The sequence below is a fragment of the Dendrobates tinctorius genome, unplaced genomic scaffold (genome assembly GCF_039654945.1).
Source record: "Dendrobates tinctorius isolate UK_male_01 unplaced genomic scaffold, ASM3965494v1 ptg000098l, whole genome shotgun sequence".
Taxonomy (NCBI): Eukaryota; Metazoa; Chordata; class Amphibia; order Anura; family Dendrobatidae; genus Dendrobates; species Dendrobates tinctorius.
In genome coordinates, this window is record NW_027361766.1 from 23,238,639 (window position 1) to 23,310,727 (window position 72,089).

Genomic DNA, 72,089 nt, shown 5'->3' on the forward strand with positions numbered 1-72,089 from the left:
CATTGGCGTACTATGGGCGTAGTACGCTGACAATCGCAGCATGCTGCGATTGGCACGGACCGTAGAATACGGATGAGAAATATACGGCTGTTGGGAGCTGCCCCATAGAGAATCATTGGTCCGTGTGTAATGCGTGCTTTTAACGCCTCTCACTCATCTGTATTCCTCTCTAGTGTGACCCCGACCTAAAGAGAAAAATCAGACAAACTGAACATTTGAAAGTGGTCTTTTAATTTTTGCCAGAGCTATAACTGCTCTTGTGAATAAGTAAAGTAATCCTTTGTTACGAAAGCAAATATCAATCCAACAAGTAGGAATAGTATGAAATCTATTATCACCCTGGTTGTACAGTGGGATAAATCCTTAGCCAGCTTTAGACATTAAAGGTTTGTTCACACATTATAAAAAAACGAACACAAATTCCGCTACATATTTCTGTCCAGTATCTGAGTTTCTCATGCAGAAAAAAATGCATCAAAAATGCCATGTCCAAATTGCCAGGCAATCTGTAAAAGCCTAAGGCCTGTTTCACACATCAGTTTTTTCTGTCAGTTGTAATCCGCCAAAATGGCGGAAAATGGATCCGCCTGCGAACGGACATCAACGTGTGCCACCGGACCGTTTTTTTGACGGATCCGGCGATGGAAGAAATTTAAAGGAACCGCAGTCTGGGGAGGAGAGAGAATTTTTCAGCCGCCAGAACAGAGTTTAGGGTTAAATTTGCGGCTGAGGCAAGTCCTCCGGGCATGCGCAATGTAAAATGCGGATCCGGCCAAAAAAAGTTTCATTGTCCGTCCGGGCAAGTCGGCAGACACCAAAATTTTGGCGGATCCGCAAAAAAACGGATCCAACAGATAGCCATCCGTCAAGATCCGCCGGTAATGCAACTCAATGGGGAAAAAAACGGTTCCGCCAAGCGACATGGCGGATCCGTTTTTTTTGCAAAACGGCGGATTTTGACTGATGGTAACAGACGGATGTGTGAAACAGGCCTAAGCAGCATCAATTTTGATTTCATAGATTAAACTAACCACTTACAGGGGTCAAATGTAAGCTAAATGTGTCAAATTTAAGCAGAATGATTTTACTATTAGACAGTGAAGAATATATACAAAAAAGATATCCTGACTCAGGATTGGACTGGCCCACAGGAGAATCCTCCGGGGGGCCCCTGTGTAAGATTGTGTCACCACCCTGTTAGGAGAGCAGTACTTGACACAATATTCTTGAATCACTATGTACAGACACAGGCAGCATCTTACTCATTTAACAATCTATACCAGTTCATTGTTATATAAATTTGTGATTGAGGATAATATCAGATTTGCATGTAGCTGAAAAGTGGGGTCTGGAGTTGGTTACTGGTGGGCCCTGGGCACCCCAGTCAGATACTGTACTGACTGCTCTTTCCCACTGACCTATGAAAAAAGAGACCAGACTCTGGAAGAGAATGACAAGAGGGCAAATTTAATTCACCTTTCAAATTAACATTACAGCTGGTCTTAAAAGATATGTCTTGATCAATTAATGTGCAAGCAGGAAACCACCCCAGGTTCACATTTATTATTGCTATAAATATTTATATATAGATATAATCTACATAAAAAGATACAATACTTGCCAATCTAAACCAGAAGCTACAAATCTGCAAGGCTCTGAGCTCAAATCACAGAGCATCCCTTACTTGTTCAGTGTCTGTTATCAAGTTTAATATGGAAATTTAGTATTAGAGTGAACAGTAAACTTTTCCCAGAATGCGCTGCACAACATGCCGACTTCATGAGCTCAGCAACGCTGATTGCAGAGTGTCTGATTATTCCAGAAGAGATCTGGACTCAACTCTGGAAAAACAATAAATGCTGTAACACTAGTCCATAAGTAATGCAAATTATGCACAGAGTTAAACAAGTTTTTATGTAGATCATATCTAGATGTAAATTGCACAATGTCATTTAAAAGTGAATCATACACTTTAAAATAGATGTACAACAAATAATGATGAGCGATAAGTGCTCGTTACTGGAGTTTGCCTAGGGTGCAGCCGCGGGACTCTAACATGTCACTGGAGCACCCGCGATACTCTGTGCATATCCGAGCACCGTAAACATACTCCAGTAATGACCACTTGCCCTCATCACTAACAATAAAATGATGATTGGTAAATGAAATACAATTTTGACAGATACATCACAATAATCATGTTTCTTTGAAGTTTACTGGCATGGATTACGGTGTAGTCCACAAAAAAAAAAATACAGTACCCTTTTTAAAACTCTTGTATATAAACACATTAAATACCCTTCACATCTAACACATTCACAAAGCAAAATATCATACAAAATAGGTCAAACATTTTACCACATTGTGTAATATAGTCAAATAATTTACTGGTATTGTGTACAAGTTCTGTACATACATTCTTCAAGTTTACTTTGAGGTAATCTTGTGGCAGAAAGGAACGTATCTTAATAAATAACTAATAAAAGCTGTACATATATTCTTCGTGGAACAGTTTGCAGAAATGTACATTATATATATATTTTTTTTACCACCTTCATTTACAATTATTCTTAAATGTTATATTATTATTTTTACTAATGTGGATGGATGTTAGCACTTTTCAGTATACATATTATTACAATAAATAATGACAATTTTAGACTTTTTCTGGAGGCAATTTGAATCTCTGCTGTTGTGACCGCTCACAATGGCTGACATTGTAGAGAGCAGCTAATACATACATATGTATATTTGCATTTTGATACAATCACTATTTTCTCTGCTGCAGATCTCTGAATCATGAGCTCATTATAACCCCACCCACAACACTGATTGGAAGCTTTTGTGTACACCACGCATAGGCAAAAAATTGATTGGTGAGTACATGATTACACAGATCAGAATGACTAGGAGGCACGAGACAGCTAGTCCTGTAGTGATAATCTGCTGACAAAACACTGATGTTTTTGAAACAGCAACACACAACCTATTAAGTGATACATCACTGTAATCAGGTTCTCAGCCCCTGCATCAAGCTATTCTCAGATTACATAGCAGAAACCTGCAGAGAGACTCCCTTTAAGGCTAAGTTCACACTTGCGTATGGCTGGTCTGCGTATGGCTGGTCTGTGCATGGCTTCGTATGTCCTCCCTTAAGCGTCCTAAGCCCATGACACATGAAGAGACTGCCTTGGGCACTCGTGGTTGCAATTCCAAGGGATTCAAATCTCAATTCCTCAGTCATGCACCCTGTGTTGACTATGAACATAGATTTGTCCAAACCAAAGAAAAGGTTTGAGAAAGGATGGTATCCAGTCCTGTTATTTTGGCACACGATATATGGCATCCACATAAAGTATTCATCAAATCCTTTGGGCTCTAGAAAAATATCAATTACTGCAGAGAACTTCACAAACTGATGAAATGCCAACTCAAAAAAGTGGAGGAGTACTATTGCAGAAGTGAAACTCTTAACTAGAGTTGGTGTGAATCAATTCCCACGTCCCATTCCATCGGCCACTGGACAAGAGAGGTGGTCTCGCTTTTTACCTGGCAGCATTTGCGACTCTAATTTTGATTAACTGGCCTCATTGCTGTGTGACGCGTATGTGATATGGTACCAGGCTGGCTAATCGGACAAAAAAAGAGCTGTGGATATCACTAAGTAAGAGGTGGTATTCCCTCTCCCATTGTCATCGCTGATGAAACTGGATGTACAAATATATTCAAACCAATTTTACTCTTAACATTTGAGAAGTAAGCAATTCAATTATTTTATAATAAAGGATCAATTTACTGAATGCCCCCCCCCCCCCCTAAAGGTCCACTAGGCCAAAGAGATAACAGCCATACACCAAGAGTGATTTATAGTAGTCAATTACTGTCCATAGTAATGATGTGGTCCATACTGATCAGGAAAAATATTTCTACTTAAAAAGAGAATATGTCACCAGATTTTTTTTCTACACTATCTGAGATCAGCATCATTTAGTCGCAAATACCCGGATTCCAGTGATGTATTCCTTACTGGGATATTTGCTGCAGTATTGATAAAATCACTGTTTTCTCTGCTTCAGATCTCTGAATGCTGAGCTCTGTATAACTCCACCCATGCCTCTGATTGACAGTTTTATGCGGACACTGTGCATAGGCAGAAAGCTAATTAATGTTGGGGCGGAGCTATACAGAGCTCACTAATATGGAGGACTACATAGCAGCAGGTTTACTAGTCCTTTAATCATAACCTCCTGCAGACAAAGCAGTCATTTTCTTAAAACTACAGCAAGAAACCCAGTAAGTGACACATTGCTGGAATCAGGGTCTTTGTCTCTATGTTATGCTGCTCTCATATAAAGTGGCAAAACCTGGTGACCAATTCCCACTAATGTACTCAAAAAATTGGAAATCACAAATGAGTAGAGAGAAGGACATTTCCAAAAGTAACTAAACAAATCAACAAAGATCAATTAATTGGGTTTCAAAGTGGTGAAATAAATTTACATTGGAAAATACAGTGGTTTATTTTAATGAATAAATAATTTACCAGTTATCCAACATTACAATGTGCATGACCCTACAGAGCGGTAATCTTCACCATTTCACTTTTGTCAAAGACAACTTTGTTGGAGAAATATATAGCTACCAAACCAAAAGCCGCCGCCAACGCAACATAAGCCGTGACTGTTTGCGTCATCTGTACAATGAAGCCCATAACAAGGGATGGGACCACCTGAGACAACAGACAGGCACTGTCTAGTATGGCTATGTCCAAACATATCCCATTGTTTGGGTTAGCAGGTTCTCCGATCATCACTGGGTTGTCGCAAGAAGGACCAATAAACATAGATGGGGAGTGTGAGGAGAACAGTGGAACCCCATTATTATTTGGTGCCTCCTTGATGAAGCCAGGCTTTCGCTCTTTTTCAGGCTTCTCATGCTCAGCCATGTCCTTATACTTTGGGAGAAACACCTGTTAAAGAAATTAAAAATTCAAGATTATATTAAAATAATTTTTACGGCAAGAAACAGTATAATATTGGAGATAAGCATATATAAACGGGGATCTATCAGCCTAATATTCTCCCATGCCTACCTCTCCCTGCAGTGATCTGCGTGTACCGCAGCCTGTCAATCACTAAGGGACAGGATGAAGATGGGGGAGCACTTTACTCATAAACTACCGGATGTGTCCGGTCAGGGTTACTAGTAGCAAAACGGGTTAAGTATCCAGTCTATGTAACATGACTGAGCTTTCTGTGCAAGATGTGGGACAACTTACAGAACAAAAGAAAGCTTTTCTGTAGTCCACGAGCAGATGGTCATCCAAGGAAAGCAGGACAGGAGAAAAGAAGAACCATTCAGAAGGCAGAAAACAGATAAAGAGACAAGAAAATGAAGAAATACTATCAACAGGAGAATTAATTAAAACAATATTATTGGAAGTAGGGGATTCTTTCACCAGTTATTACTTATCTTATTGGCTAGAGATCGAAGTGATGAGTGAACGTACTGACATAAGGTGTTATCCGAGCATGCTCGGGTGCTAACCGAGTGTCTTCGACGTTCTCCAAAAATATGTTTGAGTCCCCGCACCTGCATGTCTCACAGCTGTTTCTGGCCTAACTTTGTATGTAAAGGTTACAGTATATGGATGCTAGGTCGGGAAATGCAACTGATGATACGTGGACGTTTGTAAGAAAACTGGGTCCATCATACTTCAGCAAAAGGTTGATTTAAGGCTTTTTAAGATGAGGATATAATCGGCCTGCGTGCTGGTAACACATAGATAGCACTGCAAGTCGCAAAATAGTGGTTCACAAGAAAGTTTGAAACACAGACTGATGGATCGAGTGTAAAAAAAAAAAAAAAAAAAAAAAAAAAATCACATCATGCACCAGGGCTGAGGAGTCGGCAAGCGAAACCGCCGACTCCTCAATTCCCCTGACTCCCGACTCCACACCCCTGGCATGCACCACAGCATTAATCTGACTTGCCCATTATAAGTCAATAGATGGGCGAAAAATGGACCATATACAGGTTGCCATCCATTTATTTATGATCCGTTGCAATTATTAACATATAAAACTGTACTCGGTCTATTATTATTATTTATTAAATTCATATGGATGTTAAAAACAAGGCCATACGGATGGCATATGATTGCTTACTGATGAAGCATTGTCTTTTTACTGGATCAAAAATGGATAACTTTGCATACATAGGCATCTGTTCCCGATCAATAAGATACTACAGTGACTTCACCAGTGTAATAACCTACCTGTCGGTTGTGATGATAAAGTGACGTAAGAGTGTACGGCAGAATTTCCAGGACAGAAAATGTGATGCCGGTCATAGCAGCTGATGCGGTGACCATTGCTAAATTATGGGAAAAGCAAGCAATTAATGCAGCGACTGGGAGGCAGGAAACTGCAAGCAAGTAAACAAGTCGTGTTCCAAATTTCTTGACCAGGTAATCCATGGAGAACGAAGTTACTATTGATGTCACAGACTGGAGGAACAGGCCCAAGCTTCCCATCCTGACTCCTAAGAAAGACGGTAAAATGAAAAATAAGCATTTTATGGAAAACACATAACAACATACCATCAATGTATAATCTCACATACACACTGTAACTGACCTTCATCATATCGAAGTCTAGCCTCAGTCCCTGGCTCTGCAATTGGCACGCCATGATAAAGCCCTTCTCCAACGAAGTCCGTGTAAAAGAGAGTGAAGGTCATGAGACCCATCCAAGAGCACAGCTGGGCTACAAACAAACGCCACAGAGTGACAGGAACTCTGTAACAAAACGTTCGGAATCGTGAAACCAAAGCACATGTACTTCGCAGTGCCAAGGCCATACGCCAGACCCTGTGTGGTAGAGTCCAAAGTTGACATGTCCTTACACAAGTCCATCTCTTGCCTGCTGGTTCTAAACATATCTCCAACTGTCCGGTATTGATTCTGACCTCTTCTGAAACAAAGAATGTGGAAAAGATGCATCCAGAAAATATAATAAGTAGGAGTGTGAAAAGGCACTGTACTTGGCCTCCAAACAGTTGTTCCAACCAGCTGCCACTCCAGTCCATTGAAGGCAATAAGTGTCCAATGCATGCTCCTAGTCCAACCATTAAGGCAAACATTGAGAAGGCTTTTCTGCAGGCTTCACCTTCTGGGAACAGATCAGAGAGCAGCGCTTCTAGAGGAGTGAAACAAACCTGTGCGCAGGAGTCCAACAGCCCAATACCCAATATTAGAAAGAACACCTCCAAGCCGGCTTGGTGGTGACCTGCCAAACTGGCTAAATGTTTGGCATAAGGAATAATAATAAGGCTCAGCATGACACCAAAACTTAAAAGCCAGATGAAGGGCCGCCGACGGCCAAATCTGCCACTCCAACGGTCGCTGGCAGAACCTATTAGGTGTACAACTAGGAGACCAAGAATGGGACCGATACCTAGAAGTAGAAGAAAAATATTGTTAATGCCGACATTAAGAAAACAAGACTTAATCTAAAAGATACTACTAGTTCAAAACTACAAACCCCTCTTATGTAAGAAAATATAATACTGAAAGATGACTTGTCACTAGATCAAAATTGGCCAATTTTTGCACTTAATTTACTCCCTGGGTTCTGCCAAAAACAGAAAATAATTACTGTTAAAGAAGCAGTATTTCGGGTAAAAAAAAAAGCTCCTTCATCAGGCATGTAGTTAGCGAACAGGACATGAAAACATTTTCAGTGTGGTCTCCCTGATTGTATACTAAATAAGGGGTGTGCAAACTGCCTAGGAAGCACTGAAACCTTAAATGGTGCACTACCGGGGAAGCCATAGCAAAAAATTGTTTCATGTTCTATTCACTAATGACATGTCAAATTTTTTTTTTACTTGAAATATTGCTTCTTCAACACAAACTGCATGATTCTGGAAAATAATAAATGCTAAAGTACCACTCCAGTGAATGGTGAGTATATTAGAAGGGGGCAAAGAATTTGCATTAGTGGCACCACTCCAGCACTAAAATGCTGATAGCAGCATAATATAGGACAAGTAAGCCTGATTCCAATGAAGTATCACTTAGGCCCTGTGCACACGGTGCAGATTCTGTGCAGTTCAGCAGCAGATTTGGCCCTGCAGAACTGAAGCAGAACTGCACGTGATGTACAGTACCATCGAAGGCTATGTAAAACAAAAAACGCTGTGCACATGCTGCAGATTTTTCCACGCAGATTTGGTGCGGAATAAGGGTATGGATTCTGCTGCGTTGTACAGTACCTTTATTTCCTATGGAAATTAAAAAACGCTGTGCACATGCTGCGGATTTTTCAGCGCGGTTTTGCTGCAGTTTACAATCCGCAGCATGTCAATTGTTTGGTGCAGAAACGCTGCAGTTTTACACCTCATCCATTATGAGGTGCAAAACCGCAGGCAAAACCACAGATAAACTGCAGGACTTTTGCCCTGCGGATTTACCTGCGGTTTTCTCTCCAAAATCCGCACACCAAAAAATCTACGTGTGCACATAGCCTAAAAGAAGCAGCATGTCGCTTCTTTTGTGCGGTTTTGCTGCAGTTTTCCACCTGCTCCATTATAGAAATCTGCAGGTGAAAACTGCAGGGGAAATCCGCACAAAAACTGCTCTAAATCTGCACTAAAACTGCAGGTAAAACGCAGGTCATTTTACCTGCAGATTTAGCAAAATATGCGCGGAAAATTCCACAGCAGAATCCGCACCGTGTGCACATAGCCTTAGTTTACTGGGTGCAGCAGTTGTTACGCAATCAGCGTTCTTAGATGCAGCATGGCAGCATGTAGCACAGCTGAGAAAGTTAACCCTGCCCATACCAGGCTCTCTATGTACATAGTCCATTGACAGTAAGCTGCTTATCAGATGAAGGGGCGGAGTCAGACAGGAGGTCCGACAGTGACATTTCCCAAGTGATAAAACCTTGATTGTAAGTAAACCACAGCACACAGCCAAAAAAACTGACACATCATTGAAATCTGTCTTTCAGCCCCTATCTCCTGCTGTCTTCAAATTACATAGAAAAACCTGCTGACAGATTCCCTTTAATAAAAATATCACTTGAGACATAAATTGTATCTATTTGAGTGCTGTTCTACAAACCAATGTGACATTTTGAGCAGTGGACCAATTTATAGTGGGCTTTACGCCATTTTTTTGAAAAATGAAAAACGGTATTTAAGCAAACATTTCGCAAATTTTACCTTTTGCCACAGCCCTGTCACTTTTCTATAAAGTGAGCAGGTCTTAGCAGGAGGAGGTCCATCAGATTTACTAAAAGTAATGCCAGAAAGTAGGGTTCAGGTTGTATCGCACAGACATGTCAAAAAAGAGCATCTGAATAAATTTGGTACATATTAAAGGGAACGTTTATTTATTGAAATCTGTGGTGTTTGTATTTTGTATGCCTATGAGTCCAGTGGGCGGTCCTACTAGTGATTGACAGATATCTCTGCATGCACGGTCATACAGGGAAGACTGTCCATCGCTGACTAGGACACACCCCTGGGATTTCAATGAAAAAATGTTTCCAATGAACCTATATATCAATCTGATTGGCTCCTCCTGCTCTATAACATACTGCTATTTCTAACATGACAGGTTCACTATATGTAAAATGGCTTTTTAAAAAAATCAAACTGAAAATGCTGATCTGGATGCATTTCCTTCCAATGTTATTCTAATACTGTGGCTGGGTATAATTCAAATGAGGTAAAACTAAAGCATCACTTAGGTCTGAAAAATAGAAAGCTTAGTGGCGTTTTCCATTCCAGATAGCCAGGACATACAGTAAGTCAGTTATTAAAGGGTAGGATTCCAGCTACACTCTCCAGTTTGCATAGTTACCTACCTAGCACCATAGTCATGAATTTTTCCTCCACTCCAGCTTCAAGAAGTAGAGGTGGTACAAATGTGACCCCTGCTGCCAGACATATTTCAAGGCCGCAAGTTACAGAGTTAACCAGTAGGAGCTGTGCACGCGGACTGTAGAGGTACTCGCTGATCCTTGCCTTCTGCATCATGAAAGGTGTCGTTTGTGCCGCACTTTGATTATTCTATGACCCAATGATATACATGGGCTACAATGAGGCGCAATCTAAGACCGCCACTCTGTTTAGGCTGACAGATGGCCATTTATACTAAAAGAGTTGGAGTAATAAGCGATGGTCCTAACTGTGCAGCTTCCACATTCTGCCATCTTAAGCGCTAGTGAAGTGAAGCACTGGAGTTGTGATCGGATAGTGACGTCCACGAGGTTGATTCCTGCATGTTGATATCATCCCCTGCAGATAGAGAAATGAAATGTTAACATCTGATATACCCAGAAGAATATGCAGCATCAGATTCCATATGGTATGTCCAGCGTGGCCATGATGCCACTCCTCACCTATCAGTCTATGCAAGAACAAACCACACAAATGTAGCCTTCATGAGCATCAATGTTGCAAAATATAGTTCAACTGTTCCTAAAATTGCAAAAATTGTATTTATTCCTGGAAACTGCGTAGTTTAAAATGACTGTTTGCATAATGTGTAACGCATGTTGCACGATTGCAGAAGAGGATGAGTATATGAGAGTCTCTTCTTCTAGAAAGACGCGCCCTTCACGCTGGAGTTGGTGGACATCTACCTGAGGAATACATCGTCACTGTACAACAACTATTTTTTTTATTTCTATAATACGTATATATAACAGGTAAAGTTTATTAAGAAATTACAGAATCAAGTACATACTACAGTACAGTAAATGAACGAGACAATCGGATATCCACTGTACAGCCAGGAGGGACCAGTATTCAAAGAAGAGCAGAGGCGGAACGATCGCGGTCACGGGTGTGGGGCCTGCCGACTCCAGCGCAAACTTCAAGTGGATGTGAGGACCTTCCCCAGCTTCTGAAAAACAGTGTGCACGCGCACCGACACTTCCTGAGCCCAGATGCACGAGCACATTGTAAGTGCTCGCACATGCACTGTGTGGTTGAGCGTGTGCACATCACTGGCTCCTCTCCTAGGACACTGCGTGCTATACTCTCGGGTATCTTAGTGAGCAGGTAGGAGCCAGGGAGGAACAAGCATCAGCCCATAATGTGTGCATGTAGGCAGTGTTAGTGGGCATGCACACCCATGGGTTGAGTTTAGACAGTGCTCGCTTTGGGAATGATATGTAAAGGAAATGATAAATTGTTTTTTAAATATTTTAGAACTATAAATCTCAAAATTTTGATGTGCATTTGTATTCAGTCCCCGAGTCAATACTTTGTAGGACCACCTTTCACTGCAATTACTGCTGCAAGTCTTTTGAGGTCTGTCTCTACCAGCTTTACATGTCTAGAGGCTGAAATGTTTGCTCATTCATCTTTCCAATCCAGGTCTAGCTCAGTGAGATAGGATGGAGGCGTCTGTGAACAGCAATTGTCAAGTCTTGACACCGATTCTCACTGGGATTTAGGTCTGGACTGTGACATTCACACACATGAATATGCTTTGATTTTATCCATTCCATTGTAGCTGTGGCAGTATGTTTAGGGTCACTGGCCTGCTGGAAGGTGAATCTACGACACCATGACAAGTCTTTGGCAACTTTTAAGGCTACTTCCCCACAATCAGGAATAGCAACGTGTTGGACGCAACATATTTTCGCTGCGTCCAAAATGCTGCGTTCTAATTGCCGCGTTACATACTGCAAAATACACAGCAGAGACGCTACAGAAATTAACATACTGCGGCTCGTAATCCCGCACCGTGGGTGAGTTTATGCAGCAGTAAATAAAAGCACAGTGGGCATAGGATTTCTATAAATCTCATCCGCTGTGCTTCTAATGTAGAACGCAGCATTTTGGATGCAGTAAAAATGCATTGCATCCAAAACGCTGCTATTCCTGATAGTGGACACGCAGCCTAACAAGTTTTCCTCCTGGATTGCCCTATATTTAGATCCATCCTTCTTCTCAACTCTGACCAGCTTCCCTGTTCCTGCTCAAGAAAATCATCCACACAGCATGTTGTGGACACCACCATGTTTGAAGGTGAGGATGGTGCTTTCAAGGTGATGTACAGTGTTCGATTTCTGCTACACATAGCATTTTACATTTAGCCCAGAAGTTCAACTTTGGTCTCATCTGATTAGAGCACCATCTTTCACATGTTAGCTTTGTCCCTTACACAGATTTTTGCAAACTGCTAAAAGGAGTGTTATTGTTTGCTTTCAAACATGTCTTTCTTCTTGTCACTCCTCCATAAAAGCCATATGTGTTGAGAACACAACTAATACTTGTCCTGGGCACAGATTTTTCCATCTAAGCTTTTGATCTCTGTAGTTCCTCGAGAGTGACTATGGGCCTCTTGGCAGCTTCTCTAATTAGTGCTCTCCTTGCTTGGGATGTCAGTTTAGCTGGACCGCCATATCTTGGCAGGTTTGCAGTTGTGTCACGGTATTAAGAAAAGAGGTATGTAAACTTTTGATCAGAGTCATTTGGATGTTTTGGGTTGTCATTATGATTTAAAAAGAGAAAACACAGTAGTTTGACAATAAATGGCTTCACCCAACCACTTACTATGAGTGGAGAAAACGTTTTGGTGTTATCATTCATATTCTCTGAAAAGAGGCCAAGAAAACAAAAATTCTGCCGGGGTATGTAAACTTTTTGAGTACAACTGTATGTTCTTTTTTTTAGATTTTGCGATTAAAATTTTGAGACTGCGGAGGATTTGAAATGCAATATTTTAGTGGTGCTTGTTTAGATTTTAAAAATATTTTAAATGCTTTTCTATGTTTTATTAGTACTGCTAGCGGACTTAAAGGGAATCTGTCAGTGGGTTTTTGCTACCCCATCTGAGAGATGTAGAAAAAAAGATCCTGAATCCAACTTACGGTAGTTTAGAATTCACTGGGTGCAGCAGTTCCGATACAGTTGTTTGTTTTAGCACTCCACCCACAGCAGTCTCTCTGTGTACACACAGGTGCTTCTCATAAAATTAGAATATCATCAAAAAGTCAATTTTTTTCAGTTCTTCAATACAAAAACTGAAACTCATTATATAGAGTCATTACAGAGTGATCTATTTCAAGTGTTTATCTCTGTTAATGTTGAAGTTTATGGCTTACAGCCAATGAAAACCCAAAAGTCATTATCTCAGTAAATTAGAATACTTTACAACAACAGCTTGAAAAATGCTTTTAAAATCTGAAATGTTGGCCTACTGACATGTATGTTCAGAAAATGCACTCAATACTTGGTCGGTGCTTCTCTGGTATCAAATACTGCATCAATGTAGTGTGGCATGGAGGCGATCAGCCTGTGGCACTGCTGAGGTGTTATGGAAGCCCAGGTTGCTTTGATAGCAGCCTTCAGCTCGTCTGCATTGTTGGGTCTGGTGTCTCTCATATTCCTCTTGACAGTATCCCATAGATTCTCTATAGGGTAAAGGTCAGGCAAGTTTGCTGGCCAATCAAGCACAGTGATACTGTTATTTTTAAACCAGGTATTGGTACTTTTGGCCGCGTGGCCAGGTGCCAAGTCCTGCTGGAGAATGAAATTTCCATCTCCAAAAAGCTTGTCGGCAGAGGGAAGCATGAAGTGCTCTAAAAATTCCTGGTAGACGGCTGCGCTGACTTTGGTCTTGATAAAACACAGTGGACCTACACCAGCAGATGACATGGCAGCTTGGATTGTGGCCTCTCCACTCTTCCTCCAGACTCTGGGACCTTGATTTCCAAATGAAATGCAAAATTTACTTTCATCTGAAAACAACACCTTGGAACACTGAGCAACAGTCCAGCTCTTTTTCTCCTTGGCCCAGGTAAGACTCTTCTGGCGCTGTCTATTGGTCATGAGTGGCTTGACACAAGGAATGCGACACTTGTAGCCCATGTCCTGGATATGTCTGTGTGAGGTGGCTCTGGAAGCATACACTCCAGCAGCAGTCCACTCCTTGTAAATTTCCTCCAAATTTTTGAATGGCCTTTTCTTAACAATCCTTTCAAGGCTGCGGTTATCCCGGTTGCTTGTGCACCTTTTTCTACCACACGTTTTCCTTCCACTCAACTTTCCATTAATATGTTTGTATACAGCTCTGAACAGCCAGCTTCTTTGATAATGACCTTTTGTGACTTACGCTCCTTGTGGAGTGTTCCAATGACTGCCTTCTGGACATCTGTCAAGTCAGCAGTCTTCCCCATGACCGTGGAGCCTACTGAAACAGACTAAGGGACCTTTTTAAACGCTTAGGAAGCCTTTGCAAGTGTTTTTTGTTAATTATTCTAATTTACTGAGATAATGACTTTTGGGTTTTCTTTGGCGGTAAGCCATAATCATCAACATAAACAGAAATAAACACTTGAAAGAGATCACTCTGTTTGTAATGACTCTATATAATATATGAGTTTCACTTTTTGCATTGAAGAACTGAAATAAATTAACTTTTCGATGTTATTCTAATTTTGTGAGAAGCACCTGTACCCTATTAACAGTGAGCTGCATAGGCTTCTTTCACACTTCAGTTTTTTACAATCAGTCACAATCCGCCAGGTTTTGAAAAAAACGGATCCGCAATTTTCTTTTGAGGATCCGTTTTTTTCCCCATTGACTTCCATTATTGGCGGATTGTGACGGATTGCCGTCCGTTGCATCAGTTTTTTTTGCGGATCCGCCAAAAGTTGCTGTCCGTCACCATCCTCAAAGATTTCAAAACGGAGCTTGCAACGTTTTTTTCTCTGGCAGATCCTCCAGACACTGTTTTAACCCAAAATTCTTTCTGGGTTCCGGACCAAAAAAAAAATCTCTCTCTCTCTCTCATCAGTAGTACAACGGATCCGCCATCTGTCCTTTTGGCGGATTATGACTGATGCAAAAAACTGAAGTGTGAAAGAGGCCATAGCAGGAGACAGTGTCAGACTTGGAAGCACATGCCATCGAGTCGCAGTAATGATAATCACCAGGTAATTAAACCTCCAGTCTAAATAAACAACAGTACAAAGCTTGACATGTGACACATCATTGAATTCAGTGTTTTAACCTCTTCCCCTGCTGTCTTCTGATGACATAGTAAAAACCTACAGAAAAATTCCCTTTAAAGATGACCTGTCACCAGGTTAAAAGGTGTTAGATTTTCCTATTATTATTATTAATAATAATAATAATAATAATAATAATAATAATAAATCACCATTAATTACAAGGTACTTATGAAAAGGGCTTACATACATTACATATAACATATGTAAAACAAATTGAACAAACTAAAGTCCGTGGAGCCTCATTTAAGAGTCTCAAACACGGGACTAGCCAGATCTTCCTCCAGGGAGACTCAAATGAGGCTCCACGGACTTTATTTGCATATTCGTATTTCCCAGGGAGCAATGCACCTAGGATTTCACTGTGATTGAGCGCCTTTGCCGGCTGCCGCAGTGTTTTCCTTGACTGGTCTCCCTGAGGTCCGTGATTGTTTCGTGAAATTGAACAAACTGACAGACTGATACAGAGAGGGCAAGAGGAGCCTTCCTTAGGGCCTTAAAATCTACATTGTATAACGGTGAAGAAGACAGACAGTAGGTCTGAATTTTATTCCTTCTTCTCCCCGGAGTATTCTGTTTTTTTCTTTTAATCTGACATATATTTCCAGGAATATCAGCTTTTTTATTAAATGCCAATTTTTATGGTCTTTACTAAGAGGTTGTGGCTCCCGAATTATCTGGGGGTGTGTCTTTGGGCAGCTCTCAATTGTAATAATTGTGAGCACCGCCCCCTTGGCCGTAAAGACCTTAAAAATTGGCTCTAAATAAAAAAAGACGAAAAACAGGATACTCATGGGAGCAGCAGAAATAAAAAGACGAAAAACTGCCCACTTTTGATCGTGTGACAGGTTCTCTCTAAATCTAAGAACTGCTATTTTTTGCTTTTTTGCATTTTGTAAATTATTTCGACTCTAAAAATGTAACACATTTTTAGATTTTAAAATTTATGAATTTTTTCCCAACAGAAAACTGGAGCAGATGGCCTAATAAATCTCATACAGAGCTGACTGCTATTACGTACGAATGAAAAAAAAAAAAAAAAAAAAAAAAAAAAATCGATATTATAAGCTGCTAAAACATGTTACAAAAGCTTATTGGATTGCTTCAACATGTATACCAAGGCAGGTAAACCTCAATGAGTATATGAGCACAAAACATCTTTTCCAGGCAGCTGAACCAGTCAACTTTATCACACCGGCGGGGTTTTGTCCCCCTTATTTAGTGGTTTTGGTTATTTCCTGAGTGCTGTATTAACATTTTGATTGACGGTGGTTTTCATGAGCATTTTTCTAGCATTTTTAAGGCTTGTTTTTACCGATATTGTTTTTTTTAACTCAATAATGAAGAAACCTTTTTTCAAGCAAGAATTCAGACAAAATGCTGAAGAAGTCTTTTTTTTTTTTTTACATATAAAAGTTTATCATCATTCTTTTGAGCATTTAGTTATTTTTTGGGGGCTTTGGAACAGACTCATCTAAAAAACTGTTGTGCATATACCTCATGGAAGATGATCCTGCAGTTTTTTTAAATGGTCAGTAAACATAAGAGAATTAGTTAAATAGCCAATCAGTTATATGATCAGTGAGGCTTCTGCATCAGGTTCCAAAGAAGATGACTAATGTAGCAATGAAAAAATTCCTGCATCATAAAGGCACATCTACTTTCTATTATACGAGATTGGGAGCAGCACTGCCAAAGACGTAAAAACTAGATAAACCGGATGGACCAGAAACTCCTGCATGGGCAATGGAAGTTCGTAATGTAGGGTAGATTGTTCTTAAGAAACAACGCTACATAGAGATATTCGCATTAAGAAAAAACACACAAATATTTGATAAGAAGCAGGGCCTCAATATCATTGGAACCATAGAGGAGATAACCCCTAAAAATTTACTTTTATTAATAATATTAAAAGCACAAAAACTCTCAAAAACCACACTCTAAAATAGATATTACATAGGTGTAACCAGATAATACAGTTATATTGAACAAGGGCATTTGGGGCCCATATAGACCACTTAGGAGGGTTGATCCTACTGATAGATTCCCTATAAAAGATAAGCCAGTTGATCCCCTTATGATCCCAAAATGATGCTCCTCCAGCAGGGACAAATTGTCTATTGATGTTCAGTATGCAAATATCCGTGAGTGTATTGGGAGGTGACTTCCAACAGTTCATTGTCATCCTGAATTCCCTGCCTTTGGTTGATTAACAGGTTGTTTGCTTTGGTGTCCAGCGAACGATCTGACAATCAAAGAAATTTAGTGCAAGGCAGGTAACACAGCATGAGTGTTACGGTACTGGTGTAGCACTGCTGGAAACCAGTGGCTGAAGGACCACAAGTAGGAACATCAAGTGGTAAAAGATGTTCTTGGAGATAGCAAAGGGTTGAAGGAAACAGTCTGGAGATGAATGAGTGAATGAGAAAAGTCTGGGTAAAACAGTTCAGGAGCTGGAGACTGGCACTAGGCTACCAGCTAGACACAATACTCAAGCAATGAGTGAGGGATCCATGTGGCTTTAAGTAGGCCCAAACAGGAAACAAGATGGATTCCACAGGTTCAGAATCTGCCATCTTAGTAAAGGGCAAGTGTAGTAAACAACAGCAGCCTCCAGTGGTAAGGAGTGGAACTGCAGCACAATTATCAAGGTGAACAGTAGCAGCCACTAGTGGTCAAACTGTGGAAGGACAACCGGAATCCTGACTATGAGATTAAGTAGCTGGAAGAGCATTGTCACAGCCCAATGCACTTATAAACTGATGTATACTAAACGTCATAATGCGAGTTCATGTAAGCAGCACTTTGGGTTCATGGAGGGAATAACTGGATCACTTTTCAATGACTACACTATCATATTAATAGTTTGGGTGGTGGTAGACACTTAACAGGTTTACTTTAAATAAAAGCTCCACTCCAGCATTTTTTTTATTGCAGCACTGGAGTGGTGCTTCTAATTTAAGGTCCCTGTACTTAGTCTTATACTTACCCATAATCCGTGCCGGTCCTATCAGTCTCCAGAAGTTTTTTGACCTACCGGATCATTCAAGGGTTTGCTGGAGCGAGCACGGTGGTCACTTTTCAATGCAAGTCTATGAGAGCCTGGCCTCATCCTAGCACCATAGACTTGCCTTGAGAGCTTGTTAGAGGTGACAGTCACTTTTGACTTACGGTCAGTCAGAAGTCGCAGTCTAAAGATGGCGGCATGGGACTGGAGCAGTGCCAGGAAGAGCTGAAGATGACGGCTGATAAGTATAAGACTAAGTACAGAGACCTTAGATTAGAAGCACCACTCCAGCACTGCAGTAATGATGCAGGAGTGGTACTTTAAATTAGATTTTTCTAATGATAAATGCCATTCTGGCAGATTTCCAATACCACCGTTAGGCAGAATAGCGCCGTCTCCTGTGCATTTATACCCAGAAACAAGAGAAAAAAAAGAACAGAGATACCATAGATCTACTTGTGACAGCTGACACCAGTTCACGCTATTGACAGGATCATTGACACATAGGCCTCTTAATCAATGTGACAATGGATCCTAAAGGAATCACATTGATGCAATGACCTATAAAAAGCTGTGAACAAATGCCAGTGCCAATTTTCCAATGACTAAGATTTACTTAATACATATGTGATAGTATAGGTTTTTAATGTTTTCGACCGTGATGCCAATCTAGTGGATGCCCATTGTGAGACAGTTACTGTCATTGCTGTAAATGGCCGGTATGTGTCACAGAGGAAGGGAGTCCTCTGCGCTGTAAGCCAGTAATGTTGCTCTGGAACTTGTGGTTCTATGAGCTTTGTTTATGTTTGTAAGGGGGGCTTACAGGGTTAGCTGGAGAGCTGGGCGGGACTCGCAAATCACACACCTTCCACCTATGAGGGTGGTTTCAGCTACATAATGTGACCATTTTTTGGGTCACATGGTCGGTGTGTAAGGTTCTGTATGGCCTGTGTTTTGGAAGGTCCTGGGAGTAGGAACAGATTCCTGAATAGCACATAGAGAGGTCATGGACCTGAAGGCCTGTGTGTTGGAAGGTCCTATGAGTGGACGGACTTCCTGAATAGCACATGGAGAGGCCATGGAGCTGGATGGTTGCTGTGTTGTAAGGTCCCACGAGGGGACTGGATTCCTGAAGAGCACAGAGTGAGACCATGTGTGTGCAGAGTCTGTGATAGCACTGCGTTGGGGAAGCTACGGACCTTCTGAGGGTCTGGACTGTCGGGAGTGCCCTTGTCCCAAGGCATCTGCTGAGATGGTGATCCCAGTAAGGCAGTTTCCCAGGGAGAGAGAACTGACGAGTCAACGCATGGAGCAGGAGCTCCTGTAAGGTAACTCCAGACAAGGGGGTTATGGGGAGACAAGTATCTGCTATTGGAACAGACGGTTAGTGCCTGTGATGTTCCATGGATGTTAATGAACTATACGGTCACCCATGGTAACTGGACAGGGTAAGGTCCACATGTTTAGCGACTCCAACTTAATGTCGTATGTTGGTGCCTATTTTGTTCCGTGGACATTAATGAACTGTTCGGTGTTCAGTCGCCCACGGTAACGGGATAAAGATGTCCGGCGTGTTTAGGGACTGCGCAGTAAAGCTGTATATTATGAAGTGCTATGGACTATGTGAGGTCTATGATGTGCAACATGGCCGACAGCAGTTTATGAGGCCTGAATAAACCAAAATAGACTGTTTTGTGGAGAAAACGTGCATGTGTGCCTTCATCCCGTTGCCAAGCGAGTATCCCCCAACATATGCAGTAAGTGCTGTCTTACACCATGCATAAAAGTGATACTAAAAATAATTTATGATTAGATAACAATCAGGGGCTGTTGCCACACATTTACGCTATCAATCAGGAAACATGCTAGATCATCTGCTGATCGCTGATATTTGTGCATTCATAGATTGTAACTGTAGATCAAATATGGGCGAATTTCCTATGCATCAAAACAACAAGATGTAAAAAAAAAAATCCAAATAATACATCCAAATTTCAAGATGTTGTTCATTTTAAAAAATGTATGTGACACATTCCATTACAGAAAAATAAATAAAAAAATACCTAAAAAGAGTATTTGGTATTTAAGAAATGTTTAAAAGGTTAGAGTACAGTAGGGCCCCTCCAGAGGAGTCTTACCTTGTTCTGGTGGCAGCTTAAACAAATCTTTTGGCCAAAACAAAAGCTGCTGGCTATATGGGTGATCTGGTGTTCAATGGGACCTGTAAATGTGTGATTGATGAGGACGCGTTGCAGAAGTGGAGTTTTTCCAAAAGTGAGTGGTAGGACTGTGGAAGGTTCAAGGGGTGGAGGCGGAGCTAGGGTGGAGCCTGGACGGAGACTCAAAAATGTTGCCAGTATGGCGCCCTGAAATTCCTGGTGGCAGTCCTGTATGCAATTGTCGCTTTATAACATCTAGATACTGATCAATCATGCATTATATTGTGTTATTATAGCCACAGTTTTGACTGTGATACATTGCACTTGCCACTTTATAATTGGATGTCATTTTCTTCATGTATAAATATATGAAAATATGTGGTTTGAATGTACTAAATATATGTAATGTCTTATTACTACAATTCTATACTGATTGTTAAAAACCACTAAAGCAGCATTTACATGGTTATAATTACCGTATGCCTATTTGAGTGTTGATCCCCGTATTTCCTAGCAGCATTGTGTTTTCAATTTAACTTTGTTCAGATTTTATATGATAAAAAAAGCATTTTGGTTAAATATACTCTGGTTGCTAGGTTTTTTTTAAGTGCCCGTAGTCATGTCCTGATGCTCTCACGCAAGGTATCAAATAAATCTCAAATGACCCAAGGTTATTTATTTACTAAAGTCCCCGTACGGCACAAGGGTAAGTATGCAACCAAAAAGAAAAAGGTGGGGGAGCTAATAGAAAAGGTGCATTGACATAATTCATGTAAAGATGGGTGCACCAGATACAAATCAGCATTGGGTAATATCACATATCGACTGGCTAATCTAATGTTGCCGTTAAGCATGTACAGAAAGCCTGGAGTACAGCATATTATTCCGGTATAGCAGGGTTGTCAAGTGAATCCCCTACAAAAACTATATCAGTAATAGTGGGGTAATAATGATAAGTGAAATAGGGAATTACATCCAGCGTACAGACAATAAAATCAGTGATGCACAGGTGCGATCAGCTCACCCACCAAGAGACATCACATGTGTTTCACCAAAGCTTCGTCAGGGGTTTTCGATGAGCTCACCCACCAAGAGACCTGAAATGTGTTTCACCACAACTTCATCAGGGGTTTTGGATTAGCTCACCCACCAATTTTCTTTGTTGTTTGTGCCTGCTCTTTGGATTTTTGCATAAACTTATTTTTAAATTTCTTGAATAAAATTAACGTTTTATTAAGACATTGTTGTACTTTGTTCCTGGCACAGTTTCTCAGATAAGGTAGCTGAAACCTGGTGACAGATATATTTTCAAAAGTAGGGAAGACACAAAAAATGCAGAATCTTCATAAGGGATTTAAAAGATCAGATGGGGGCACCACTTTAGGACGTATGAGGAAACCAAAGAAACAAACATTGCAGCAATTAGGAGGGCATGAAACAGCAGAGGTGGGGAGGTAGTTAGCAGTTGAGACATGGAAACACAATAAACTGGAAATTGTCTAATGTGAATATATACTAGATAAGACAGAAGGAGAATGGATGTGACAGACAGGAGACAACGGGCAGAAGACAATAAATAGAGAAAAAAAGACTTCATATAGAAAATCAAATGCAGCAAAGGAATAGAAAAGAGACAAAATACAATCTGAAGATTGCTTTCAGTGGTCACCGTAATTTAAAAAGAATCAGTTGGTGTTTGGGTGCTTTCTTTGAACAATGTGACATTTCACATCTTCATCAATATGTATCTTTCATTACAACTAGTGCAAATATTTGGTTATGCTTTCATTGGTGGATTTAGTCCATATAACAAGTGCACATAACTAAGTACACTGGTAATTTGGCAGAAAATCAACCATGTTTGGAATACCATTACTAGACACCCTAGAGTGAAATGCTGTTGTCTGCCCGTTGTGTAGTTTTATTAGGAATTTTCGGGTAGTGTACTTGATCAAGTGGTTATTAGAGTTACACGCAATCTTACTGTTCTCTATGTGTGCACTTGTTCTCTGTAAACAGACCTATAATCCACTATTCTCAGAGGTACAAAGGACATTTCCGTGTATATTACAACATACATACGGTAGTTCAGAGGCCGTGTAGAATCACTCCACAAACCGGCTTTGTTCCATTTTTTTCTGCATTTGCTCATTTATAAGGAAACCTACAGGGAAGGGACTTGAAATTCTCAAATACAGTAAAAATGCAGCTAGGTGCCATATCATTAGTATGGAGTTAATGAAAACACATGATGTCAACTAAAGCAATCGTTTTTTGGGTGAAATGTAGACATCATCTGGAAAGAAGATGGCCCTGTTTAATATTTTCGCTGATAGTTGAAAACTCACTAAAGATTTTTCCTGAAAGAACATGCATGTTAGACTAACGTCAAGCGAACCCACCAATATCGGCGAGATCAGCCGACAGTCTGTATATGGGGGCTTCCTGACTCTCCATCTGACAGATGGATTAGAGGACAGAGTATCCAACATTTGAATTTGGCCTGCCAGTCCTTTTGTTCTCCCTGAGATAAGCCGCCAACAGAGGAGACTGGCTGCTTTTCTGTTGTAGAGAACACTGTGGTTGAGAGTGTGATCGGACAGTCTGATAAATCCGATATCTTGACTCTCCACCTTACAGATGGTTAGGGCACAGAAGTATCCGACATGTTTGAATTTGGCCTACAAGTCCTTTTGTTCTCCCTGAGATAAGCCGCCACCAGACGAGACTGGCAGCTCTACTATAGTAGAGAACATTGGGGCCAACAGTGTGATCGGACTGTCCGATATCCAGAAGTAAAATAAATGTCTGCTATGATCAGTCCTTGCTTCTGTGCACACAATGAATAGATTATCTCAATTTCAACAAATGTGCACTTACTTCAGGGGAACAGACTCGGGGCATGTAATCTGCCAGTTAGTGGGTGTAAGTGACAAAGCACCTGACACTATAGTGGGAGGGAGTAGTATCTGATTGTGAGAGCAGCAGGTATTTCTACATTCCTCTACCATGCACACTTGTCAGCTGTGTTACCAAGTCATAGCCAGAAAGGTAGCATCTGTATTACAGAGACAGACATTTGGAATTTTCCGATTCCTAGGTCTACTGCTCCTTGTACCAGAAAAACTACACCACGTTTATCTAGAGTTTACACAATGGTTCTCAACAAGTTGCACCGACATCATATTATCTATGACTGGAGAAAGAGAACTAATGATTAAATGTGCGAACACTGCATGGTGGCTCTAAGCAGGTACAATTGATGTGCAGCTGATAAAATGTAATTACAGTAGGCAACAATACATAAAAAAAAGAAGGAATGCGGGTGTACTGCGCTGCTGGTGAAGAATTCACAGGATTCAGATGAATAGAAATAGCTTGTAGTTTATTCCCAACGCGTTTCAAGGCTGAACGCATCTCTTCCTCAGGGGAACCACAATCAACATTCAGACAGAGACAGTTTTCCAGCTTAAATAATTCAGTGTGGTTTCACAGAATCACAAGGTGAAATAAAACCGCATGCTTTTTGTCAATGCCTAGTCTATCATAATTGTAGACAAACCAGCACAGACCGCACATCCAAAACTTACACATTCAGCTACTGCTTCTAGGCAAAAACATAAAAACTGAACATGAGGTTCCAAGTTAACATTATGATCAAAATGTATGAAGCCCACTGCCACATCACGACAAACCTTTTAGTGAGTTCCCAAATATTAAAGGACAACCGTTGACGTGATACCCCACCAGCAGGGGGAACGACCCACATGCTCCACAACACCTGACCCATGTGGCAAGGCAAAGCTCCCACAACTCCAGGTCACACCACTCCATAGGCACAGCGACACAACAACGACGACTGTCACACACCAGCATCAAGCGAATAGATAACAAAAACTCACTGCCATATAGTCTGAGTGATTCTATAAAATATATATATATATATATATATATATATATATATATAGTGTAGTCAAAACTGTATACAGTTTTATGTGTTAAAGATATGAGAGCTTATAACACAGCCATAAAGGGACACCACGTTGTATTGAGAGTGAGTGGGGAGGGGGCATGTACACAGCACCACCAAGTTGACATTTTTAAGTTTGGACTTCTTTTTAATAACTTCAAAATTAAAAAAAAAGTAAAATTTGTCTGTAATTTAACTTCAACTTTTATATCCATGATATTCAACTATATATTGGCAAATCAGCAAATTATATGACTAGTCACTACTCACAACAATCACATTTCTCCACCCATTGCTTTTCTGCTTATGCCTTATCACCACTTTTACTGAAAGCAAAAGTTCACAACTACCGGATACAAAAAATTCAGAGGTGACAAGCCGTGAGAAGAGAGAAAATAAAATGGTGTGAATAAAGCTGGCCGTACACATTATGTCAATGTCAGCCAAACCCACCAATTACGGTGGGACTGACTAAGGAAATATTATGCAACAGGGGTTCCCTAATCTCTCGATGGGACATGTCAGGGAAAAGAAGGGTCAGGCAGTAGATTATTCAATGTCAGAGATGCCCGGCAGCAGCTTAGTAAACTCACCTCATTAGAAGAAAAAAAAATGGTTCTAGAAACGTCAAGAAAAGGATCTAACAGCCAACAAATGAGCATCTGACTAACCATAGCATTTATGGTCATCTCTAGGTTGAGCCCACACATAGTAAGCCATCCTGTGTAATGTTAGGATTAGTGATGAGCGAGTATACTCGTTGCTCGGGTTTCCCAGAGCATGCTCGGGTTGTCTGCAAGTATTTTGTAGCACTCGGAGATTTAGTTTCTGTTGCCCCAGCTGCATGATTTATGGCTGCTCTACAGCCTGAATTCATGAGGGGATTCCCGAACAAACAGGCATTCCTCACATGTATTCAGGCTGTCCAGCAGCCACAAATCATGCAGCTGAGGTGACAAAAACTAAATGTCCAAGCACTACAAAATACTCGGAGACCACCCAAGCATGCTCTGGGAAACTCGAGTAACAAGTATACTCGCTCATCACTAATTAGGATAATTATCCACACACACTTTTGCTAATATATTTCATAGGCAGCATATCTAGGGAAAGAAAATATTTTCTCCAGTAAGGTTAATAGCTCAGTTTCAAAATAGTATGCAAAAACCAGCATTATACTACACACAAGACAAAGTGCTCTGTCTCAAAATAGTGTACTGAAATTCATAATATGCTTAAGCCTTTACATAGCATGCTAAGACTTGATGCGTTTCTCCTCAACAGCTTCATCAGGAGTACATATTAGATAAGTTAATACTTAGCTTAAGATGTCATCATGAATGCTGTCACCAAATGGTAAAGTGCTCCAGTGCATGTAAAATCAGATACCCAAAGTGCTGTAATAGACCAGTTGGGGAAATACTCAACACAAAATGCTGAAAAGGTGTCAGACATATGGGCTTTGTGAACACATCTACAGTCATGGCCAAAAGTATTGACACCCCTGCAATTCTGTCAGATAATACTCAGTTTCTTCCTGAAAATGATTGCAAACACAAATTCTTTGGTATTATTATCTTCATTTAATTTGTCTTAAATGAAAAAACACAAAAAGAATTGTCCTAAAGCCAAATTGGATATAATTCCACACCAAACATAACAAAGAGCGTGGACAAAAGTATTGGCACTGTTCGAAAAAAATCATGTGATGCTTCTCTAATTTGTGTAATTAACAGCACCTATAACTTACCTGTGGCACCTAACAGGTGTTGGCAATAACTAAATCACACTTGCAGCCAGTTGACATGGATTAAAGTTGACTCAACCTCTGTCCTTGTGTGTACCACATTGAGAATGGAGAGAAGAAAGAAGACGAAAGAACTGTCTGAGGACTTGAGAAACCAAATTGTGAGGAAGCATGAGCAATATCAAGGCTACAAGTCCATCTCCAAAGACCAGAATGTTCCTGTGTCTACCGTGCGCAGTGTCATCAAGAAGTTTAAAGCCCATGGCACTGTGGCTAACCTCTCTAGATGTGGCCGGAAAAGAAAAATTGACAAGAGATTTCAATGCAAGATTGTGCGGATGTTGGATAAAGAACCTCCACTAACATCCAAACAAGTTCAAGCTGCCCTGCAGTCCGAGGGTACAACGGTGTCAACCCGTACTATCCGTCGGCATCTGAATGAAAAGGGACTGTATGGTAGGAGACCCAGGAAGACTCCACTTCTTACCCCGAGACATAAAAAAGCCAAGCTGGAGTTTGCCAAAACTTACCTGAAAAAGCCTAAACATTTTGGAAGAATGTTCTCTGGTCAGATGAGACAAAAGTAGAGCTTTTAGGGCAAAAGCATCAACATAGAGTTTACAGGAGAAAAAAGAGGCATTCAAAGAAAAGTACACAGTCCCTACAGTCAAACATGGCGGAGGTTCCCTGATGTTTTGGGGTTGCTTTGCTGCCTCTGGCACTGGACTGCTTGACCGTGTGCTTGGCATTATGAAGTCAGAAGACTACCAACAAATTTTGCAGCATAATATAGGGCCCAGTGTGAGAAAGCTGGGTCTACCTCAGAGGTCATGGGTTTTCCAGCAGGACAATAACCCAAACACACTTCAAAAAGCACTAGAAAATGGTTTGAGAGAAAGCACTGGAGACTTCTAAGGTGGCCAGCAAAGAGTCCAGACCTGAATCCCATAGAACACCTGTGGAGAGATCTAAAAATGGCAGTTTGGAGAAGGCACCCTTCAAATATCAGGGACCTGGAGTAGTTTCCCAAAGAAGAATGGTCTAAAATTCCAGCAGAGCATTGTAAGAAACTCATTGATGGTTACCGGAAGCAGTTGGTCGCAGTTATTTTGGCTAAAGGTTGTGCAACCAAGTATTAGGCTGAGGGTGCCAATACTTTTGTCTGGCCCATTTTTGGAGTTTTGTGTGAAATGATCAATGTTTTGCTTTTTGCTTCATTCTCTTTTGTGTTTTTTCATTTAAGACAAATTAAATGAAGATAATAATACCAAAGAATTTGTGTTTGCAATCATTTTCAGGAAGAAACTGAATATTATCTGACAGAATTGCAGGGGTGTCAATACTTTTGGCCATGACTGTATGATGATCTAAGATCGCTTCAGGGATGGCCCAAGTATTCCAGTCATGTTCCAGGATGCTAAAATGAACTCATGACAGCTGCGTGAGAGAAGCCTTTTACCTTGTGTACTCGCTTATTCCTACTCCATGTACACAGGATACACAAAATACATAATTTACTGGAGACTTACGATAAGATAAAGTAATAATACAGAATAGAAGATTATACACCTAGAATAAGTGAGTATGGTGAGAGAAGTAATCTGTGCCCAAAGAAACAATAAGAAATGACACAACATCCTGGAAGGTCTTATTGACACACAGGGTGTGTTACACAATAATGACTGAGCTTTCACCTGTTCATTCTCTTGAATTCTAGTATTATTGCTCAACAGAATGACTACTAGAAAGAAAACTCAAAGAGTTTATTTTCTTATATGAATGTGACACCAGTTCTTCTTTACATATCTGAAGGCAATCCATTTCTTATTATAAACAGGAGCATTTCCATACAGGATTGGAAAATCTGTCCATACATCACAACAGCAAACCAATATTGATTTGCAAGACTTTAGACTTTTCACACATACATCCTATTATAATACATAGTATACTAAGATTTGATGCGTTTCTCCTCTATAGCTTCATCAGGAGTACATACATAATTAGACGCCTGAGCCCGAAGTCTGCGTTTTGCTTAGACTACTGATGCTCCTGCAAGTTGAAATACCTGTGTTCTTTTGAAAAGAGAGAATTTTTATTAGGAGATAAAATGCAAAGTTGCTTGTTTTTACAAATGTAACCATTATACAACTTGGGCATAACCCTTTAAATCATATATTGATGTTAAAGAGCAGTCACTTTTTATAAAGGTTATAAAGGTGTTGGGTGATTTTGATCCTGAAATATATTCAGAAGTCATTGAGAAATTCTGCTCACTAAGGTTCCATTGCAGGAAAGCTGGAAGAAGGCAAGGGGAATAATAAAAGTTGTCACAGCTCTATACAATCTATCTATAAAGGTATTCTTCTTTGCCTATGCTTCAGTTAAGATTATTGCTTACACTTACAGTTTTGTTTTTCACTTCCTTTTACCTTTCACCTTGACTCATGACTTTTTACAGCATATGCGGTTCTTTCCTACAATCAGATAGACCTGATTTGGAATTTTAGAAATCAAGGAATACGTGATCCACTTTTGCATTACCTGATCAATCAGAACTGAAAGGTAATTTGAAATGGATAAAGTTAATGATTTTAAGTGACTCTAAGAGTTTATCATTAAAAGGAACCTGTCATCATATTCATTATGCCCAAACAACAAGCTAACAAGCTACATGAAGCAGACACTTGAATGCAGGTATGTATTCCTCTGAAACGCTGCAATGTTTCTGAAGAAAAAGAAACATACTTTAAAATGCCAGCCTCGGACTACAGTATGTGTCTTCGATGACCAGTCCAATGTGGTCTCCGGCCAGCTTTTACCTGCCATGATGCCTTTGACTGACAGGTATCTGTTTATTTATATAGATACGGAGCGAGCTGTCAGTCAACAGCAGCAAACTGGGAAGAAGTTGGCAAGAGACATGACTTTGGGTTGGTCAACCAAGACATACAGTCCCTCATTGGCTAATGCTGATGCTGCCACTCTGTGCCAGCCTTTGCACTGGTTGCCCATTCATTCGCTACAGAGTCTAATATAAACTTATAACTCTTACCCACAAAGCTCTCCACAGTTCTGCATCGCCCTACATCTCCTCCCTCATTTTTGTCTGCCACCCTACCCATTCCGCTACTGAGCTAAGACTAACATTGTCTACGATCCGATCCTCTCATTCCCGTCTTCAGGACTTTTCTCGTGCTGTGCCAGTTTACTGAAATGCGTTACCCCAGACAATCCGGTTAATTCCCAGTATTCACAGTTTCAAGCATGCCCTAAAAACACATTTGTTTAGATTGTCCTAAAACCTCACCTCACTAATCTAACTAATTATTTCCTGATCTCCCTTCCATGCACTTTGTATCAATACTTTTACAGATACTGGCTGGTGACCGGCTCATTCAATGGTATTTGAATGCCCCTATTTATTATAATGATGGCTGGACTGTACATCACAAGCACTTTATTTTTTCCTTTTGTGTCCCCTCTATCTCTATATATAAAAATGAATGTGTGTGTGTGTGCGTGTGTGTGTGTATCACCAACCAATCACGAAGCATCTTTCATTTCACCGGAGCTGTTCAAAAGAAGCTGAGCTGTGACAGGTTGCTATGAGCAACAGTTTTCCTTGCAAACAATCACTAAGCATCTCTCATTTCACCAGAGCTGGTTAAAAGAAGCTGAACTGTGATTGGTTGCGATGACCAACAGTTTTCCCACTTGACAACACCTCAGCAGACACTGACATGGTGGGAGAAATATAGCATCTTCGGGAACATAAGCTCCCAGCCATTGTCTGCCCCCCTGAAAGCACAGAGCACATGACAGAAATGAATCCCCCCTCCTATGCCCATATACCATCACACATCCTCCATCCTATAGGCACATCTTAAAGGGATCATTGGTATGGAAGTCAGAGCAAATCTATCCAGCGCTTTGGTTTTGATCCCAGACCTCTCTTAAAGGGATCCCCGGTATGGAAGTTAGGACCGTTCCACTCAGCTCTGTGGTTCTGACCCCAGGGTCTCTTAAAGGGATCATTGGTATGGAATTTAGGGTAAATCAACTCTGCGCTTTGGTACTGACCCCAGGCCCTTCTTAAAGGGATCTCCGGTATGGAAGTCAGGGCAAATCCATCCAGCGCTTTAATTCTGACCCCAGGCCTCTCTTAAAGGGATCCCCAGTATGGAAGTCAGGGCAATTGCCTTCAAATACTCTGGTACTGACCCCAGGCTCTCTTAAAGGGATCTCCTGCATGGACGTTAGGGCAAATCCCTCGGCGCTCTGATTCTGACCCCATGGTTCTATTAAAGGGATCACTGGTATGCAAGTCAGGGCAAATCCACTCAGCGCTCTGGTTCTGATCCCAGGCTCTCTTAAAGGGATCCTCGGTATGGAAGTGAGGGAAAATCCACTCTGCGCTTTGGTACTGACCCCAGGCCTCTCTTAAAGGGATCTCCGGTATGAAAGTTAGGGTAAATCCCTCAGCACTCTGATTCTCACCCCAGGCTTCTATGAAAGGGATCATTGGTATGGAAGTCAGGGCAAATCCACTCAGCACTCTGGTTCTGACACCAGGCCTCTCTTAAAGGGATCCCCACTATGGAAGTTAGGACCGTTCCACTCAGCGCCCTAGTTCTGCCTCCAGGCTGAGGGGATGATGTGGGATATTAGTGGTAGTTGTCCGGTGGCTCTGGCTGATTGAATGATGGGGGATATTAGGAGTAGTACTGCAGTGGCTCTGGCTGACGGCATGATGTGGGATATTATGGGTAGCAGTCCGGTAGCTCTGGCTGATGGGATGATGTGGGATATTAGTGGTAGTAGTCCGGTGGCTCTGGCTGATGGCACGATGTGGGATATTAGTGGTAGTTGTCCGGTAGCTCTGGCTGACGGGATGATGTGGGATATTATGGGTAGTAGTCCGGTAGCTCTGGCTGATGGGATGATGTGGGATGTTATAGTGAATGTGGCTATGTGGAGTGGGCGGGGCTATACACTCAACTTTATATATATTGATAAAATCATTATAATTTGTTATAACTAACCGTAGTTAGTTACTATGCCCGGGCAGCGCCGGGCTCTTCAGCTAGTTTCCTCATAAATGGTAAGCCTGCGAGCAGAGTCCTCACTCCTCTTGGTATGTGCTGAACTATGTGTTACTCTGTAATGTCTTATCTTATTTGTAAAAGCACCCTAAATTGTAAAGTGCTGCGGAATATGAAAATTATAATAAATATTTTAAAGTATGTTTAAAACACAGCAGCATACAAGAGTAAAACTTATTGTACTTGGTTGCCATTGTTGCCAGTGTCTGATTCATGCTACTCATAGTTCCAAAACATTAAATTGATAACAGGTTAACTTTAAAAACGTATTATTTGGATAATCAATATTGAGGATGAAGCAACTTTTGGTACCCTACAACTAGGTGACTAAAGAGGCCTCGTGTGGCATCAGATGTTAACCAGCTTGGCCATGAATGTAAATGCAAGCTCTCTCCCACCCACTTGTAAGGACGGGAGCTTGTAGGAACACTCCCGGCCACTACACAATGTACACACCAGCTACCCCTCTTCTAGTGCTCCCCTTGCTCTCAACAAGATCATTGGAAAGCCAAGAATTTGACCACCATCGATTTAATATTAATTACCTTTTTTAAGAATGTTCCTGGAGAACCCCTTTAATTTGTATAGAACAGAGCAACTATTGAATTACTACATGTATCCTCTGTAATGGATACTCTTCAAATAACCAATATGTGAGACATTTGCAGCCATTGAGACTTTATTAGAGAAATGCTTACATTAGAATGCCCTGAAGACCAGGGAGAAGACCGAAGGTCTATCATAGCAACCTGTATGGATAATTGTCCACAGGTAACTGTGCATGTGAGAATACGATTTCCTAAATTGCAGCATTAGGAAGCATTACGAAACATAAAATTAGGGATTCCCTTCTTTAATGACGTCCGTAACTAGACTGAGACCACAACTATTAGTAGTACAGGCTAATAAAATACTGCCACAGACACCTGTTTTCTTTGTATTCTGTAAGTGTGCGTTGATAGTGCTCAGGGAGCTTGTCTTAAGAAAGAACACGTGAAGATGGGGTGGACAGGAATGCTGTTCTTCATGTAACACTTGATCTGTCTTATAGTCATGTGGAGGTGTGCTAAAAGGCTCCTTTGTCCATATGGAGGCATTTCCTTACCATTCAAAGAAACCTTTTGTATCAGAGTAAGAAGATTCTCTCTTAAGACTTTATTTGCTATTTCCTTACAGTCATTCTAGTCTTGTTTAAAATTCTCTGATAAGATGTAGCCATACAATTTGGTAGATCTTAGCTACATTTCTTCCTCCACATACATCACCGTTTCTCTTGCTTCCTTTATCTTTATGTGGCTTTGTACATGGCCATTCTCTGTCACTTTTTCTCGCTTTAAGACCATCCAGGTCTAAGAACCTATGTGAATTACTTTGCCTGCTACAATCTATTGCATCTCCTATTAGATATGCCATTATGTGTTTATGGTTCACTTTGCTTTTTTAGAGTGATGTCATTTCCTGATTACAAAATATTGTACCTGGCTACGGAACCTGATATATTTCTAAACTCATACTTTTAGAAAAGAATAATATTTAAGATCAAGTCCATATATACTACAAAGGCAGCTGTAGTGGCTGCCATAGGGCCCAGGCTCAAAGCACCACCTTCATATACAGTATACCTAACAAAATGCATTCTGCAGCACTATATCGCATTACTGATCTAGAAAATAGGAAAAAAACGAATATACTTAGCGTATAAACTGGCCAATTCATGTGTGCCCAACGGCCAACAACGAGACAATCCTCTTTGCTGGGAACCTAACCTAAGATGATTCTTCTCCTGGGCTGATAGCCTACATTTATATTATATTGGTAGGTAGGATCCTGCTATGATTAAAACCGCCAGAGGCTGATGGATGGAGTGCTTGGTGAGAGAGCCTATATAACAAACACTGATTATCACTTCCAATCAAAGCACAGGTGTAAACAGGTGAGTACTAAGTAACCACCATAATAAGAGGCACCACCATGACGGCAATTAATGTGCACCTGGAGAGGCTTTCCCCTGTTAAAGTCACTAAAAGGCACAAAATAGTAACTTTATTTTAGCTGAATATGAACAATTCGTCTGCGTATCTTTTACATCATATACTTTATTTCTCAGCTTTAAAAAAAGAGCTGTAAGAGCACCGATCATAGGCTGGTGCCTCGCAACACCAGCTTCACCAGGGTAGGCTCTGATTAGTGAGATCGATGTTGAGATCCATCACATCGCATCTGTGTGCTCTGATTGGTGTGACCTGGCAGTGGCCGTCCTGTACTTCCTCATTCTTCTGCTGGGCTTTGCAGTGCCAACACACATACTGCTGCTGCCTGTGCTCCTGCTGAAAAGAAGAAAGAAGAGTTCCTGATCCTTCTCTGATCTTTGCCAGTTTTTTTTCTTTTTCGTGCGTCCTGCAGCCGCTGAGCTCTGATTAGTGAAACAAATCACTGATCAAGCATCAAGGTCCGTGCTCACTGTTTTCCAGGACTTTTTGTCCCTGTCCACCCCCCCCACCCTTTACACCGCCTTCATGCATGTGGCATGCAGCCGTCAAGCGTTGATCAGTGACGCAAATCACTGATCCGCACCTGTGATAGCTGTTTTCAACGACTTTTCACTATTACCCCCATTGCACCACTCCGTGTGTGCATCCTACTAATAAGACATACACCACGGATTAGCACCCGTGCTCGTTTTTGGGAATTTTTTTCATGTCAATTTTTTTGGCCACTTCTTGCACCACATCTTTGCATGCGTCCTACAGCGGTTGAGCACCTCCTGTTGTTTTCTTGGTGAAAAAAGAGTCTAGTAAGAAATCATTTAGATTAGTTGACAGGTCTAAATTGGGGCAGTAAAAATATAATGGAGTACTCAACCGCTACTACGGTATTTTTTACTGAATAGAATTAGTGTCACATAATAAAGAGTAAAAATATACCATAGTAATCATTGTCTACGTAAGGTATTTTTTACTCAACTGAGTTAGTATCAGCGCGGAAAAAAGTATCATTTGTGTGGCCATCCTACAGTCATTGAGCACTGATCAGTGACACATATCACTGATCAACCTCCGATTGTTGGGCTTTTTTTGTGCACAGAGATTAAAAAAAAATTAAGATTAGGAACAGTAAAAATATACTGTAGTAATCGTGGTCTACCATGGTAGTTTTTACTGAATGGAGTTAGTGTCAGCGCAGAAAGAAAGAATCATCTGTGCCTCCTACAGCCGTCGTTCGCTGATCGCTGATGCAAATCAGTAATGAACCTCCATTTTTTGGGGGGTTTTTTGGTGAAAAGAGAATTTTAAATAATTTATATTAGGGACAGTAAAATATACTGTATTAATCATCATCAACTACAGTATTCTTTACTGAACTGAAACTAAACCAGAGCCCACCGTTACTGAGCCCATATGGACCTCACCCCCTGAAGATTATGAGTCACTGATTCCTGATTTTGTAGTGTAACCAGCAATCAAATTTAACACCACAGGCCTCGCAGAAATGGACTTTTTCACTGAGGATTTTGTAAACCTCATGGTGGCCCAAACAAATTTGTACACAGAGCAATTTTTGGCACAAAACCGCCCTTCATCATTTTCTAACTGGACTTCTGTAGACAAGGTAGAAATTATGACGTTTTAGGGACTGGTCCTTCACATGAGGATAATGAACAAGCCAGAACTTCGGTAGTATTAGAGTGTTGATGTTTTATACAACACTCTAGTGTTCCGCATCGCCATGACCTGTAAACATCTTGAGGCAATCCAAAAATGTTTGCATTACAATAATAATGCATGGTGTCCTCCCCTGCACTGCTGAGCTGAGCTGACCACGAGAACTGCCGTGTACGTGACCGCCGGGGACGGGATTATCACGGGTCACTTGCCAAGTTCTCACGATCAGCTGATCGAGAGAACTGCAGTGCAGGTGACAACTGTGGACTCAGTTATCTCCGGTGGTCATCTACAAACTCAGCTGTGCCTGGATGTCAGGCTGGATGTTGGCAGAGCTGGACTCATCGAGGGACAATATGCATATCTTCTCGGCGGACAGGTATGGTATACTGTTGCTTTTTTATTTTCTCTTATAAGAGATCAAGGACGACGGTGGAATAGGTGATGCAGTAAGTATGGTTTAATTAAGATCTATTAAATGAGTCGGTGTCAAAATTTCAATTAAAATACTTTATTCTGGCTGTGTCTTTATTTACCATGTAACTATAGGATTAGTAATGGATAGGTGTCTTTTAGACACTTCACCATTACTAAGCCATGGGCTTGATGTCACCGGACAATACAAAGGTGACATCAACCCCACAAATATTACCCCACTTGCCACAATTACAGGGCAAGTGGGAAGAGCCAGGTAAAGGGCCACAATTGGTACATCTTTGGATGCACTAATTGTGGGGCTGCTGCGAGCTGCTATTTTTAGGCTGGTGAGGGCAAAAATCAATGGGCCTTGCCAGCCTGAGAATACCAGGCCACAGCTGTCTGCTTTTTCCTTGGCTGGTTAACAAAAATAGGAGACACCACGCTATTTGTTTTGGAGGGGATCCCACTATTTTTGCTAGCCATCCAAGGTAAGCAGACTGCTGCAGCCTGGTACTGTCAGGCTGGTAAGGTTCATGGATATTGGTTCCTTACAAGCCTGAAATACCAGCCCCAGTAATCTGCTTCACTCTAGCTGGTTAACAAATATGCGCCATTTTTATAAAATTACTAGCTGAAGAGCCCGGCGTTGCCTGGGCATAGTAACCAACTGTGGTTAGTTATAACAAATTATAATGATTATATTGCACATAAAAACCGTGCATCTAATCCTATCCTGTGTGATACTGACTGCTGAGCCATGTATCTGATCCTATTCTGTGTGATACTGTATGCTGAGCCGTGTAGCTAATACTATTCTGTGTGATACTGTCTGCTGAGCTGCGTATCTAATCCTATCCTGTGTGATACTGACTGCTGAGCTGTGTATCTAATCCTATCCTGTGTGATACTGCCTGCTGAGCCATGTGTCTAATCCTCTCCTGTGTGATACTGTCTGCTGAGCTGCGTATCTAATCCTATCCTGTGTGATACTGACTGCTGAGCTGCGTATCTAATCCTATCCTGTGTGATACTAACTGCTGAGCTGTGTATCTAATCCTATCCTGTGTGATACTGACTGCTGAGCTGTGTATCTAATCCTATCCTGTGTGATACTGACTGCTGAGCTGCGTATCTAATCCTATCCTGTGTGATACTGACTGCTGAGCTGTGTATCTAATCCTATCCTGTGTGATACTGCCTGCTGAGCCATGTGTCTAATCCTCTCCTGTGTGATACTGTCTGCTGAGTCGTGTATCTAATCCTATCCTGTGTGATACTGACTGCTGAGCCGTGTATCTAATCCTATCCTGTGTGATACTGGGCTCCCCCTGCAATCTGTGTCAGAGGGTGGTCTGCGTTGGCACGGTAATAAATTGTGTTATTTCCAGCTTTACAGAAGGACGACAACACCATAGAAATGATAATAATAGGCCTCAGTTACCACAACTGTCTACAAAGAAAACTGTTGCTGATAGCAACCAATCACAGCTCATTTTTCATCTTTTAAACAGCTCTGGGACAGCGTGGCGAGTTTTGAGTGGCGACTTTTGTGTTTCGACTTTTATGTGGCGAGGTTGGTGTATGTGTGGTGAAATGTGTGCCGAGGGTGGTATATGTGTTGAAGCACGTGGTAGTGTGTGGCGCATTTTGTGTGTGTGTTCATATCCCCGTGTGGTGAGTATCCCATGTCAGGGCCCCACCTTAGCAACTGTACGGTATATACTCTTTGGCGCCATCGCTCTCATTCTTTAAGTCTCCCTTGTTCACATCTGGCAGCTGTCAATTTGCCTCCAACACTTTTCCTTTCACTCTTACCCCATTATGTAGATAGGGGCAAAATTGTTTGGTGAATTGGCACGGCGGGGTTAAAATTTCGCCTCACAACATAGCCTATGACGCTCTCGGGGTCCAGACGTGTGACTGTGCCAAATTTTGTGGCTGTAGCTGCGACGGTGCGGATGCCAATACATAAATACATACACACATACATACACACCCACATTGAGCTTTATATATTAGATTTATTAAAAAGGAGGGGACCTCTCTCTGTGCTTTCCTCCACTTCCTGTGTCATGTACGTCCAGCTGTGTCGCAAAAATCACCATTATGTAAATTAGTTCACATACGTAGTAAGCTGCGTTCCCACACTTAATATGCAAGTGACTAGGAAGATAATGTGGTTTTACTGCATCTAATGAAAGTGTATGGGTAATCTATTATATAAAGCTCATGTGTGTATGTATGTATGTATGTATGTCCGGGATTGGCACCCGCACCGTCACAGCTACAGCCACAAAATTTGTCACAGTCACATGTCTGGACCCCGAGAGCGTCCTAGCCTATGTTGTGAGGCGAAATTTTAACCCCACGCGTTCCAATTCACCAAACAATTTTGCCCCTATCTACATAATGGGGAAAAAGTGTGTGTGTGTATGTATGTGTCAAGTCCCACCCCTCATTATGATGTCATAATGGTTGCCATGGTGATGCTGATGTCATCATAGGTTGCAAGCCCCGCCGCTCATTATGATGTCATAATGGTTGACTATGGGATGGAGGATTTGTGATGGGTATATGGGCACTGGACTATGGGATGGAGGATATGTATGACGGGTATATGGGCACGGGATTATGGGATGGCGGATATGTATGATGGGTATATGGGAACGGGACTATGGGATGGAGGATATGTATGATGGGTATATGGGCATGGGACTATGAGATGAAGGATGTGTGATGGGTATATGGGCACTCGACTATGGGATGGAGGATATGTATGATGGGTATATGGGCACAGGCCTATGGGATGGTGGATATGTATGATGGGTATATGGGCACAGGCCTATGGGATGGTGGATATGTATGATGGGTATATGGGCACAGGCCTATGGGATGGAGAATATGTGTGATGGGTATATGGGCACAGGCCTATGGGATGGAGAATATGTGTGATGGGTATATGGGCACGGGACTATGGGATGGAGGATATGTATGATGGGTATATGGGCATGGGACTATGAGATGAAGGATGTGTGATAGGTATAATGGGCACTGGACTATGGGATGGCGAATATGTATGATGGGTATATGGGCATGGGACTGTGGGATGGAGAATATGTATGACGGGTATATGGGCACGGGACTATGGGATGGAGGATAATTATAATTTGTTATAACTATCCACAGTTAGTTACTCTGCCCGAGCAGCGCCGGGCTCTTCAGCTAGTTTACATATAAATTGACATGCTGCGGTCTGGAAAGACGCACCGCATGTCCGTCTCTGCGGGTGAGCCGCGGGCATCAGTGAAGCAATAGTGGGCATGGGATTTTTTGAAATCCCATCCACTATGCTGTAACATCTGGCCACTGCGGGTTTCACGCTGTGGAAGTACGCAGCGTCCAACCCACAGCGTTTACTGACTGTGTGCACATACCCCAATATATCTGCAAACAGGAAATCACTTTTTTTTCCTTCCCAGAAGGAAAAAAAAACTTTCAATTAGCTTTATTTTAAGTGACAAAAGAAACGCATACAATGAAAAATCACATCAGAAACGCATGCGGAAAAAACGCATCAAAAACGCAGGTGACCTGTCAGTGACCTCAGATGCAGATTTGGTGCAAATACTGAGCCATTCCTGATCCTTAAGGTTATAAAAATTACAATTTTGAAAGTTACAAAATTTCCAAAATTTTCGCCAAACTTCTTTTTTTTTCCACAAATAAATGCAAGTCATATAAAAGAAATGTTACCACTATCATGACGTACAATAAGTCAGGAGAAAAAAAATCTCGCAATCAGTGGGATCCTTTGAAGCGTTCCAGAGTTAATACCACGTAAAGTGACACTGGTCAGAATTGTAAAATTTGACCTGGTCATGAAGGTGCAAACAGGCTTGCGGAGTTAAGGGGTTAAACTTACACCAAAATGTGGTGTGACAATGGGTTAGGTACACATACTTATGCAAGCAAAATACTGTAGGTTTGTCTTTTCAAGAAATACCTGTTGCCTCGTGTGTGGTTTTTTTTTTGTTTTTTTTTACAGATTACTTTATACTATACAAAAGGTCAACCATGACTGATTTTTGCTTGATGTCATTAACGCTTCCATTTTCAATAAGGGTGTGTAGACATTTGACATCCATTGTTGCATTGTTACAAGTTTTCACAGTTTTTTTTATGTCACAGTATTTAGTTACTGTAACAAGCTTTCTGTGTGACTCAATGATCTGACTTCTATAATAGCAAGGGCAGAATCACACTGCCTGATTATAGGGATCAAGGAACACATGTTTCCGATAACCGAGCAGTGTAAACAGGCTGGCGATCTCCCAACGAACAAGCAAATTGATCATTCGTCAGGTGAAAAGATCTTTTGGTTTCCTCATAAGGTCCATCTTTTCCACTGTGTGAGTCCGCAGAAATCGGACTGCAGTCTAATGTTATCCGAGTGCAGTCTGATGATTTCCAGGCACCCATAGACTTGAATGGGTGTGAGCCACTGCAAATAGCAGCATGCTGCAAATTTTTATCATGCCGAGTCGGTATGAAAAATAAAACGCTGATCAGTACTGCGGCGCAGATTGATCCAAGTGCTAGCCGATAAACATTAGATAGCACTTGTATACGCTCGTGTGAGCGAGCTCTAATGGGCAGTATCATCTCACCTCCAGCTTACCATATTCATCACACCCCTTCCCACCAGTATATGTGCATCCAGATCTGCTCTTCTGTGCACAACTACTTATCAAAGTTACCATCTGGAGACCTGCTAGTCACAGTGGCGTCCTAGACCTGTGTCATGAATCATTATGGGATCCGTGGCAGCTCTGGGTCGGCTGGAATTTAAATGCTGTGGTTTTTTTCCTTTGGTCCAACAAGAGTCAATGTCAGTCTCTTGCTGGCAGTTTCTTGCAGGCTGGTCAGCTGATGTTGGTAACTACTCCCACCTTCCTTTAAATAGTCACATGACCCATCAGCTGATCGTCGGTTATCGAGTTTTTGCTCTATGCAGATCAGCTAGGGGTGTGGAGCTCGCCTGTGACGTGGTTTTGACACTGATGGAGATCTGTTATCCTGCTGCCGTTTTCTCTGCTGCTGTGGACCTTAGCAACAGAGCTTGAGCTGAGCATTATCCTTTTTGTCTGTCCCGTTTGTCTCCTCTCATGTGTGTTATCATCTGCAGTGGCGAGGCTTGCGTCCTTGTCGGCCAGTGCACTAGCCAGGATTAGTTGAGGGGACAGTCAGGGACTAGGCATGTGACGGCGATGGGGGAAAGGACCTGCATAGGCCGTTAGGGAAGCTTAGCGACAGGCACAGGTTGGTGTCAGGAGAGTCCCATCCCCCACTCCTGACCATTAGGGCCTTCCTCTTCTGTTTCCATCCCGTTATATGTAGCCTGGTACTATTCCACCAAGCTGGCAGACAGTCGACAGCCATACATCTTGGGCCTGCAAGCCATGTGTGGCTCCCAGCCCACAGGTTGGGGACCCCTGTGGTAGATTGTGTGTTTTCAGATGTCTATTTGCATTGGAATATTAACAACCCTTTTGTAACACTACTTCTTTCATATCTACTATATAATTGTCTAATTCTGTCTGTCATGGAAATCCCGCCTCGCTGATTGGTCGCGGCCTAACTGCCGCGACCAATCAGCGACAGTTGCTTAGTCGCCGCGGCAACACGGCCGCATTGCTTATTGTACAGGCACATTACAGCCGTTAAAGGCATCACTGCTGCGTCGCTCATTACACAGGAGTCCTGTACATATTCTGGAGTACAATACATTAGGTAACAGCAGAAAAGTGACTGCAGCTCTGGGTGTAACTGGAGTACAATACAATAGGTAAGATCTGAACAGTGACAGCAGCTCTGGGTGTAACAGGAGTATAATACATTAGGTAAGAGCAGAATGGTGACTGCATCTCTGGGTGTAACTTGCGTACAATGCATTAGGTAACAGCAGCTCTGGGTGTAACTGGAGTACAATACATTAGGTAAGATCTGAACAGTGACTGCAGCTCTGGCTGTAACAGGAGTATAATACATTAGGTAAGAGCAGAACAGTGACAGAAGCTCTGGGTGTAACGAGTACAATACATTAGGTAAGATCTGAACAGTGACTGCAGCTCTGGCTGTAACAGGAGTATAATACATTAGGTAAGAGCAGAACAGTGACAGAAGCTCTGGGTGTAACTGGAGTACAATACATTAGGTAACAGCAGAACAGTGACTGCAGCTCTGCCTGTAACTGGAGTACAATACATTAGGTAACAGCAGAACAGTGACAGCAGCTCCGGGTGTAACAGGAGTATAATACACTAGATGGTGGCCCGATTCGATCGCATCGGGTATTCTAGAGTCTCTGTTAAAATAAAAAATAGTTTAGTTATATACTCACCTTCCTACGGCCCCCAGACTCTGTCCCACCTCTCACCACGCTCTTCCGGTCCCAGTAATGCTTAGCGAGAAGGGCCGGAGATGACGTCACTCTCGTGAGAGCGCGACGTCATCAGCGGTGTTTCACGCAAAGCATTACTGGGACCGGAAGATGCCGGGAGCGTGGTGAGAGGAGAGAAAGAGTCCAGGGCCGTCGGGAGGCGAGTATATCACTAGTTTTCATTTTAACAGAGACTCTAGAATACCCGATGCGATAGAATCGGGCCACCATCTAGTACATTTATAAACCTGTGCTTGTATCTACGTTTGAGACCGCATGCAGCATGATTTTTCTCCGGTAAAATGATAGACATTATGACTGAACCGACCAGTGCTTTTGATGTCTGCCCTGTGATAGATCCGGCTCTCTGTCATTTTCAGTTGTTCTTCTATAAATCAGCCCAGTGACGATGTGACAGTATCGGGGTATATTGATACTTATCTTCACATCTGCTGCCTTTATTCACTAAAAGGCATGGTCTGATGATGGCCATCCCTTCACTAAAGACAGCTGCTTTTAAAGAGTGCGTGTCGCCAAGTGAAAAATAGCCAGTTTTTGCTCTAATTTTATTACCACAGCTCCCCTGAGTATACTGGTTTTTGTGTTTGTTTGTTTTTTACCTTACAGTTCCAGAAATATTGGCCTATTTAATTAGGTCTAATTTTTATGGTCTTTCCGAAGTGAGTGTGGCTCACAAAGTAATTATGCAAATCAGTGTTCAGACACACCCCAGAGGATCCTGTGAGCCCCGCCCTCCTGTAAGACCACAAAAATTAGCTCTTTATAAAAAAGACATACATCAATGGATTAAAAAAAAATAGAGTTCTCAGGGAGAAGTAGAAATAAAATAAGAGCAGAAACTGGTCACTTAAAATCCTGTTTAAGTACTAATATCCCATTGTGCATGTGAAGTCACCTGGCTCTGCCAAAAGGGAAATCAATCAAGAAAGAATGGGTGTACTTACAGCCAGAACACCATGACACATACACAATGGTGTTGGCATCTTCTGCAAAAATCTAGTGATGAGTCCCGTCTAATGTTTTTTTGTGATGCCACTTCGGATTTTGCCCAACACTATACATGAGAACAGGCAACTCTAGTACAGGCTTACCAACTCTCCATAAATTGCTGACTGTCTGCAAAAAACTCAGTCACATTTACTAAATTGAAGTGTCCCCTAAAGAGAGGTTTATATGAGGCATTCTGAGTGGGTGACTTTTCCCCGTGTTCAAAGTGTAGCCGTCATTGAAATTTTTACTTCATAAATCAATAGTACACATGAAAATAAGAAACTTTGTGCTAGATCTCAGATAGATTTGCTTCTTTCTCTGCCAGAATCAGTCATTATCAAAATTCTAAATTCTGAGGTAAAATGTGTATTTAGTGAAGACAGACTTTCCCATTACTGAGATAGGAGATGACGGTTGGTGCTGATAAGATTCTATGCAGATAGGAGGGGAGAAGGATCTCTGCCTGTATCAACTGCATCCTTCCATCTACACAGAATCTTATCAGCTCCAACTGCCATCTCCTATCAAGGATATACATGTACCATATAACACATGGTCAGAAAACCCATCCCCTGACATTTATCCCTAGCACGTAGGGCGAGTGCACCAATAACATTACATTCTCCCTTTTCAGTGATGTCACACGTTGTAATATACGTAAATAAGAGGCAGAATTTCACATGCCACAGTTTATTGCTTTCATAAACAGAAGTTCCTTTTTTTAACTGATAATATTTAATTCTTCTCCTTACGTTACAGCATCAGATGGAGTATGCACTTTATCCCTTCATGCGTCACGCATCACACAACAAGGAGTCTATTCCTTAGTTTCACATAACAGGTATTATCTAGTGCAGGGGTCCCCAAGCAATCCCATGAATTGTGGCTTGCGTCTGTCTCCCAGCTTGGTGCATTAGCTCCAAGTCTAGCAAACAGGTATGAAGAGCACATATCGTGAGTAGCCCTGCACCGAATAGCAGATGTGGACGCACAGATTCTGGTCTTACAGCTTGAAGCTCTATGCTGCGGTGTGGTGGGACTGCTTAATGGGAGAATACTGAATGGGGGTATTGTGGGAACCCCTGGATTTTCGTATACTGTGTCGGTTGCCACTACTGTGAGGGGGGCAGGAGCTGAATGTGGCTCGTGACCCTCTCTCAGAGCAGAATGTGGCTCACGGCCCTCTCTCAGAGCAGAATGTGGCTCACGGCCCTCTCTCAGAGCTTAATAAGGCTCATGACCCTCTCTCAGAGCTTTATGTGGCTCACAGCCCTCTCTCAGAGCCTAGTGTGGCTGTGACCCTCTCTCAGAGCTGAATGTTGCTAGTACCCTCTCTCAGAGCTGAATGTGGTTCATGACCCTCTCTCACAGCTGAATGTGACTCACGACCCTCTCTCAGAGCTTAATGTGGCTCACGACCCTCTCACAGCTGAATGTGGCTCACGACCCTCTCTTAGAGCTTTATGTTGCTCAAAAGCCTCTCAGAGCTTTATGTGGCTCACGACCCTCTCTCAGACCTTTATGTGGCTCACGATCCTATCTCAAAGCTGAATGTGGCTCAAGACCCTCTCTCAGAGCTGAATGTGGCTCACGATCCTCTCTGAGCAGAATGTGGCTCACGATCCTCTCTGAGCAGAATGTGGCTCACGATCCTCTCTGAGCAGAATGTGGCTCACGATCCTCTCTGAGCAGAATGTGGCTCACGATCCTCTCTGAGCAGAATGTGGCTCACGATCCTCTCTGAGCAGAATGTGGCTCACGATCCTCTCTGAGCAGAATGTGGCTCACGATCCTCTCTGAGCAGAATGTGGCTCACGATCCTCTCTGAGCAGAATGTGGCTCACGACCCTCTCTGAGCAGAATGTGGCTCACGACCCTCTCTGAGCAGAATGTGGCTCACGACCCTCTCTGAGCAGAATGTGGCTCACGACCCTCTCTGAGCAGAATGTGGCTCACGACCCTCTCTGAGCAGAATGTGGCTCACGACCCTCTCTGAGCAGAATGTGGCTCACGACCCTATCTCAGAGCTAAATGCGGCTCACGACCTTCTCTCAGAGATGAATGTGGCTCGCAATCCTCTGTCAGAGGTGAATGTGGACCTCAAGGTCAGAAAGGCTGGGGACCACTAGTGCAAATGGGTCGCCCTCCCAGGGCTGTGGGGTACTCTGTACCGGGCCGGTATCAGCGGGATGTGTCACAGCAGCGGGGACCCGGTCCGTGGCCCTGGGCGCCCAAGTAATGGGGGGGAATGTAATGGTTTGAATGAATAGTTCGTGACGCCACCTGTGGTGTTCGGCAAGTGAGATGTTAGGCTGACGCTGCATGCAGATCCTCTGGGGCTGGTGGTGTGTTGCAGCTAAGATGGTGAAGCTCCCCACAGGTGGAGCTGTAGCCCCAGGTCAGTGTAGATGTGGGGGAAGAGGAGAGGCACAAGCGGTGAAGAAGCTGGTACCCAGATGTAGCGGGGTTGGATGCGTTGGCGCAAGAATGAATGGAGGACACCAGGGCTTGCAGTTCCAAAGCTTTACTCACAGTCTGAAGTACACACAGGTGCCTGCCTCCGAGCCGTGTCCTCCGGGTCAGGGACTCAGTCAACCTCCAGGCAAGATGGAATGCTCCCTTCCAACGCTCCGCCAACATGTGCCTTTCTGAACGTCTCCTCTATAGCGCCTTTAAGTGTGAAGTACTCACAGTACTGAGTTACACTGGAGTGCCTCCTGACTGATGTTCCCAAGAACTCTACTTGTATGGCAGACAGCTGTAGCCTGCTTCGGGGACTCTCTACTCCTGAGTCCCGGCTCACTATCTAAGTTGCTGTTGTGCCCCCAAGTCTTAGATGGGAGTAGTGCATTTACAGCCCACTACTCCACCGGTGTCTGCTGCAGAACCATTAGTGTCCATACAACCTCGGGGACCGGGCCCTGGCCTTGCGCTTAGAACTTCTAGGCAGGGCTCTTCCTCTAACCCACGTCCTCTCTGTTCCCTTTTACTCATTCTTTACGTTCTAATCTCTCTCCCTTATGGAAGATCAGGTTTCAGTTCAATGTCTTTCTCCTTCTTTCCTTTCCCGTGCCAGCAGACCCAGGTCACTGAGATCTGCTGCAGCACCTCCTTCCTCCATCCCTCTTCCAGGGATCTTCTTTCCTCACTCCTCTGAGTGGCTTCCTCTCTCAGACTGACATGTAATCCTAAACCTTCCCGCTCTTTTATGTATTCTAAACTCCACCCGCCTCCCAGCACGTTTCGTGTTCCAAGCAGGGAACCACCAAAGGTGCTTTGCTACTCTCTAAGCAAGGAGCCGCAATGTGGCTTTGCTGAACTACCGTGTTGTGTGGGGTGCGAGTGTTGGAGCGTGGTCAGGAGCCTCCAACTTACCTGGATGGTGGGGCACCACACCTCAGGAGGAGGTGCAGTACCTCTGTGGCGACTGAGCCTCAGGGGCGCCACATAAACAGGTGAGTGCATTATGGCTGTGACCCAGTGGTACATTGTAGTCCTTCCATAATGCTTTAGGCCACTGACCTAAAGGGTTTGTGCCCAATTTATAAGGTATCGCCTATCCATGGTTGACCAACAGTCCCATTCATTGTCTGTGGGACTGTAATGAGAAAGCCAAGTACATGGTGTGGTTATTTCTGACAGTTTTATAGCCAATGAATGAAGCAGAGGTGTGCATGCTTGACCTCTGCTCCATGCAGACAGGTCCGTTGACACTATCAGTGCAGGTTCAAGGAGACCTTCACTGATCAGCAAATACCCCTCAGTTGGACCGTTTATGCAAATTCTTTTAATGGTGTTGTTTCAATTTCCTGTAACATCCAATATTTTGTGCAGGTACTTTGTTCCTCCTATAATGCCAAACAAACTATACAATACACTGTATGTCTTCCGCAGCTGGGAGGAGACTAAAGAGTGACAGTAATATGTCATAGACAATTCAGAACGACTACTTGATCATATGGCTGGATATGAACTTATTCATGAAGAGAACACAAGAGGAGCATCTGCAGAGGAGCTGAACATGGTCCTATTAATAATACCTCCACACTAAGCAGTAAAGCAAATGGGTACCATCACTCACTGGCACTGTGTGGGCTGTACCTTAGACTGCAATATAAGGGGTCTACATGGAAATCATGGGAAACTTCCACATCGGCCCCCTTCTAGTGCTCCAGATGTCATTACATTGGATTTCCCTGATAGTGTCGAATAGGTCCCATTGGAGTTACAGAGAGGGCTTCCCCACTGTCTATCCTCTTACATGCTGTGGATAAACTATAGTGATCCTAGCTAGCTCCAAATGCAGCAGTTACCGCTGTGTAAAATAGCCGATACTCACAGGGTATGACAGATGCCAGGCAGGAGACGGGGCTGTCCAGTATCAGGACACATGAATTCCTGGTAAATCCCATGTACTGCATGGATCTTAGCTGCAATGGTGCACTACTGCTACATGGAAAGGCATCATGAGTGTACATCACACAGAACTGATACACTGCAGGTTTTCTGGCCAAAATCTCAGTGCAGAATACCCGCCACTGTATTTTAATAGTAACTTTGTAGTTGAAATTTTACAAAATTGACCTTTGTTGTGGATTTAAATGGAACCTATCAATGGGTTTTTGTTATGTAATCTGGTTATAGCATGATGTAGGGGAAGAAACCCTGATTCCAGTGATGTGTCACTTACTGGGCTGTATGTTATTGTTTGAATAAAATCAGTGTTTTATCAGCAGAGGATTATGGCCAAAGGACTAGTTGTCTCATGCCATGTAGTCCTTCCGCACTATGAAACTTAGCCGCGACCACTGATTGGCAGCATTCTGTCTATGCACAGTGCACACAGAAAGCTACCAATCAGTGGTGGGGGCAGGGTTATACAGGGCTCAGCATTCAGAGATCTGGTATACCTGCAGCAGATAAAATAGGGATTTTATCAAAACTACACCAAGCATTCAAGAAAGTGATGCATCCCTAGAATCACGGTCGCTGTCCCTACATCATGTATTTCTCGGCTAACATTGCAAAACCAGGAGGCCAATTGCCTTTAAAATCAGCAGCATGTCAAAACTTGACACTGAAAGAAAGCAAGTACTGCTGTGAACCCTGCAGATCTGTGGATGTGGCCCTGGACTATGATATAAGATGTGAGATAAGCAGTGGAATGCATTGATGAGGTAAGCTATGTAGGTCACTGCATTTTCATATGATAATCCTTGATTAGAAAAGCAATATAAATTACCGTATATAATCACCGTCATTTTAAAAGACATGTCCGTGTAATGAGATGGACATATTGCCTGCGTCTCCCCCCTTGAAGTACAAGTGCTGTTATAATGTGTAATGTGAATTGTGCTATGCGTTAATGGAGTTAATGATGAGTGTAGTTTGACAGTAGGAATTTAATGGTTGGGACTAGCCCAGAGTGGGAGGGGGCTACGCTGAAGGGAGGGAGACAGTTTCCTGTCAGAACAGCAGAAAGGGCCCAGTGTGTGTAGAGAAAAGACCTAAGATCTAATTTGAACAGTGCTGAATGACATGGGTGTCCCTAAGAGAGAAGACAGAGGATAGCAAGATTCTGAACAGAGAAGTAGAAAAGAAGTGATTGAAGGAACAGGGTGATCAATCAGAGATGGGTCCAGGGTCAGGATGCCTAATAGTACAGCATAGAGTTTATAACTCACAGAGGTAACGGGCCTAAACAGGAAAGAGTATGTAAGATGAAGACAGTGCCCCAGGTGGGAGTTCCAGAGCTTCAGAGACAAAGAGATAAGTACCGACCATACTGGCAATATAGTTCCCTAGGGGGGAACACTGTGAGCCCCCCAATGGGGACAGTGCCAATAAAGTCTTTCAAGCGCTGTGGAAATAATGGCGCTGTATAAGTGAGTAAAATAAATAAACATTCATACGTGATTAAAATTTAATGACAGAAAAACCCCACAATGGTCACAGAAATAACTTGAATCTGACAAAAGTAATAATAAATCAAAAATCTATGAAAATGAACAAATGAAAGTCAGACATTGCTTTTCAACCATGCTTCCACAGAATATAAAAAAAAATAAAACTTATGAAATAGGCCTGGACAGAAATGATGGTACCCGTGAAAATAATGTGACAAAAGGGACATGTTAAATCAAGGTGTGCCCACTAAATAGTATCACAGGTGTCTACAATCTTGGAATCAGTGAGTGGGCCTGTATAGTGGGCTACAGATACTGTGCTGTTTGGTGATATGGTGTGTATCACACTCAACATGGTCCAGAGGAAACGAAGGAAAGAGTCATCTCAGGAGATTAGAAAGAAAATTATAGACAAACATGTTAAAGGTAAAAGTTATCAGACCATCTCCAAGCAGCTTGATGTTCCTGTGACTACCATTGTACATATTATTCAGAAATCTAAGCTCTATGGGACTGTAGCCAACCTCCCTGGACTTGGCCGAGGGAGGAAAATTGATGACAAATCAAAGAGACGGATAATACGAATGGTAACAAAAGAGCCCAGAAAAACTTCTAGACAGATTAAAGGTGAACTTCAAGCTCAAGGAACATCAGTGTCAGATCGCACCATCCGTTGTTGTATGAGCCAAAGTGGACTTCATGGGAGACGACCAAGGAGGACACCATTGTTGAAAAAAATCATAAAAAAGCCAGACTGGAATTTGCCTAACTACATGTTCACAAGACACTATGCTTCTGGGAAAATGTCCTATGGACAGATGAGACAAAAATGGAACTTTTTGGCAAGGCACATCAGCTGTATGTTCTCAGATGGAAAAATGAAGCATATCAAGAAAAGAACACTGTCCCTACTGTGAAACACGGAGGAGGCTCTGTTATGTTCTGGGTCTGCTTTGTTGCATCTGGCACAGGGTGTCTAGAATCTGTGCAGGGTACAATGAAATCTCAAGATTATCAAGGCATTCTAGAGAGTAATGTGCTTCCCATTGTCAGGAAGCTTGATGTCAGTCGCAGGTCATGGATCTTGCAACAGTATAATGACCCAAAACCTATAGCTAAAAACATCCAAGAATGGCTAAGAGGAAAACATTGGACTATTCTGAAGTGGCCTTCTATGAGCCCTGACCTAAATCCTATTGAGCATCTTTGGAAAGAGCTGAAACATGCCGTCTGGAAAAGGCAACCTTCAAACACGAGACAACTGGAGCAGTTTTCTCTTGAGGAGTGGGCCAAGATACCTGTCGAGAGGTGCAGAAGTCTCATTGACAGTTACAGGAATCGTTTGATTGCAGTGATTGCCTCCAAATGTTGTGCAGCAAAATAATAAGTTAAGGCTACCATCATTTCTGTCCAGGCCTATTTCATGAGTTTTATTTTTTTTAAATTCTGTGGAAGCATGGCTGAAAAGCAATGTCTGACTTTAATTTGTTCATTCTCATAGATTTTTGATTTATTACTTTTGTCAGATTCAAGTTATTTCTGTCACCATTGTGGGTTTTTCTGTCATTAAACGAGGGGTAAAAACAATTTTGACCACGTGTGTTGGACTCTTACAAACTGGACTGTAGTACTGAGCTGGGTTGTGGAGACTTAGAGAGGAACAGTGAAGATAGAGGAGAAGCAAGTAGAGAAGAAGGAACTGAAACTGTGTGTGGAGATCCCCCGTCTTCGTTCATCCAGTTGTGTGACCGCTATCTACTGTATATAATCCCCACCAAGTTAATGTTGAGTAAAAAGATCTATTTTTTACTGGTGGTCTCCGTCACTGAACTGTCAAACCTCTGTTCCGGGCCAACCAACAACATAGATGTGGCCTGCAAGAGCATAGCGCCATCACAGGACAAGCCCACCACCCAGCCAGGACCCCCACCGTCATATAACGTGCTGGGGTGCAGAGATGAGTACCTCGCCCGCGGGCACAACCCTACGCCATGTTACATCCGTATCTAGGAACCTGTCTGCTACGCGGAGAATGTGGTTTCAGGGCACTTTAACAAGTTTCAGATCTTCACTAATTACCAGTAAAATGTTTATGGCAGCATTGTGAAGAGACATGTGCGGCTGTTATCGCTACTTGCTGGCTACAAGGCTGCAGCAATTTCACAAGTGTGGTAAGATGGCATCTAACAGGACAGAAGGGTCGCCAGTCTGCGTTTACCCATCTCCATACGTCGAGCAGGTAAACCACCCAGAGCAGCACACATACACATATAAAGAATGCGCTGTTTATTACGCCATTCGCGCACCGCAGGAATTGTGATTTCCTTTGAGATAAGAAGTGAAAGGACTATACAGCGAGCTTGTGAAGTATTCATTAGCTACCGGTATATAGGTAGAATTACAGGATATTTGATCTACAAGTTACGATGCCAAGCATTAAGGATCTATGCACGGTATAACGTGATGTAGGCAACACAACAAAAAAATTCCCAAAGGCTCAGAATGGGTTAAAAAATAAGAGGCCCCTATTGTTATGCATAAATAAATAATAAAGCCCCTAGAAATCAATAAGTGAGGCAAGGCTCCCCTCAACACCCCCTGCTGCTCTCCTTCTGACGTGGTCAGTCTCCCACCAGGTTATATACTTCATGCCGCAACAGTCATGGAAGGACCGCTGCAGCCAATCACTGCCTGAAGTGGCTGACCGCTGCGGCCAATCATTGGCTCTGTAATAGTTTTCTCTGTGTCAAGAGGGAATAAGAAGTAGATGCCAGTGGGAGAACAGAAAAGTGTTTGGAACGGTAGCAAGGGAATGGGTTTTATAAGGCAATTTCAGCCTTTAATGTTTATTCCAATTATTTTCCTTCCATCAAAATAATGGAAAATAATGAAATAATAGAGTTCCCCATCATGGTAATTAGTGCTCCATCTATTGGGAAAATGGCTCCTATAGCAGTAATACACCCTTACGGCAGTATCTCTACATATTTAGTCATCTTTGACATTCAGGACTCGAGTAATATTGCAACAACCCCCCAGGAGCTACAATTATGACTGTACACCCTTCTGTATTCTCCCAATAACACTTCTAGCTTGATTCTTTTTCTTTTTTAGTCCACTGACTTAAGATAAGTGCAGAGGACTTTAAATTTTCTCATCCAAGAAAATTGGGTCAAATATGCTAATCCCACTCGGATCTGAGTTTAAGCATGGTGTGATCCGAGTCTCTCTCCGATGGAGAAAAAATCTCCATCTTCTCCATTCTGTGGAAATCGGACTGCACTCAGATGTCATCCAAGAGCAGTCTGATGTTTTCCACGAGCTAATAGAATTGCACGTCCAAGTGTGATCTGAATATCAGATCCAATTCAAGAGATTTTTTTTTTTTCCAGGATTGGAAAAAAACTTGACATGTGCATGGCCCCATAGCATAACATGACGGATAGCACTCATCCAATTATTACAGTCATCTGCACAAGACCTTATTATGGGTGGATGAGGTTTCCACCAAGCTACATTGTTGTATCATAAAGCAACTGAGGTCTCAGGAAAAAGAAATAACGTGAACTATGTATTGGTCCCTGCCGAGAAATGTAATTTATCTCCTATTCAGCTGAATAGTAGCCGGGCCACTACACGATGAACAGCGCCCTGCTTACATCTGCTCTGCACCAGCTGATTGTTGGGGGCGCCCCATTAATCTGACACTGATGACGCTTTAACTACTTCTGGAATGTCTTCTGACTCCTGGCAGGTCCATGGATGACACTTCCAAATGTCCTAGGTGGGTCTGATACCCAAGTAATAGGAGAAATTGGCAATAAAAAAAAATCTGCTGAAATGCCCCCAAAAGTTGGGCAGTGCGCAATAAAAAAAAAAATTTATGATTCATAAATAAACTAAACCAAATAAAAATATGTATCATACCGCACGGTAACTCTGTCCCCTGCGACAAAAACCCATATATGTCCCGTATACATAGAATGGGAGCACGATTAACATGAAATAAAAAGGGGGCTAAGAATCATAGCTGATCTAATTTTGTTTTTAATTTCTGATACAGTAAGAAACAAAAAACAATAAATATTTAATATATTTGCTTAGAAAGAAGTCACTGACAGGGAAGAGTTAATTTTGGAGCAGGGAAGTTCAGTTTCAGGAGGTGGGAAAAAATGACAAAATCGCATCATAAGTGGTCATTGGGTGCGAGTCACAGGTCAGAGGGAAATAGAACAGACAGGGTGGGCACCGTGAGGAGCAGGGACTGACATGACCGGGACTCCTCTGCTCCCCAGTGCCCGGCGGGTCGGGGGTCTCGGAGCATGCGGCAGCTTCCATAGAGGGGCTGGCACGGAGAATGTCGCACCCTAGAATGAAATGTCTCACCTGGCTGCACCTGCGCCCCCCGGACGTGTCCCAGGCGACAGCTCGGCTCCTACTCTGCCCGGACTCTGCCGCACTTTCAAATCTCAGAGTGCGGCGCATGCGCAGTGCCGATCAGGGAGGGTAGAGTACACGGAGACCTGTGTGGGAGGAGGTGTGACACGGGATCGTGACCGTCACTTCGGGGAGGCAGGGGACCACCTCATCATCTGAGCAGTAAAGTGACCTCTGCAGGCGCTGCCTATAAACTGGTAAAACAGCAGGAACTGTCCAGTATAATGGTCTCTTTAACCCCTTCAGGACCCAGCCATTTTTCAGGTTCGCACTTTGATCCCACCCAACCCTTCCCTCTTCTTCACTTTTTTTCTCTCTCTCTCAGATTTAAGGCTTTTTTTTCCCCCCTTTTAAATAATACTTTTCATTTTACAATATAATATACCGAAAGATGCGGGGTGCAATGTGAAAAAAAATGCAATTCCTCCACTGGTTTTTGGGGATTCCTTTTTCCAGAGTTCATTGTGGCTTCCGGGTCATCCGATTATCCCGATGCCGAACGTATACAAACTTTTAAAAAAAAAATTGTGTTTGTGCCCCGATCTGCTGTGATCCGTCACTTTTTTGTTTTCGTCGGTGGAGCAGTGAGGCGGCGTGGGGTTTTTTTTTTGGATGGCGAGATATCATTTTTATTGCGGCCATTTTGGAGTAAATACAAAAGTTTTCGTCGCTTTTAATTGCATTTTTGGCAGACACTGTGGTTACCACCTTTTACCGTTTGGGTGCATTCCATATTTTTAGAGTACAGACTGTTACAGATGCAGCCATGTCGAATATTTTTTTTCATTTTTCACTTTATTCGGTTGGAAAAAGGTCATTTATACTGTAAGTGGCCGCAGACTTGTGAATCCTCGCATTGCGCACAGTGCACACTGTCAGGATTCTCCAGGAGAGGAGGGTGGGATTTGCATACACACTATCATGATAAAAAAAAAACCTTGCATTTTAGCAGGGGGGTGTAGACTTTTTATATCCATTGTATGTCCATCTTTACAAGCTGGATGGCCATTTATCAGAAAAGCCTTGTATATGGGAGAAGCAGAGCCCTCGCTGCCCAATGACTTCCATTTGTGTTGACTTTCCCTAGTAATTGGTTATAGTCCGCAGGTATAGGCGGCACATTCCAGCCAGTCTTACACTCTCTAAAATTAAATTCCAAGTGACATAATCCAGAATGAATATGATTACTTCAATGTTCCATTTGAATAGCAGCAAAATTCTGTCATTACATGTCATTAAGGAATATTTAATAGAAATATTTAGGACATGGAGAGTGATCGCTCCGTCCTACATGTATGACATGTCCTGAGGAAAGAGCAGGGACATCTACTGACACAGGTTATTCAGGTACTGAGGCATGTCTGACTGTAACCAGTCATCACCATGCAATTTAATTAACCTTAAAACCTATGAAACTATTTTGCAATCTGAATTAAAAGGGAAAAAAAAGAACTCTTGCATTTTCACCAAAGCCACTAGGGTTATTCTTTCTGTTCATTACAGAAGACTTTTCAGAATTCTCATTATCATTACAGACAGGGTCACAATGATAGGTAACCCCACCCAGGTGATAATACAGGATCACTCCATTTACAGTAGGTAATGTTATAGATGACCCTGCACCCCCTACCTGTGACCTTTGCAAACAATCATTAAATGCTCTAATACAATGCAATATAGGACCTAAATGCCCTCATACAGGGCCGGTGTCAGTATCCAGCGTACCCGGGCAAGTGCTGGGACCCTGGACAAGGGGGGAGGGGGCCCACTCGCCATTGGGTCCTAGGCCTCTCACCCAGCTATCTACAGGGCCGCCGACGCTGCCCCCATACAAATCATGAGGTTGATAGCTACCTAATGTATGTGACCAGTCTAACGCTGCCAATGTACATGTGTATTTCCTGAATGAATAAGCAGCATGAATTTATGATTACCTCTAGTGGCAAGTTTGAAAATTGCAAGATTTCAAGATTTTTTTATACAGATCATGATATACCATATATACTCGAGTATAAGCCGAGTTTTTCAGCACGTTTTTGTGCTGAAACAGACCCCTCGGCCTATACATGAGTCATTGTCCCAGAAGACAGAGGGAGGGCAGCAGCGGTGAATCAACGGGTCACAGGAAGCAGGAGCCGGCTGCTGCGGCTAAAGCCTGTGCCTGCTGTTAAAAAGAAATACTGGCAGTGAATATTAATTTCTCTTTAATAGCGGGCACAGTAGTCGCAGCCGCCGGCTTCCTGCAGCAGCCGGGCGATCACATGTACCCGCTACTTAAGGGAATGAATATTTACTGCCCTTCATGTCCATAGGCGTGGAGGGCGGTGAATATTTATTGCCTTAATTAGCGGGCACACATGATCGCCCCGCCGCTGCAGCTGCTGGCATCTGAACAAGACGCTGCGAGGGAACGCTGTTGCTGGGGGGAGATCTTTCTGATCAGGACAGACCTTTGCACTCGACTGTAGGAGGAGAGTCAAGCTCATGGTGGGAAGACAGAGTGCGCAGCCAGAGAAGGTTGATTCACTCTTCGCAGAGAGATGCCAGAGTACAGGTCCGTGCTGCATAGTACTAGCCCAAGCGCCTACTTACTGTGAGCAACTTGTGACTGTCTGTTCTCTCACCATTGATACAGAGAAGACATACCATGCCGTCCCGCTGACAATTGCTGACGCACTATTTAGTACTGACCGGGAGGAACACGCAGAGCCAGGTAGCTGAGCCCCGGCCCACTCCTCCGAACCTAGACATTTGTCGATGGTGCCACAGATTACTCCGCATCGTGTGCTGCCCGAGACCGCGAGGCTGCGCCTAGGGAAGCCAGGATACATCGCTGCCATCAGGAGACAGTGCCTCACTTTCCTTCAGGACAAGGCCAGAGAATTCACACGCCACTTGCAGCGCCACTGTGGGATTTTGTGAGACTTTAGAAGTACTCATGGAGTGGACCCGCTGGACCATGGCAACGAACCTCCCACTGGCGAGCTGACCAGGTGGACCACCCCCTATACAGGGAGTGTTAGGGGCAGACCCGCGGGTAACTATCACCACGGCAGCTGGTACCCAGGGAAAGGACACAGGAGACATGACAGGAGGCCGGAGAGGCTGGCGGAGGGTCTCCCTAGGACAGGAACACGGGCAAGACGTCAGGGACCAGGCACAGACTGGAGGACACAGCAGGGAGACCAGAACAGGACGGAGTGGAACCCCGGACTTCCAGATCCTAGGAGAGAGAACAGCGGAGATGACGGAAAAGATATAGGCAGGCTGAAAGCAGGGTACGCACAGCGGGAAGTGGGGCCAGAATCACTAGCAGGGCACAAGTGATAATCAGGCACCGCCAGGAGGAAGAGGCGGCCTGATATGGGGAACGTGTCAGGGACTTCCGGGTCACGACCTCTCCCAGAGCAGAGTGAGGAGAGCGTGTGCCTTCAGGGGGAATGGAGGGTGCGCACACTCCTGAACACAGTGTGAGCGTGCACCCGACGAAGAGCAGGAAGCCGGGCAGGGGCGCTCGCCCGTCTGAGCGCAGGAGACAGGGCAGGAACATGTGCTGGGTAAGTGTGCCGGGGGGCGGAGAGCCGCGGTGAGGAGCGAGGCGGCCGAGACTGCGGCGTGGAAGCAGGCAGTGACCAGGACGGCTGCAGCAGCGGTGTGGAAGCTGGCGGGGACCGCGGCAGCAAGCGGGAGGGACGCGGCAGCGGCATGACAGTACCCCCCTCCCTACGCGCCCCCCTCCACAGACTGGAAAGAAACTTAGCCAAAAAATTCGAGGAGCCTGGATATTCTCCCGAGGCTCCCAGGACCTCTCCTCAGGACCAAAGCCCTTCCAATCAACCAAGAAAAAGGTCCTCCCTCTTTGCTTTTTCATAGCCAAAATGTGTTTAACCTCAAAGACATCGTCAGCAGAGACAGGTGGAGGTGACTGGGTAGCAGAGGCATGGAACCGATGACAGGTTTTAGAAGGGACACATGAAAGGAATTAGGGATGTGGAGTGAGGCGGGAAGCCGCAGTTTGTAGGAGACATCGTTGATACGAGCCAAGACCTCAAAGGGTCCAATGTACCGGGGTCCCAGTTTATGCGAAGGGATCTTTAGACGAATGAACTTGGAGGATAGCCAAACCTTATCACCCGGATGATATAGTGGGGAATCCAAGCGCCTCTTGTCTGCGTGTCTTTTCACCCTGTCACGTGCTAACTCAAGAGCGGCCCTGGTCTCCTGCCAGATCCTGGAGAAATCCCCGGACAGAAGATCAGCCGCCGGTACACCCAAGACAAGAGGAACCGGTAGAGGTACACCTGGATGTTGCCCGTAGACGACAAAAAAAGGTGACTTGGCAGAAGATTCGCTGATGTGATTGTTAAAGGCAAATTCAGCCCACGGGAGTAAGTCAGACCAGTCATTCTGGTGGGCATTAGAAAAGTGCTGGAGATAGTTCACCAAATTCTGGTTAGTCCGCTCAGCTTGACCATTGGACTGTAGGGCTCTCCAAAATCGAGAGGTGAATTGGACTCCTCTGTCCGAAACAATATGCTGGGGCAGTCCATGGAGACGGAAGATGTGATGAATGAAAACTTTCGCCAAGTCAGGCGCTGAAGGTAACCCAGGGAGAGAGATGAAGTGTGCCATCTTGGAGAATCTGTCTACCACCACAAGACGGTGCAGTCTGCAGACTTGGGTAGATCGGTAATAAAATCCATGGCAACGTGTTGATTTTGTACTGCGTTATTATCTCTGTGTATGACTCATTGCCTGTGACCTGACTACTCTCTGCTCGCCCCTCTTGTACCTTTGCAGCTATCTCTGTGTGTGACTCATTGGCTACGTCTTGACTATTCTCCCTGTCTGTGCCCCCTGGTAACTTTGTCTCGCAGTTACCCTGCTAGGAGTTATCTTGCAGCTCCTAGCTCTGTGGAGTTTAGGCCATGCCCCTAGCAGTCACGTGCTTCAGGTCCTGCGGCTCTGAAGTACGCATCTACTTGGCTGCTGCCCGCTCCACAGGTATCTTTGAGCACTGTTCGCTTTACTCAGGACACACGCACTGGCTCAGTGAGCAAGTTCAGTGCGGTGTTCATGACATTATAACTGGCCTACAATTTTTTTTTTCTCTCCTCACTTCTGCAGCATGGACCCAATGTGTGCTTTATCTGAGCAGGTGAAATGCTTGACTCAGTCACTGCAGAAGCTTAGTTTGGAACACCAAGCTCTGGCCCAGTCCCAACAGCGGGTGGAGGACTCAGTTCAGGGGGTGCTTTCCGCAGGCTTCCAGCAGGTGGGAAATAGAGATGTCATTTTAGTCCCACCCGAATCCCCGGTTAAATTGCCAGATACATTTTCTGGTAACAAGGATGATTTCAGGGCATTTAAGGAAGGCTGTAAGCTCTTTTTCTCTTTGAGACCCCGCTCCTCTGGGGATGAGAAACAGAGGGTGGGGGTGGAGATGTCCCTGCTTAGTGGGTCCCCACAAGCCTGGGCATTTTCGCTTTCCTCTTCTGCCCCTGAGAGAATGTCTGTGGATGCGTTTATTTGAAGCCTTAGGGCTTATTTATGATGAGCCTGATAGAGTGCGGTTGGCTGAGGACAAGGTGATGAGTGTCTGTCAGGGGGAGCACTCGGCCGAATGGTTCTGTACTGAATTCAGACGTTGGGCAGCCGAGATTTCCTGGAGTGATGCCGCCCTTCGGGGGCTGTTCCACAGAGGCCTGTGTGAACGTTTGAAGGATGCTTTGGCACTTCATCCTCCACCTGACTCCCTGGAGGATGCCATGATCCAAGCGGTTCGCATGGATCACAGGCTGCGGACTAGAGGCATTATGCAGCGGGAAACACCATTATTCTTCAGTGGAGATGAGATCCGGACTCTTCCTATGGCTATGGAGGTGAGCGCTGTCACCTGTGAGGGAAAGGAAAGAAGACGCCGCCAGTTGTGCTTCTATTGTGGGAAATCTGGACATTGGAAGAAGGACTGCCCCTCCTGTCCGTCATCCTCCAAGATGGCGGGAAACGACTAGGTCTGGGTAGTAGTCGAGGAGGCTACCCAGACCTTCAGGTACAATTTTCCTCATGTGCAAAAATGGTGCTGCAGGTGGAACTGGAACTTGGTTATGGTCCTGTTCAGACTACTGCTTTTATTGACTGCGGTTCTGCTGTGAACCTGATTGACACCAAGGTTATGACTCTTAATAAGATAGGGACAGTCAGGCTTCACGATCCTGTTAAACTTGTGGCAATTGACTCGACGCCTCTTACCCAAAACGGTATCTGTTGCAGGTCTGAACTTTTTTCTCTAAAAGGGGGTTCCACTCATGTGGAAAAACTAAGCTGTCTTGTGCTAGATAACTTGCTTGCAGGACTGGTACTGGGGATGCCTTGGCTTCAACGCCATAATCCTACCATTGATTGGGTTACAGGGGAAATCACTCAATGGGGATGCAATAATAAATGTGGTAACCTGGGACATCTTGTTAACGCTGTTAAATCCGTGTCTGTGTCATCTGTCGGTCTGGAAGGTATTCCAGAGTACCTGAAAGATTTCGAAGACGTTTTTTCCGAAAGTGAGGCGCTGCCACCACATAGACCCAACGATTGTGCCATTGATTTAGTACCTGGAGCCAAGTTACCTAAGGCTCGATTGTTCAATTTGTCTGGGCCTGAGCGGCAAGCCATGAAGGAGTACATAGCTGAGAGTCTCCGCAAAGGGCATATCAGGCCTTCTGTGTCACCTGTGGCAGCAGGGTTCTTTGTGAAGAAAAAAGATGGTGGTTTGCGGCCGTGCCTCGACTTTCGGGAACTGAACAAGCTAACGGTTAGGAACTGTTACCCGCTTTCCCTCATCCCAGATTTATGTAACCAGTTAGCTGGGGCCCAATGGTTATCCAAGTTAGATCTGCGGGGGGGCCTACAATCTGATAAGGGTTCGGGAAGGGGACGAGTGGAAAACTGCATTCCTCACATCAGAAGGACTCTTTGAGAACCTGGTAATGCCGTTTGAGTTAACTAATGCACCCGTTAATTTCCAAAATTTCATCAATGTTGTGTTTTCTGATCTGATAGGCCGTTTTGTTATTATTTATTTGGATGACATTTTGGTGTATTCCCCAGACAGTCAATCTCACTTGCAACATCTAAAGACAGTTCTCCAGAGACTCAGGGAGAACCAATTGTTCGCTAAATTGGAAAAATGTTTGTTTTTTGTACTGTACAGGAGCTGTCTTTTTTCGGGTTGATTGTGTCCTGTGAGGGGTTTCATATGGATCCTAAGAAGGTGCTGGCGATCGCTGACTGGGTTCAGCCTCGAGATCTCAAGGGGCTCCGGCGCTTCTTAGGATTTGCGAACTATTACCAGAGGTTCATTAAAGGTTTCTCACAAGTGGTTAAACCACTCACGGATCTTACCCAGAAGGGGGCTGATGTAAAAAATTGGTCTGTACTCGCTAAGGAATCCTTCTCAGCGATTAAGAAATGTTTAATGTCTGCCCCGGTGTTGGTACAACCTGACTCGTCCAAACCATTCATTGTGGAGGTGGATGCTTCTGAAGTGGGGGTGGGGGCTGTGCTGTCCCAGGGTCCGGCCACCCTTACCAATCTCAAACCCTGTACCTTCTTCTCCAAGAAGTTCTCTTCAGCTGAGAAAAACTATGATGTAGGCAATAGGGAACTTCTTGCGGTCAAGCTGGCGTTTGAGGAATAGAGGCACTTTTTGGAAGGGGCGGCTCACCCTATCACGGTTGTCACGGATCACAAAAATTTGGCATACCTTGAATCTGCTAAGAGGCTTACTCCTAGACAAGCCCGTTGGTCACTTTTTTTTTCACGATTTCAGTTCTCCATTACTTTTCGACCGGGTTCCAAAAAAGATAAAGCGGATGCCCTGTCCAGAAGTTTTGATCCAGTGTCTCCCCCTGAGCCGCCGTCCTCCATTCTTCCCCCAGGGGTGGTAGTGGCGGGGGTCTCAACTGAGTTGGAACAAGAAATTCTAAGGTCTCAGGCCCTAGCTCCGGCAACCAGGCCAGGGGATAAACTGTTTGTTCCAGATTCATTGCGGCCTAGACTTCTGCAGGAGTTTCATGAGTCTAGGCTGAGTGCTCATCCAGGTATCACGGCCACTAGAGAGGCAGTAGCCAGGGGTTTTTGGTGGGCTTCATTAAGGTCCGATGTCAAGGAATTTGTTTCTGCTTGTGGCATGTGTGCCCGTTCCAAAACCTCGCATAACCGACCGGCTGGGGAACTCATACCTTTACCGGTTCTTGATAGGCCATGGACTCATCTTTCCATGGATTTTATTACCGGCCTTCCACCTTCCAGGGGCAATACCGTGATCTGGGTGGTGGTGGATAGGTTTTCTAAACAGGCCCATTTCATTCCCTTGGCAGCATTACCCTCAGCAGAAACATTGCCAAGGTTGTTTGTGCAGCATGTGGTCTGATTGCATGGGGTACCCCTGAATGTTGTGTCTGACAGAGGTGTGCAGTTTGTGGCCAAATTTTGGAGGGCGTTCTGTATGAAATTGGGCATCTCACTCTCCTTCTCGTTGGCATATCACCCGGAGAGTAATGGTCAGACAGAACGCACCAATCAATCCCTGGAACAAATTCTCAGGTGTCTGACCTCCGCCAGACAGGAGGATTGGTGTGATGCGTTACCGTTGGCTGAATTCGCTTTTAACAACCGGGTGAGTCAGTCCACCAACATGTCCCCATTCCTGATTAACTATGGGTTTAATCCGCATTTTGGGGAGTTTTCTCAGGTGGATTCCGGTTGTCTAGGGGCAGAGGGGTCCGGTCAACGGTTAAAAAACCTCTGGGCTGAAGTCCGGCGTAATATCTCTTGGGCCCAGGGAGATACAAATATTTTGCTGACAAAAAGGGAGCCTCGGGAGACAAGTTTCAGGTGGGAGAGAAGGTTTGGCTCTCCACACGTAACATCAACTTAAAGGTACCATCAGCTAAGTGGGGACCAAAGTTCATTGGTCCGTACGAGATTATGGAGATAGTCAACCCAGTGGCATATAGGTTGCGTCTCCCCACCCCCTTAAAAATATCCAATGTGTTCCATAAATCTCTGTTGAAACCCGCAGGATCTGTCAAAGAGAACTGAGTCTGTTGTTCCTCCAGTACTGGTGTAGGGTCAGTTGGAGTATGAGGTCGGACATATTGTGGACTCTCGGCGGGTGCGCCGCTCTTTGCAGTACCTGGTCCACTTGAAGGGATACGGACCAGAGGAGCGCTCATTGGTCCCTGCTCGCTCGGTACATGCAGATCGCCTGGTTCGGGCTTTCCATGCCAAGTACCCGGGGAAGCCTTGGGGTCCAGAGGCCCCCGTTGAGAGGGGGGTACTGTCATGATCCCAGTGCAGGTTTTTGAGCTGGACACCTGGGGTTAATGTCTGGAGCTCGGTGCAGGTTTTGACCTGCACACCTGGGGTTAATGATTGTGGCCTCTTTCTGGTTCTGGGAGAGCTTCTTAAACCCCTGGGAAGCATCAATCCCTGCCAGTTATACTTTTGCCTTTGGCCTAGTGTGCTGACCCCTGTGTGCCTGTTTGTTGCTATAGCTTGTTTATATGGTTCTGACCTGGTTCTGTTTCCCGTTGTGAGTTTGCCTGTTGATTTTGTACTGAGTTATTATCTCTGTGTATGACTCATTGCCTGTGACCTGACTACTCTCTGCTCGCCCCTCTTGTACCTTTGCAGCTATCTCTGTGTGTGACTCATTGGCTACGTCTTGACTATTCTCCCTGTCTATGCCCCCTGGTGTCTTTGTCTCGCAGTTACCCTGCTAGGAGTTATCTTGCAGCTCCTAGCTCTGTGGAGTTTAGGCCACGCCCCTAGCAGTCAGTGCTTCAGGTCCTGCGGCTCTGAAGTACGCATCTACTCGGCTGCTGCCCGCTCCACAGGTATCTTTGAGCACTGTTCGCTTTACTCAGGACACGCGCACTGGCTCAGTGAGCAAGTTCAGTGCGGTGTTCCTGGCACGGATATAGAAGACCGGAGGGCAGCTGCCTGGGCACCTTGTTTTTGGCACAGGATGGACAGGAGGCAACAAAACTTCGGACATCCTGGAGAAATGTAGACCACCAGTAGTAGCGGGACACAAGGACAAGCGTCTTCTTAAGGCCGACATGACCTGCAAGTTTGGAACATGCCCCCAGCGTAAGACCCGTCTCCGGTCCTTCTCTGGCACAAAAGTTTTACCAGGAGGTGGCGAAACTAACGAGGCAGGTGCCACCATGATGAGCCTGGATGGGTCCAAGATGTGCGTGGGTTCTTCCTCAATATCTCCGGACGAGAAAGACCTGGACAAAGCGTCAGCGTTGAGGTTCTTGTTGCCGGGACGCAAGTGCAGGTCAAAAGCGAATCGGCCGAAGAACAGGGACCACCTGGCCTGCCGAGGGTTGAGTCTCTGTGCCGATCGAATGTAGGTTCTTAAGGTCCGTGTAGATTGTAAACGGATGTACAGCTCCCTACAATAAATATCTCCACTCCTCCAGGGCTAACTTAATGGCAAGCAGCTCCCTGTCTCCAATGGAATAGTTCCGTTCCGATGTGGAGAAAGTCTTGGAAAAGAAACCACATGTAACAAGCCAACTAGAGGGGGATTTCTGAGAAAGGACTGCTCCGGCCCCGGTTGCCGAAGCATCAACCTCGAGGATGAAAGGTTTGTTAGCCTCTGGGCGATGGAGCACGGGTGCCGTGGCGAAGGCCTGTTTCAGAGACAAGAAGGCGTTCTTGGCTTCGGATGACCAGACGTGAGGATTAGCTCCCTTGCGGATCAAAGAGGAGATGGGACCAGTCAGAGAGGAAAAATGAGGAATGAACTGCCGGTAGTAATTTGCGAAACCAAGAAATCGCTGAATTGCCTTCACGCCGTGGGGGCGTGGCCACTTGAGCACGGCAGATACTTTCTCTGAGTCCATGACCAGATATTCATAGTGCCCATCCCTGGTGTTGAAAGCGGTCTTCCATTCATCTCCGGAGCGAATACGGATGAGATTGTAGGCTACACGGAGATGTAGTTTGGTAAAGATTCGCGCCCCTCGCAGCCGATCGAATAACTCAGGGATGAGAGGAAGTGGGTACTTGTTCTTGATAGTAATTTCATTAAGACCCCGATAGTCGATACAAGGACGAAGAGACCCATCTTTCTTCTTGACAAAGAAGAAACCTGCTCCTGCGGGTGAAGACGACTTCCGGATAAAGCCTCTGGCCTAATTTTCCTGAACATACTCGGTCATGGCTTGGGACTCAAGAGGATTCAAAGGATAAAGTCGCCCCCAGGGTGGAGTAGAGCCTGGAACAAAATCGATCGGGCAATCATATGGCCGGTGCGGGGGAAGAGTCTCTGCCTTCTTCTTGTTGAAGACGTCGGCGAAGGCCCAGTAGGCCGAAGGCAGACCCGCTGGTCCCGAGGCAGGTGGCGAAGTTTTGAGAGGCTGCACAGGAAGGAGGCACTTAGTCTGGCAGGACTGACCCCAACGAAGAATGTCCCCAGATCGCCAATCCAGGACAGGTTCGTGTATCCTTAACCAAGGAAGACCTAAAAGCAAGGTGTGGAATAATGAAGGCAGTACGAAGAAAGCTATCTTCTCTCGGTGCAAGGCTCCGATCTGTAACTTCACCTCTTCGGTTACCAAGGTAACGGTCTCGCGCAGGGGAGCACCGTCGACTGAAGCTAACTGCTGGGGAATCTCCAAGGACCTGACAAGTATCCGCAATCTTTTTACCGCCTCGAGTTGAATGAAGTTCCCTGCTGCCCCTGAATCAATATAGGCCACCTCACAAAAACGTTTGTTACCCAGGATTAACAAAACAGAGAGGGTCAAGGGTAGAGAGGTATCACTGACACCTAGGGAGGCCTCTCTTACCTGTCCTAGGCGGAGGCGTTTCCCGGCCTCACCGGACAGGAACGCAGGAGATGGGTGGCGCTGCCACAATAGAGGCAAAGACCGTGTGTAAGTCTTTCCTGGCGACGCTGCTCCGCTGGTTTGAGTCGGTCCAACTGCATGGGCTCTGGTGCTGAAGCCGCGGAGGAAAATCGCGGACGAAGAGGGCTGCGTGTAGAGGGAGAAAAACGAGGAGGTCTTCTCTCCCTGGCGGCTTCATGGGAGCATTCCTGGAAATGTAGGTCGATACGCGTTGCCAGAGAAATAAGGTCATCCAAAGATGTAGGTGTGTCTCTCCCAGCCAACTCGTCTTTAATTTGAGTGGACAAACCGCGCCAAAAAGTCCCCACCAGGGCCTCGTTGTTCCATCCAAGCTCGGAGGACAACGTACGGAACTGGATGGCGTACTGCCCCACAGAGAGAGTACCCTGGAGGAGATTGAATAAGGACTCGTTGGTTGAGACCAGGCGACCGGGCTCATCGAAGACTTTACGAAAAGTCTCCAGGAAGGTTGCAAGCTGGGAGACTAACGGATCGTCACGTTCCCACAAAGGATTTACCCAGGCCAGCGTCTCACCCTCTAAGTGGGATGCCACAAAGGCTACTTTGGCTCGGTCGGTGGGGTACTGCTGAGGCGACAAATCAAAATGCAGCTTGCATTGGTTAAGGAACCCCCGACACAGCTTGGGATCTCCGCTATAACGCGGAGGTTTAGCCAAACGGGGTGACTGATGCGGAACTGCCGCCTGAACTGGAGCAGCAGCTGCGGTCTGGAGAGCTAGCAGGCGGTTGTCCACCGAGGCCATATAATTCAAAATGTGGGCCTGAGTGTCGCGCTGCTGGGCAAGCTCCTGCTGGAGGTCGGCGATCTGAGAGGCAGTCCCCGGATCAGAGGCCTGCAAAGACGATAGACAGGATTCCATGGACTTGAGGAACGACATTATCCTTGCCTGATTTTCTCGGAGGAACAAAAGTTCCTTTTGGGTCGGGGTACCAGCGGGATCTGTGGCGCCCCTGAGGCTTAGTCGCCACAGAGGTACTGCACCTTCTCCTAAGGTGTAGTGCCCCACCAACTAGGTAAGTTGGGAACTCCTTTCCACACTCCAACACCTGCACCCACACACAGGATGGTTCAGCAAAGGACCAGATTGTGGCTCCATGCTTAGAGGGTAGCAGAGCACCTTTCGTGGGTCCTTGCTTTGTAACACGAAATGTGCTGGGAGGTGGGTGGAGTTAGGTATAAAAGAGTGGGAAGGTTTAGAATTGGAGTTCAGTTGAGAGTAGGCTGACAGAAGGTCAGCCTGAGGGGAGCTCAAGGCGGAGGAAGACAGTCAGTCAGGCAAGGCTGAGGACTGGTCTTAGTGAAACGAGCTCCCTAGGAAAGGACAGAAGGAGAAAGATGTAGAACTGCAACCTAAGCTTCCATAAGAGAGAGAAGGAACAGCGCGGAACAAAGGAGTAGGAGAACAGAGAGGAGTTGTGGGTTGGAAGAGGAAACCTGCCTATAGGTTCTCAGCGCAAGGTCGGGGCCCGGTCCCCGAGGTTGTATGGACACTTATGGTTCTGCAGCAGACACCGGTGGAGTAGTTGGCTGTAAATGCACTACTCCCATCTAAGACTTGGGACACAACAGCAACACGGATAGAGAGCCGGGATCCAGGAGGTCCCTGATCAGGCTACAGCTGTCTGTCATACAAGTAGAGTTGTTAGGAACATCTGACAGGAGGAACTTCAGAGTACCACGGTACTGGAGCTCTTCACACTAAAGGCGCAATAGAGGAGTCGTTCAGGAAAGGTACATGTTGGCGGAGTGTTGGAGAGGAAAAGCCTAACTTGCCCGGGAGGTTGATCGAGTCTCTGCCCTGGAGGACACGGCATGGAAGCGGGCACCAGTGGTTACCAAGAACTGTGAGTAAAGCGTTGAAACTGCAAGCCCTGGTGTCCTCCATTCCTTCTTGCGTCCACCAGCGCTGCTACATTCCCTGCGCCGGACACTACACCATCAAGGTGTCCCCACATCTACACTTCCCTGGGACAACAGCCCTGCCTGTAGAGGGCTATACCACCATTGCTGCATCCCACCATCTGTCCCAGAGGATCTGTCTGCAGCATCGGCTTAACATCTCCCTTGCCGAATACCACAGGTGGCGTCACGAACTATTCAATTCCATTAACCACACACCACCATTGACATTGGGCGCCCAGGGCCACGGACCGGGTTACAGCTGCCGTGATACTTTCCCCCTGACACCGGCCCGGTACCGAGTACCCCACAGCCCTGGGAGGGTGACCCAATTTTGGCGTCACGAACAGGATGACGAGACCCGATGCCATCGGGTTCTGTGTGCCTGAGATCTGTTGAACTTTATACTTTTGAAAATGTGCAGAAGACCTGATTTGATAGACTGTAAAATGGACATTAGAAATGGCCGCTGGCGCGGAGAAAAAGGGCGTGAAGAGATGGGAGGTCCTAGGAAAAGACCACGAAGAGTATTGGGCCTTCCCTGCCTGAATTACTATGTGACAGCGACATGGCCCACCCCCGAGGGGTTCGTATACTGGCTTGGTATGGAGGCGCTGGAAGAAGACGCCGCCCCCGGAAGGAGGGGCAGAAAAAGCCAGTGGCGGGAAAGGCGCCGAGGCAGGAAGAAGAACGCCAGAACGCCATTTTGGAGAGTGAGGGAAGGAGGCCTGCGGAGCGCGGGGAAACGGATCTCCCTGGCGCCATGGCTGACGGCTCCAACCCGAACTCCGGAATGAACCGCCAGCAGTTAGAAGACGAAATTGCTGAATTGACCACCCGTCTGCGGCTGAGGCAGGAGGCCTTGGAGCAGCTGAGACGGCAGCGCGTCAGAGAGAGGCCTACGCCTGCAGTACCCGCTCCTCCGGTACCTACTACCGCTGCACCGGACTGTCCCCCGGCAGCGTTGGTTTTCACTTCCAAGCTGTCCGTGCAGCTGAGTGCCGCTTGCCCGAAGAAGTCACCGGAGGACCCGGGAGCTGAGACCGTGCTCCCACCCCGACCTGTTGCGGCTGTTCAGGTCCCGACTGAAACCCCCCCGTGGACCCGGAGCTGCCATCGGCTACACCACCACAGACACCCGGACCGCACCGCCAGGAGGCCCCAGGTACGTTGGATGTCTCTTCACCTGGGAGGGCCCTGGGGTGTACCACGGCTGCAGCGGCCGGCCAGGTCGTGCTAGACCTGGTCTGGGACCAGGATGCTAGTTCTGTGGGTGAGAGCAGGTCCCGGGAAGAGCGGGAGGATGAAGAGAACTGGGCAGGAGGCCGGGCCACCATCTGACAGCTGGCAGCGGAATACCGGGAGAGAGAGCAGAGAAAGAAGGCTGTGCTGGGCCCGGATCTGGCCCGGAAGGAGAGGGCCCGTGCAGGTCATCATGGCCCCCGGGATGCAGCCGGATGGGGGCAAGTGCTGAATGTGAACAAGGAGAGGGGTTTTGGATTCATTGCGGACCCCAAGCGCATTAGTGACTTGTTCTTTAACCGGAGGGATGTTGAGCCATATCTGCGGAAGGGACATCCTGACAGAGGCCGGCAGCCTGGGGAGTATGTAACATTCACCCGGCATGAGGGGCTCAGAGGGTGGTATGCCCTGAATGTACGTCGCATTCCAGGAGAATTTATCGAGAGGTACAAGCCAAAGTGACCTGTTGCTGCCCCTCCACCCACTGTAGCCACCCAGACTGCTCAGGTACCTGCTTCCAGGAACCAGGCTGCTCCTGTATCAGCTCCAGTGCGGCGACCCAGACCAAATATCCCTGGCTTGACACCGTGGGAAGAGAAGTACTTAAGGATGGCCAACGACTACTTTGAATCTGGTAGCAGTTCCAGTTCAGCTTCCAGAACTCCAGGAGGGGATCAGCACTGAAAACTTTTAAATCTCGTTACCGAGGAGGGTTTGTTTGCACCAGTTGTGCCTTTTTCCATTTTTGCTGTCATGTTTTTGTTTTTCTGGTAGCACTTTTGTTGCCCTGTTTTGATTGGCAGCGTTCTTCAATTTTCAACTAGCGATCATGAACTTGGAGTGATCCAAAAACTTTTATTGTAAATAGTTGCACCTCTTTAGGTGCCCTTTCTTGGTTTTACATATAGAGACACTTTGCGAAGATAATATTTTTGCATGGACACTTTTCGAAGATGATGTCTACCTCAAAGGACACTGCAAGAAATCCCGGCTGGGAGCGGTGTCCAGCACTTACAAGAATAATTGTTGAATGTTTTATTGTGAAGTATTGGATAATGTGTTTTAATGTCTGATCTAGAGATGAGTGTTGTGAATAAAGAATTGAAAGTAGACAGGTGACGGACCAGGTACTTGCGGTCAGCGTCTTGCGTCTAGAAGAGACAGTAAAAGTAGAAAAATAAATGTGTACTAGAGAAGGAAAATGAGAGAAAAATGTGTTACAGAGAATAGCACTTTGAATTGAGAATTGCATCTAGAATTAAAAATTTTAGATAGGATTTTATATAGAATTGTTTCTAACGTTCAAGATGAGTACCTCCTATACTAGGAAGATTAGTATAAGAAATGTTTATGCAGCATTATAAAAATTTGTATGTTTCATTGCTGTCTACTTTGTTGTCTTGCAGCCCGCGGATGTGCTGTGTTTAACGGGGGGGTATGTGGCGCCCCTGAGGCTCAGTCACCACAGAGGTACTGCACCTTCTCCTAAGGTGTAGTGCCCCACCAACTAGGTAAGTTGGGAACTCCTTTCCACACTCCAACACCTGCACTCACACATAGGATAGTTCAGCAAAGGACCAGATTACGGCTCCATGCTTAGAGGGTAGCAGAGCACCTCTCGTGGGTCCTTGCTTCGTAACACGAGATGTGCTGGGAGGTGGGTGGAGTTAGGTATAAAAGAGTGGGAAGGTTTAGAATTGGAGTTCAGTTGAGAGTAGGCTGACAGAAGGTCAGCCTGAGTGGAGCTCAAGGCGGAGGAAGACAGTCAGGAGAGGCTGAGGACTGGTCTTAGTGGAACGAGCTCCCTAGGAAAGGAACAGAAGGAGAAAGACATAGAACTGCAACCTAAGCTTCCATAAGAGAGAGAGAAGGAACAGCGCGGAACGAAGGAGTAGGAGAACAGAGAGGAGTTGTGGGTTGGAAGAGGAACCCTGCCTATAGGTTCTCAGCGCAAGGCCGGGGCCCAGTCCCCGAGGTTGTATGGACACTTATGGTTCTGCAGCAGGCAATGGTGGAGTAGTTGTCTGTAAATGCACTACTCCCATCTAAGACTTGGGACGCAACTGCAACACTGATAGAGAGCCGGGATCCAGGAGGTCACTGATCAGGCTACAGCAGTCTGTCATACAAGTAGAGTTGTTAGGAACATCTGACAGGAGGAACTTCAGAGTACCACGGTACTGGAGCTCTTCACACTAAAGGCGCAATAGAGGAGACGTTCAGGAAAGGTACATGTTGGCGGAGTGTTGGAGAGGAGAAGCCTAACTTGCCCGGGAGGTTGATTGAGTCTCTGCCCCAGAGGACACGGCATGGAAGCGGGCACCAGTGGTTACCAAGAACTGTGAGTAAAGCGTTAAAACTGCAAGCCCTGGTGTCCTCCATTCCTTCTTGCGTCCACCCGCACTGCTACATTCCCTGTGCTGGACACTACACCATCAAGGTGTCCCCACATCTACACTGCCCTCGGACAACAGCCCTGCCTTTGGAGGGCTATACCACCATTGCTGCATCCCACCATCTGTCCCAGAGGATCTGTCTGCAGCGTCGGCTTAACATCTCCCTTGCCGAATACCACAGGTGGCGTCACAAACTATTCAATTCCATTAACCACACACCACCATTGACATTGGGTGCCCAGGGTCACAGCTGCCATGATACTTTCCCCCTGACACCGGCCCGGTACCGAGTACCCCACAGCCCTGGGAGGGCGACCCAGATCCATGGCCTGATTATTCTGTGAGACGTTAGAAGTACTCCTGGAGTGGACCCGCTGGACCGTGGCAACGAACCTCCCACGGGCGAGCTGACCAGGTGGACCACCCCCTATACAGGGAGTGTTAGGGGCAGACCCGCGGGTAACTATCACCACGGCAGCTGGTACCCAGGGAAAGGACACAGGAGACACGACAGGAGGCCGGAGAGGCTGGAGGAGGGTCTCCTTAGGACAGGAACACGGATGGCGGACAGGACAGGAACACGGGCAAGACGGCAGGGACCAGGCACAGACTGGAGGACACAGCTGGGAGACCAGAACAGGACGGAGCGGAACCTCGGACTTCCAGATCCTAGGAGAGAGAACAGCGGAGATGACGGATAAGATATAGGCAGGCTGAAAGCAGGGGTATGCACAGCGGGAAGTGGGGCCAGAATCACTAGCAGGGCACAAGTGATAATCAGGCACCGCCAGGAGGAAGAGGCGGCCTGATATGGGGAACGTGTCAGGGACTTCCGGGTCATGACCCCTCCCAGAGCAGAGTGCGTGCGCTCCTGAACACAGTGTGAGCGCGCGCCCGACGAAGAGCAGGAAACCGGGCAGGGGCGCGCGCCCGTCGGAGCGCAGGAGACAGGGCAGGAGTGTGTGCTGGGTAAGTGTGCCGGGGGGTGGAGAGCCACGGTGAGGAGTGGGGCGGCCGAGACCCGGCATGGAAGGAGACAGTGACCAGGACGGCTGCAGCAGCAGTGTGGAAGCCGGCGGGGACCGCGGCAGCAAGCGGGAGGGACGCGGCAGCGGCGTGACAGATTTCAAGCCTTCATGATCTGGAAACATCAGACTGATAAGTTCACCTGTTATATGAACATTATCTCTCTTTCGGTTACTATACTGAGCATTATCCTTTATACCTCCCATATACTCTCCATGCGTGGAGTACCCCTGTAATAAACCCGTTAACTCTTCCTCTGCCTCCTGCTCATCACTGCATCTCGCCTTCCCGCTGTATCTTAAGGCCCTGTCAAACTTAGCGATGTACCAGCGATCCCGACCAGCGATATGACGCTGTCAGGATCGCTGGTACATCGCCAAGTGGTCGCTAGTGAGCTGCCACACAGGCAGATCTCACTAGCGACATCGCAGGGGTCGGGGGTCGCTACTTACCTGTCACACTAGGCGATCCTGCGTCCTCCCGCCCGGCTCCACGCTCGTCGCTCGTCTCTCCACAGGAAGCGCCGCAGGAAGCTGACGACGAGAAACGGTCCAGGACGTTCTCGCGCGATCAGCGATAACCAGCGGGGGAGCGGGTCGTAGGTAAGTATCAGACACAGCGATGTCGCTAGCAATATCGCTATAACGTCACTAGTTATAGCAATATTGCTAGCGAT

General features: G+C 44.8%; 1 protein-coding gene across 2 annotated transcripts; it reads right to left on the reverse strand.

The window, feature by feature from the left end:
• Positions 1-1,446: 1,446 nt before the first annotated feature.
• On the reverse strand, positions 1,447-52,963 carry SLC45A3 (solute carrier family 45 member 3). Of its 2 annotated transcripts, XR_012234416.1 has the most exons (6): positions 52,854-52,963; positions 9,879-10,311; positions 6,639-7,457; positions 6,278-6,543; positions 4,430-4,969; positions 1,447-4,189 (listed from the first exon to the last, which is right to left on the reverse strand). XR_012234416.1 is itself a non-coding variant. In XM_073587227.1 (5 exons), exons 2-5 carry the CDS (start codon positions 10,048-10,050, stop codon positions 4,574-4,576), a joined length of 1,653 nt encoding a protein of 550 aa, XP_073443328.1. In that variant the 5' UTR covers positions 10,051-10,311; positions 52,854-52,963; the 3' UTR covers positions 1,447-4,573. The 2 variants fall into 2 exon arrangements, 1 of the variants encoding a protein (XP_073443328.1); XM_073587227.1 differs by having other exon boundaries at positions 1,447-4,969.
• Positions 52,964-72,089: the final 19,126 nt, after the last annotated feature.

What these genes read in the sequence shown, in the direction of transcription:
- SLC45A3 (XM_073587227.1), bottom strand. Translation starts at nt 10,050, where the DNA reads ATGATGCAGAAGGCAAGGATCAGCGAGTACCTCTACAGTCCGCGTGCA. An exon ending in ATTCATGACTATGGTGCTAG is followed by an intron (nt 7,458 to 9,878) that starts GTAGGTAACTAT and finishes TTCTACTTCTAG; the next exon opens with GTATCGGTCCCATTCTTGGT. An exon ending in TTTATCATCACAACCGACAG is followed by an intron (nt 4,970 to 6,277) that starts GTAGGTTATTAC and finishes TTTCTTTAACAG; the next exon opens with GTGTTTCTCCCAAAGTATAA.